Consider the following 64,589-nt stretch of genomic DNA (forward strand, 5'->3'; position numbering starts at 1 on the left):
TTTTCCCATGTTTAAAACATAAATATAAAGTCACAATGTTGGGTGTCCATACTTCACATATGCAAATTTTCAAACCGATAGTTATGTTGTAGAAACAGGAGGATTTTTTTTTATTTTCAAGTGAATTCAATACGCCACTGTAGAACTGCGTCTGATTAATTTCATTGTTGTTAATGCACATTGACATAAATGCATCTATCCATATGGGGGCTTCTGGCTAAGCACTCCCTGGAAAGGAAAAGCATGCTGCTTGACTCTGCTAGAGCTTCTCTAGAGCAGAGCTTTCACCGTTAAGTAAAACTGCAGTAGATCCTTTTTGAAATAAAATTGTAAAATGTATGATGAACATGTTCCTGACTAAATGTAGATTGTAATATAGAATGATTTATTGCTTGAATTTGTTTAAAGTACACCAGATTAGGAACCTAATAATAACTGTATATCAAATCGCAATACTGGGGGGGGGGGGGGGGGGGGGGGGCGCAATAAGATTATTTTTGCAAATGGTTCTGGCCTAGGCCAAAGTGAGGCCCTGAGCAGACTCTGGTATGAGGCCCCCAATCATATTCCTTGTTGCTCTTGTCCTATCAGGGACATAGCAAACACATTTGGACCAGATCTGGATCAAAACTAGCACAGCTATCAGGGACACAGCAAACACATTTGGACCAGATCTGGATCAAAACTAGCACAGCTATCAGGGACACAGCAAACACATTTGGACCAGATCTGGATCAAAACTAGCACAGCTATCAGGGACATAGTGTTACGACTGAGGCTGCAATGTTTTGTATTATTATTTCATTGCTGTGCCCACATTGGCTGTGCCTGCTGTGTGTTTGGCATTCTGCCACTTTATTTACCTGGGTGTGTCACCACCCCCCACTGATTGGCTGCTCCTGAACTCGTGCCTGCAGGTGATAGGCTGCAGTGGAGGTGTGGAGTGATGTCACCACAGCAGCAGGTTGAACCTTTGGTGTTTTTGTGTTGTTATTTCTTGCAGCTTGTACCGTACACCAGGAGATTTATTATTTGTTTTTCAACCTTTGTTCAGCTAGAACAATGTTTGTCTCTCCCATAGAATCCTTTGTTAGTTTGAAGTACCCTGAGGTTAAATGACTCCTCCTTTGTTCAAGTGAATTTGACATTTGTGAATAAATTATCTTGTTAAAATCTTTTAACTTTGTCTTCATGGCTGCTTGAGATCTGAGTGTAAGGCCGGCCACACACTAGACGATTTTTTTAATCTGAAACGATTTTAAAACCGTGAGAGACCACATACTTCAGGACAATTTCCAAAGATTTTTCATGTTTAATCCTCTGAACGCACACACTTGACGACTCAGCCAGATTGTCAGATCACAGAAGACCACACACCTGCCGACCTGCCTACGACCTCACGTGATCATGTAACTTCAGAAAAAAAAAAAAAAAGAAACGATGTCTGTCGATGCCGTCTTGCTGTCTCTCCACAACAGGCTGTCCTGGCATGTGTTACAGGTGCAGCAAAAATCATAAAACGGGTAAGACTCGGGACGAAATCCTAGCTGGAATTAAGGTAGTGGTTAAAGTACGTATGATTCGTCTGGTGATGCTACCCCGCCGCTAGCTCTCATTGGTTGTTGTGGGTACTCTGTCAGCGGCACTATGACCTAGAATCGTAAATATCAAATGTGTTTGATATTTACGATTCCGGGCTTGGGAGGCTATGATGCGATTTGGAGCAGTAAATTAATCGTGTTGACACCACACACATGCTGACTACTCAGACAAATAATCATTTGCGACGGGACTCCAGTCGGTATACGCCCCCATGATCGTAGGGAGAGGCAAATCTTGCCCCAAATCAGGCTTAAAATCCTGTAGTGTGTGGCTGGCCTTAGGGTTCATTTTTCATGTTGTGTCCTGGCCACCCCTAGACAGGGCAAAACACACAGACCCAGATCTGCTTCAAAGCTGGCACAGCTATCAGGGATGTGGTGCATATAAATATATAATCAAACAATTAAAATATATTTATATATGTGAGGTCTCATGTTCACCCCTGCTTGTGAATGCAAAACATCAAAAATGCTTCTAGGAATTTTTTTCCAAACTTGCAGAAATGTCCATTCTGATGAGTTTTTGGGGGTCAAAGGTCAAAGACAGAAACCACCCTGGTCTTTTTCAATCATTCCCTCACAGTGACATTGGACTACCAGGCAGTAGTTCTCATTGACTTTGCATTGCTGTTTTTGCTGCATGTGTGATGTTTATGTTGTGTTTCCCTGTTTTCACATTGGCAGCATGTTTCTGTCACTGCAGTAAATTGCATTTTTTGTTCTTGTAGGTAATTTAAACCAGCATCCTTTTTTAATTTGCTGCATATATTTCCTAACATAAACCCTCAGCCCGCTGTCCGTCTGTTGTGCTCATGTTTCTGATATTGCAGCGCGTTTTTTCTAACAGGACACCTGTCAAAAGTTTGCCGTGATGGGCGTTTAGTACCTTATCAGACAGGTCCATGCCTGGTCCTGTCCTCGTCTGCAGGGTCTGACACTTCAAACAGAAGGAGCTGAATGCCTTTTTTGAGAACAAGGTGAAAGGTGTTTCAGCCTTGACGTTACCCTCCTGCTGCAGGTATTTGTGGTATGCTCCTTTGTTTGAGAGTCTCGACCTGAGCAGAGTTTTTCCTCATTCTTGCATGTCAAACTTCAGCATCATCACACCGGCAGTAAAAACAAAAGTTTCACAATCTTCTCAGCCCGCTGTCGTCAGACATGACTGATGCTGCCAGGAAAATGTTTAACAAATCCCCTGAAGAGAATGACAGCTAAATATGGCAGTGCTTTAAATCCTTAGATACACGCTCACGGCGCCAACATGGTGAACGCAGGGATGGATGAATGGATGGAGGAAGGCTGCTTGGGTGGAGTCAGCAAACACTACAGAGGCAACAATATTAGTCTGCAGACTCTAATCTCTCTGTTAACAAGTCTGAACTCTGTTTGCATTTTTACTTCTCATTATATGATAAACATCCAGTGGACAGGCTGGAAAAAAAGACCCCATAACCTAATCATAACAGAACAGAAATAACGCATTCATCAGACGATGAAACTGGGACATTTAACATTTCATGAAAAATATTTGCTCATTTGAAATTTGTTGTTAGCAACACATCTAAACAAAAGAGACGGGGCAACAACAGCATGACCTGCTTAAAGAAACCTTTGTAAAAAGACATTTGTCTCTAGTATTAGTGCATGCCATGAAGTCAAGAGCTGCCTGATATAATTGCAATCAGCTGATCTCATGCAAGCCGTCATAAGGTGACGACCAGCTGATTTGCACACTGAGCATGCTACTGGTCAATGCAAGCCACTTACTGCAACCCTCCTCCACCCCAGCTCCTCCTTTACTCATCTTCTGACCTAATCAGTGTCATTCTGTTGTCCCTGATGTCTGCTCTGCTCTGTTTTTTGCTGTTTCTCTCCCTGCCACACCTGGAATTTCTACATACAACGGCTGCGCTGACGAATCTCACTGTGGAGCAAATCACTCCAACTTTAGGTAGAGCAGATCCACTGCCCACGCTCCAGTCTGGCAGCGGCGTGCCCCTTAAGTTCCACTTTGTTGGAGATAAGCTGCAGGTCTATTTTCAGCGCTGTCTGCTGCCAAACCCCATCAATTCCTGTCGATCAGAAAGCTCCAAATAGGAAGTCAAAAATGAAGAGTATCCGGTTCATTCAAAATACAACACAACAGGTCAGTGGGTCACAGAGCTACAACAGGGCCATTGATGAGGAAAAGTTAACTTTTGAGGACATTTAGCCAAAGAATTTTACATAAAACCACAGATCCTTTAAGCAAACATTAACCTTTTAACTCCCTGATGTACTCACCCAATAATATCATGGACTCATACCGGAACGGATGATAAATTAAACCCAAAAAGGTAAAATAATCCACTGCTGACATACTTTTCCTGCATGAACTTGCAGTTCTCCCGCGATCTCTGCCCACTGATCAGGGCTTATACACGCTTCCAGTGGACAGGATCACTCCCCCTTCAGTTGGAGCAAAACCATGACGGGTAAGGCTTTCCTTTCAGACACTGGAAAGGCAGGAACGCTTTCAATGTAGAAGGGCAGGGGGGATCCCAGAACAGGCACACCACCAAATATAAATAACAGCAATAAACGCAAATAAATAACTCAATTTTCTTGATAAAGTGGGTGGAACTGGAGCTTTTCCAAAAGATTCCAACAAAGGACAAGGACAGGTAATCTAATAATCATTACATTGTCTTCACTAGCAAATACAGGTGCATCTCAATAAAGTAGAATATGGTGTACAGGAATGAAACATGAAATAAATAATAATAGATACAACTGAAAAAGAATAGAACTCAAGATTTAGATATGCACAAGCTCTTGTTAGTATTTTTTAGTATAGTATACTATACCAGTCTATGTGCATTGGTAGTATGATGATGTGCAAAGGGTGCTGACTAGACATGATCAGAGTATACAAAATGTGAGGATTTACCTGAGGGAGATGAGATAATTCAAAATAATTGATGATTTCAAATGTGCATTTTACCACAGAGAGTCTTCTTACAGCATTTGAGCTACAGTGAATAGATTAATTAGTAAAAGTGATTAATAGGTTGGGGCAGTACAGCAGCAGAGGGGTTAGTGCTGTTGCCTCACAGCAGGAAGGTTCCTGGTTCGCTTCCCTTTCTGTGCAGTTTACATGTGCATGTGTGGGCTCTCTCCGGGTACTCCGGCTTCCTCCCACCACCAAAAACATGCTCATTAGGGTCATTTGTGACTCATATTGGCCGTAGGTGTGAGTGTGAGCGTGCCTGGTTGTCTGTCTCTATATATCAGCCCTGCGACTGACTGGAGACCAGTCCAGGTTGTACCCCGCCTCTCGCCCGATGACAGCTGGGATAGGCTCCAGCTCCCCCGTGACCCCCAACGGGATAAGCAGTATAGAAAATGGATGGATTAAATGGTCTCTTCGTCTGGTTCAGTACTCAGTCACAGGGAGGGCTTGTCCAGAAGACAGTCACTGACTCCCTAAACAAAAAAGACTTGAGCTTGTACAGTGCTTTTCTAGTCAAACTCAAAGTGCTTTTACACCACTGGTCACCCATTGACACCCTCTCACACCATTCACTCCTCATTCACACACTGATGGCAGAGGTTGCTATGGAGAATTGTCCATCAGTGTTAGTCAATCCCATTCAGTCCCATTTACACACCACTGATGAAGCAGTGAGAGCAAACTGGGGTGTCTTGCCCAAGGGCGTCTTGACATGTGACTGCAGGAGCTGGGGATCGAAGACTCTACCTACTGAGCCGCAGTCGTCCCCCAACTCCCCAAGGAGGGTAGGCCACAGAAGGTCTGAGTAGAAGGAAACGGTGTGGTAGAAAAAGAACCAGCAGGGACGATCTCAGCCTCCAGAGGACTGTCAAACAAAGCAGATTCAAGAACTGAGGGGGGCTTCTCAGGGACTGGACTGAGAGTGGAGTAAGAAGAGAGCCACTATGCAAATGGGTCCAGGAAATGGACTACATGTGTGTAGTTCAGTCTCACCCGGGCTGAGGAGATAAACATCTGGACTGTTGTGGTCTCAGTCCTGTTTTCAGATTAAACTAAATGTAGAATTCCATTTGTAAATCAAGGTCTCAGAGTCTGGAGGAGGAACAGAGAGACCCAGAATCCTTCAGGTCTTGAAGTCCAGTCTCCACAGTCAGTGATGGTTTGTGGTGCTGTTGGTCCACTGGTCTTTGCCAAGTCCAGAGTCCACGCTGTCAGCGGTCCACCAGGAGATTTTAGAGCCCTTTATGCTTCTATCTGCTGAGATCCTGATTTCCTTTTCATCTGTCCACAAATGTTTGACACTATAATGAATCCATATAATTAATGAGTTTCCCTTTTTGAACTACTAAAATAAACTTCCATCATATTCTGCTTAATTCTAAAGTTCTAGATTAAATTCTCAGGAGTAGACAGTGATGGTTTTTGGTCAGTGGTGGCCCCTGTAGACCCTCAGACCTCCTTTGATGACAATAAAGGGTCTACAGCACTGATCATCAACTGGCAGCTCGGGGCCAAATAAGGCCCCCAAAAGCTTCCTGTCCGGCCCCCAGAAGATTTTTAAATTCAGAAAGAAAATGTTGTGGTTTTAAGAGTATCTTTTGGCTTTAATAGTTTTAGAATCATTTTCTATTTGATCTGTTCTTACAGAAATTCACTTGACAGCCATTGTTAGTAAAAATTTAAAAAATGTGTAAAAACTGGCATAAATGGCCAGATAAAGTGGTGAAAGGGGGTTAGAAAGTGGCAAAAATGGGCTATAAATGCCAAATTGGTTGTGGAGTGGCACAAAGGGACAAAAACTTGCAGGAAAAGTGGTAAAAAAAAAAAGGTTAAAATGTGGCAAACCCTTAGAAAAGGGGCAAAAAGTATACCAACAATGGGTCAAAAGCGGCAAAAATTGTGAAAAAAGTAATGAAAAGTGGCAGAAATGGATAAAGGAGTGGCACAAAAGTCAAGAAAAGTGGTTCAAAGGAGTTAGAATGGCAAAAAATAGGTTAAAGAGGCAAAAAGGGGCAAAAGTATCAAAAATGGGTTAAAAGTGTCAAAATGGTGCAAAAATAGCTAATGGCAATGCAGTGTAAAGGAAGGAAAGGGGGTTAAAGAGTGATAAAATAGAAAAAAGTGGCAAAAATGGGTTAAAAGTGGCACAAAATGTTGCAAATATGGCAAAATGAAGCAGTAAGAAGTGTAAAGTGTGAAACATGAGTTCATAGTGGTGCTAATTCACATTGCTGAGGGTCCATTCTCTGGGATTTTCAGGCGCCCAGCCAATTCTGTGATCTACACCATTACAGATGGCGATAGATCTCACTGGTAATGCCTAAAAATGTCCTGTGTTTTGAAAAAATACAAATACTAATAAAATATGCTAATCAGAACAAAATATTGATTTAATTTTTCTTTATTTGAAAGTCCAGGCCCCAGAGACTCTGTCAAGACTAAATCTGGCCCTTGTGCAAATATACTCGATGACCCCTGGTCTACAGGGACCAGTTTTCTGTTTACAGCCTGCCATGCTTTAGCTGTCTCACTCAAGGAACCATGGCGCTGCTGAAAAAAAAGATTTATGTGACGACTCAGCACTTCAACACTCCAGCATGGTTTCATAATGCTCATTGTTTTAAAGGATTAGCGATCACACGCAAACGTCCCATCATGGTGAAATCAGTGGCTCCTCAGAGAAACTCTCCTCCAGTTTGACAGCTTTACTGTCCCATGAGTGGCCACGTTATGAAATACAGACATTCTTTCCACTGTTACACGTCCCATCAGCAGGTCAGCATAATCCAGGGATCACTGAGAAATATGTCAGCGTTCTTTAAGTAGACAGATCATCCACAGTTACATTAACGTCTGAATTATGTGATTGGATATTATCAAGCTGAAGCATTCAGAGCTCCTTTGACTGGAACTAAGGGGCCAAGCCCAGCTCCTGACAACCAACCCCACACCATAATCCCCCCTCCACCAAACTTTACACTTGGCACAATGCAGTCAGACAAGTACCGTTCTCCTGGCAACCGCCAAACCCAGACTCGTCCATCAGATTGCCAGATGGAGAAGCGAGAGTGGTCACTCCACTGCTGTAGAGTCCAGTGGCGGCGTGCTTTACACCACTGCATCCCACGCTTTGCATTGCACTTGCTGATGTACGGCTTGGATGCAGCTGCTCGGCCATGGAAACCCATTCCATCAAGCTCTCTTCACACTGCTCTTGAGCTAATCTTGAAGGCCACATGAAGTTTGGAGGTCTGTAGCAATGGACTCTGCAGAAAGTTGGCCACCTCTGCGCACTATGCGCCTCAGCATCCGCTGACCCCGCTCCGTCATTTTACGTGGCCTACCACTTGGTGGCTGAGTTGCTGTCGTTCCCAATCGCTTCCACTTTGTTATAATACCACCGACAGTTGACTGTGGAATATTTAGGAGCCAGGAAATTTCACCACTGGACTTGTTGCACAGGTGGCATCCTATCACAGTACCATGCTGGAATTCACTGAGCTCCTGAGATCGGAGCCATTCTTTCACTAATGTTTGTAGAAACAGTCTGCATGCCGAGGTGCTTGATTTTATACACCTGTGGACATGGAAGTGGTTGGAACACCTGATTTCCATTATTTGGATGGGTGAGTGAATACTTTTGGCAATATAGTGTATGCCGATAGAAAACCAGAGAAAGCCAGTGAGAGCGAGCAGACCAAGGAGCGTCACCTACCAGATGATATAGACATTTCAGCTTACAGACATGGCAGAGAGCATTGTCAGTGTATTTTACAGCCAACAGGTTTTAAAACAAAATAAAAAGCTGTTTCACTATTTATGTTAAAAAGGAGAAGAAAACTTTGGAAAGCACACCCCTAGCTGCTTCTAGGTATTTCAAATTGAAAATCAAAAGGCAGAAAACTAAAACCACGTCTTTCTTTTCTCTTTTTTTAGTTTTCAGGGAAAATAAGAAAACAAAAATTATTCATTTTTCTTCTTTTGTGAGTTCTTATTAAATTAAGATCGAGGATGAATACTGGTGATTACTGGTGTAAAGACAAACCAATATATAATGGTTAACCGAACTTAACGTTAAAGGTCTGAGCGCATTGGTCCGGAGAGTCCTGGGTCAGTACAAATTAGAGACTGTTCACCAAGGCTCTGCTGCTTGCTATCATAGCCGTTCTACCATGCTTTGGCTCTGTGTCTTTAAATCCACACAACCTGCAGTGACCTTTTACCTTTAAACAAGAGTTACGTTCGCTGCAGGTGCTTGCTTTGCAGCTGGATGTGTTTCACCAGTCATCGCCAAAATGTCTCATTGTTCCAGTTCTCCACCTCGGAGATAAGGTCGAATGGACTTAATATGAAGGAGGGATAACATAAAATGTCTGCCCATCTCTACGCTTTAGAGCAAAGCAATCAAAGCCAGGCATACACTGTGTAATTTCAAGCCAGCCATTCAACAGTCGTGGCAGAATGTTGACTCATACTGTGCATCTGAATTGATGCATGACCATCGTGCACGATTTACAAGCTCACACTATACGGTCTGATGGTCATGCCCGACCTGAGTGCTTACACTGTTCGAGTGAATCCACAGAGTATTCTTTTAAAAAATCTGACACACTAAGGGTGAAGTTTTTCCAGTCATATCATCTCTCTCTCCATCTCGCTCGCTTTCAATTTTCAATTTCCTTCATGCTCTCTCTCTGTCTGTCCCACACACACACACAAATTACCTCCGTGTCAGCTGTGAGTCTGCGGGCAGGAGTATTTCCTGCTCGTTTATTTCCTTTATCATAAAAGTCATTCCAGCTGTTGTAGTGGTAATTTAAGACGTTGTCTGGCAGTTTACAAAGGAAAACAATCCCCCAATGTTGTTTATTCTGCTTGCATTTCTGCTCTCACTGTGAAGTGTCTGTAGTCGTATGACCAAATATCGAACAGAAACCCATCCGACCAGCTGGGAGCAGCTCGTTGGGGTCGTAGTTGTGCTGTGGTCAGCCGTTGAACGCCCCTGTGCACAGCACGACAAGCGACGGCCGATCCGACCGAAAGTCGCCCCGACTTCAGAGCAAGTCTTGTGACTCTAAATTTGTGGTGAAAATCGTACAGTGTTTACCTGGCTTAAGGACAATGGCAGCTCATAAATCTCACCTGTTGAGACGGCAGAGCTAAAGTTTAGCTAAGATGGTAACGGTAAACGTAGCACAAACAGACCCAAACGTAGTAACATTAAAACTCTGTGACGTCTTCAATTAACCACAACCTGTTTATTCACTGTGTTTACAACCCTCCAATGTCGTACAAGACGATTGATTTGGTGACACGATCAATACGTCTGAGCCACTGATGTGATATTAAACAGAGAGAATCTGAGCTGGAGATCAATTTAGGAATGACGCCTGAGCAACATGAACACTAAGTATTCAAAATTAAGACGAATTATGAAAGGAGAAAATATAATTTATAGGAATCTGTTTATATTTGACTGTTTTCAGTATTATTCTAACCCATTATTCTCCTGTAGCAGCAGACACACAGAGCTCTATCTAAATCTTCTTTAATTATCTAATCAGCTTTAATTTGAGCTTCTTGGAGAAATTTGATATTTAGTTTTTACTGTAATCAGGATTAATTAAGCCAGTGAAGTACAGAAAACAAAGATTTTATGGACCAGTTAAACTCATTCAAGTGTTGGTATCCCATCTAATTATCAAAGTGGGACACCTGGGCAGGTGTGTGATGAAAACTTCATGTCATAAACGTGTCAGAGTGATTGAGCAGGAGGCCTACTGTTTGGTCTCTTTCATATATAAACTCAAATACACTTAGACTATTATGAAAGTATGCTGTTTTACCCTTTTTCCCAACGTTTGTTAAAGCAAGAAGTTATTTGGATTCCATAATCAGTTTGTACTGGATTGAATCGGACCAAACTGAAACATTCTGTGTTTCAATAAATCCCCAGTGAATCAAATCGTGGTCTGTGGATCGAGATTTGAATCACGCCATCTACTGGTGATGATGTAACATTCTTTTATTCATAACACCTGCAGCTGGAGACACATGAAGGCAAAAGAATGCTACATCATCTACTATCATTCTTTTATCTTACATTTTTGATCAGAATACAAAAACAGAGAAATAATTGTTTCTCTGTTTTTTCTTTTTGGAAATGAAAAAAAGAAATGATGAAAAGAAAACATAAATTAAAAAAGAGTTCTTTTTTTGTTTTCTATCTTTTGATTTCAAATTTTAAATGAACAGCTTAGAAAGAGCTTGACTTTGGATTTTTTATTTCAATTAAAAAAACTTTTTTTTTTTTTTTTTTATAACAAATACAGACCAGAACATAAACTTAACTGTTCCCTCAGCCAGTAGGAACACTGCGAAGGAGCAGCTTGTTTAATCAAACCAAAAACATGAGTGCTTGAGGCCCATTTATACTCCCTTTAGGTAAGAAAATGTATACGTCCTTTTCAAATGATGTTACCATCACTGCCCACATACCTCCATGTGTCCTTACGTTGGCATGGATGTTAACCAATACATCCACCAGGCGGGGCAGCCCAGAGTCAAAAGTTTATGAAAACAACAAACTCAAAAACAAACATGGCGACTGTGGAGGAGGTATTGATAATGTACCTCTTGCATAAAAGACAAAAACGGAGGTAGCATTTCTAACCAACTCGCACAACTTTTCGTCAAAAAGTTCCGCCATTGTTATTTCTTCTTTGTGTCTCACTAGAGCTACATATCGGGTAGTGACAGCAACACTGCCCCCACAGTTACCGGTGGTCCTGCTCCATTTGGCCCGTATCCGTAAGCTTTATGGAAACGTGCAGAAAAACGGACGAAATGAATGCGGAGCATGGACAGAAGGCTCCGTCTGTACCCGGATCCGTATTTAACGTTAAGCATAAATGGGCCTTTAGGCCTTGTCCACACGGAGATGAAAACGATATATTTCCATTTTGTTCTGAAAAAGTTTTCCGTAAATACGGGAGAGTTTCAGAAAATGTCCGCGTAAGGACGGAAACACTGAAAACGACTGAGAACGCTGTAGTATATATGCCAAAACCATAAGTGCCGCTGTACCGCTGCCATGGAAAAAATAAAAAGAGAAGATAATTATGGAAAAATGCCCAAAACTTTTCTCTTGGTTGCCCTTCTTGTTGTTCTCCGCAGGGGATTTAAGAACATCTGGTGTATGCTGTCCTCAGTGGTGGTAAAGGAGCATCAGATTTTGCTGTTAAAGCTATAATAGGCAGAGGTGTCAAAAGTATTCACATTCATTACTTAGGTAGAAGTATAGATGCTTGGACTTAAAAAGACTTCTGTAGGAGTTGAAGTATCAACTCAAGCTTTTTATTCAAGTAAAAGTGTAAAAGTACTGGTTTCAAAACTACTCAAAGTATAAAAGTAAAAGTAATATAAGGGGGAAAAAATGCCATTAAGGACAAAAGCTTAGGCCACAGGGGCCTGTAGTGCACTACCCCACTTCCCCTAATAAACATTTTTCTAAAGGCCATAATGACTTTAATGTTATATTAAAATGTTAATGTTGAAAAATTTGGGATGCACCTGTTTCAGCCGTATTTATGCCTATTGAAAATGGATGCATTTTAGTACAATGCAAATACATTCAAGAACCACATGTGTGTTCTACTGAGCATTAACATGTGTTTCATGGAGTAGAAGATATGATGACTATTGGGCTTCCTGTCTACCAACCTCCTTGCTGGTGCTTGGTTGGGACATTTCTCTCCAGTTCTCTTGAGTCTCTTTCATGGACATCTTCGTACTAGGCTACATACGTCTGCTATTTCCTTGCTGGAGTGTGACGTGAATGGTATTATGTTTATACAACCAAATTCACTCTATCCGGATGGCGTGATGTATCTGGATAGGTGAAATGAAATGGGAGTAGATGAGTAACGAAGAGTAGAGTAACAAGGCTATTTTTAAAATGTAAGGAGTAGAAGTTAAAAGTAGGCTGGAACATTGTTACTTCAGTAAAGTATAGATACCCAAAATTTCTGCTTAAGTAAGGTAACAAAGTATTTGAACTGAGTTACTTGACACCTCTGATAATAAGCTCAGTGGTGTCTGCAGCAAGAACACAGCCCTGTAATTCGTCATAGTTGTTTTGGTTCGACATGCGGCTTAAGTGAGCTTTGCTGTGTGACGTAATCGTTTCAAGAAAGATGAGGTTAGTCATCCACACAGAGACAAAACAGTAAGCGTTTACAGATTTGTTCACTCTGGGACCCAGTTTCTAAAAGAATCATTTACAGCCTCCCAAAATGCCGTTTCTGTGTGGATAAAACGCCGATACGACAAAAAAACTTTTGTGTATACTCCTGAATTCATCTACGTGTAGATGGGGCCTTAGCCAGCTGAAGCCTCAGTCCGCCATATTTGTTCTGACTCTGCACTGGGATGTTCGTCCATTCTTGTAAACATCAGATCATGAAAATAATTTGAGGGAATTTTTCTGCAAACTTTTCTCAAATTTCCTCAAACTGAAGGATGAACTGACGAGACTTTGGAGGTCATAAGCAGTAGGTGATTTGTTTTTTTTTTTAACATGGGGGATGCACCTTGTTAACCCCCCACCACCACCACCACCAATTGCAGTCAGTCGCGCTATCTCAGGTGGACCTCATTAAAATGTTTTACCTGTGAGACGTCACTACTGCTAACAATCAAATTGTTAGCAGTAGTTGTTATCAGAAAGTCCCAGCATATTCTTGTACTGGGGGTCTCTAAGTATTCCTCTGATTTTCCATGTTATTTTACTGTAGCATTTTTAATAACTACATGTTAAAATCATAACAAAATCCTATTCGTTTCTACATTGGCATATTAAAAATATATTAAAAATCTTATCAAGTTGTGTTTGTATTTAACTACTGTGTTTAAAAGTAATTAATATATACAACATTACATTTAATGCAGTGGACTGAGTTTATTCTGGCAGAATTTTCTCGTGTTTCTTACAATAAACTAATATAGCCAGTTAGAGTTCATGTATAAGAAAAAACTCATATCAGAAAAAGTTTAACATTACTGAGAAAAATCTATGAATAATGAACACACAGAGATGGGCACAAATACATCAAAAAGTATCTTGTTACCAATACTTGCTTAAACTGTAACAAAATACAAATAATTAGAAAATATAGGGTGAGACATGTAGTTAATTCAACTACAATTTTTTTTTGTCATTTCAAAATACAAAAATGGTTAAACCCCATTGATATAAGGCTGCAACAATTAGATAATCAGAATAGCTGGCAACAAATCAATTAATTGACTAATCATTTTCACTACTTTTTTTTTAAGACAAAAATGTCCCCATTTTCTGATTCCAGCTTCTCAAATGTGAAATGTTCTGGTTTCTTTAGTCCTCTGACGTGCTCTTGAGACTTCACGTTTCCACATAACAGTTATGTAAGCCGAACACTGGACAAATCCGGCTTCCAAACAATTTGTGATATCACAAATCTTGCACACACTGTAGGCCCACTCTTTAAATGTTGGTTTTCAATGAGCACAGAGAAACTTTCCACTTTCAGCAGATTAATGTGAAAACAGCCTACAGCAGCAGTACTCAACCTTATTCTACCCAGGAGCCATTGTCTTAAAAATACTATTGCCAGAGCCACATTCCAAAACTGGGCATGTGATGATCAATCTATCCAGAGTTGAAATGAAACAGTGAATTGGTGCATTATTGTGTTGTTAAATGGGATGAAAGAGGCAACATAAAAATCTCTGTATAGTGTCAGAAGAAAGAATATTTCACCGATGATAAGCATGTTTTTATTTATGTAAGTTCCACCTGGACTGAAGTCTTTTTAAAATATCAGAACGTGCCGACTTAGAGCTATGAGAAGCTTTTCAAAGAGCTGATGAATCATGGGTGTCTGTTGGAGTATAATATTTCATATTTGGACATTTACTGTAGTTCTGTGGCTCTGTTAACTTAAGGGGATGCTTTCTATATATTTTTCCTCTCATTATTATTGCTTTTAGCTAAAGGGGGAGGGTTCCCATATTGGTCTTTGCCCTGGGCCTCCAAATGGCTTCAACTAGCCCTGCCTCTCACCTGCAGCTCTCTAACAAAACGTTCTGCCAGTTTGTTGCTTTCATTTTTCTGTTTCTGCCCTTTTGACAGTATTTATCATTAGTACATTTAAGATCAAATAAACTACACGCGTCTAGACAAGTTTTACTCAATTTTACATTATTTCAAAATGTGATCCGTGTGTGTTTGGCTCGTTGATGATGATGCACATCACAAAAATCATCATCAAATACGAGTATCAGAGAGCATCGGCAGGAAGTGACTTCCTGTTCCTATTGCAAAGAGTCTTTAGGCTACTGCTGACAGTTTTCACCTTTATAGAGGATTTCGAGAGGATTTTTTAAAGTAAGCCGCGGGTTGAGTAGGCTCTCACTGGCCTACATTGTCAGTACAAGTTATACTGGATGGGAATGCCGATGTGAAAACAGGTGGGCTAATTAAACAGTGGCGATCCGCTGCAGTTTAATACATAAATGGGAAACCTTGTAAAGGATCAATGAGTCAGACAGAACATACTCAACTAAGCATTCCTGCTCTGCCCTGACAGAGAGGGGATGGCAGGTTAACAAAGGGGATGCATTTTGGTCATTTTGCCAACAAGGGGGACGCCATCCCCCCTCAAATCGCCTACTGGTCATAGGTCATAGGTTAGTGTGGCCTCAAATCTTGGGAGATCAACATTTCAGAAACTTATCACTTTTGTCAGATTTGGCACATTTGAACTTGGCTCTTGGATGTCATGGGTCATTATTTCTGCCTCATATTTGACCCTTAATTAGCTCTTTGCCTACCAATCACACTACCTCTGTAACCAGTCCCGCCCTATTCCTTCCCCACCACTGTCCTGTCTGTCTTCAGAGGACTGTTGTCTTATCATGAATTAGTGTTTTACTTCACCCTCTGCTGTCCCGGGCCACTGGAACGATGGGACCCTTACAGTGAACGTATGTTAGCCTCTTGTTTATGACTTCTAAAGAAACAAATGGACACGAAGATGTTGTAAAACATATTTTATTTTATAATAAAAACATTATGTACAGTTCCACATCCATATTTAACAGAAATAAAGAGTTCATATGCTGGTACTCCTCCTGAGGACCGACCGTCTGGTGACCGATCCTCGGTGGAACCCAGGGCAGCCCGTCTCTCTGCAGTCCATCACCATGGCGGGTTTGAGAGGATCGGCTGTGGGTGAAGAGAGAGTGGAAACACTGCTGACAGTGTGGAAACCGCTGGATGGTTTCTCTGATACTACACTCCCAGAAACAGACACTGAGTCTTTGCTTCTAGTGGAGAACTCGTAAAGATTCTTCCGGAAAGCGGTCTTGGTGTTCTGTTCCTTTTTAAAGAGGATGACATAGCATTTTGGGAAGAAGTGACAGCTGAGGATGCCATAGTTGGAGATGAGGATGACCACCATCTCCACTGCCGGCAGGTACACACCAGTGGTGGTGACGTAGACGGGGACAAAGAGCATCCAGGAGATGAGGTAGAGCAGCATGCTGAAGGTGATGAACTTGGCCTCGTTGTAGTGCTGCGGCAGCTTTCGTCCTTTAAAGGCACAGACGAAACAGACGAAGGCTAAGAGAGCGATGTATCCAAGCATCACCCCAAAGGCAAGGTAGGAGCCCTCATTACAGTCCTCCAGCAGGGTGTCGGGCAGTCTGATGGTGGTGTTAAAGGGGCTTTTGAGGACCAGCCAGCAGATGCATGTGGCCACCTGTAAGGCCACGCAAATGCTGACGACCACGTAGGGCTGGTAGAGTCTCCGGAGAACATGCTGCAGCTCGGGGTTGAACTGGAAGGCCAGAAGGATCTGCAGTGTCTTCACCAGGATGCACGACACACAGAGTGTGAAGCTGATGCCGAATAACACCTGGCGAGACTTACATTGGATTCTGTTTGGCCGGCCCACAAACAGCATGGCGCTGATGTAGCTGATGACCAGGGAGAAGAGGATGACCTGGCTCAACGGGCCCCCGGCCGCTCTCACCACAGGAGTGTCCCTCTGATGCAGGAACAGGGACGAGACGAGCAGAGTGAGGATGATGCCGAGCACAGAGAAGGTCAGGAGGACGATGGCAAAGCCGTCCTGCCATGAGAAGAAGAGCAGGACTTTTGGTTTACAGCTGGAGCTGCCCTGAGGAGACCATTCAGTGTCCACGTCACAGCTCAGACACTGGTCCATATCTGCAGAGAGACGGAGACAAAGACGGGGACAGACTCAGACTCACAGGAGGAGTGAGGGCCTTATCTAAATATGGTCAGCTCCTGAAAAAAATGGATGGCCATGTGATCTCTTTGTATGTCATATATGACATCACTTTTGGGGCAAAGATGACATCATCTTTAAGGCTGGGATGGAATGTTTCATTGGTATTCAAGGATGACATTACCTTGATGCAAGGCTGTTTTATGAAAATTAAAAAAAGTCATCACATTTGAGGCAAGGCTGGAATGTTTTATCAACATTAAAGATGATATCATCTACAAAGGCAGGGATGGAGAGTCATATGAACATTAAAGAATGACAGCATCTTTAAAGCAAGGATGGGATGTTTTATTGACATTCAAGGATGACATTACCTTGAGGCAAGGATAGAAAGTTTTATCAACATTAAAGGATGCCATCACATTTGAGGCAAGGGTGGAATGTTTTATCAACATTAAAAGATGACATCGTCTACAAAGGCAGGGATGGAAAGTTATATGAACATTAAAGAATGACAGCATCTTTAAGGCAAGGATAGGATGTTTTATCGACATTCAAGGATGATATTACCTTGAGGCAAGGATAGAAAGTTTTATCATCATTAAAGGATGCCATCACATTTGAGGCAAGGGTGGAGGAATGTTTTGTCTACATTAAAAGTTGCCATCACATTTGAGACAAGGATGGGATGTTTTATCAACATTTAAAAATGGCATCATCTACAAAGGCAGGAATGGAGAGGTTTTATGAACATTAAAGGATGACATCATCTTTAAGGCAAGGATGGAATGTTTTTATCAACATTAAATGATGATATTGTTTTTCATAACCCTATTAAAGACCTTTAAGTATGACATCACTAAAGGCAGAGGGTGGAATATTTGTGGAACTGGGAATGTTGGGGGATATTTCCCTCTATTTTTGCCAACAGCTAGGCATGGTTGGCAACTTTTGGAGTTGGTGGGACTGGTGAGGAGCGAAAGAACAAAGGACAGTCAACATGAGGGAAGGTTTGTTGGTAAATCTGTGTCCTAATAATGATAGAGATGTTCTACAGCTAGTTTACAGACTTGGAGTCACTTCTACTAAACCACACCTGTAGCTACGGCCTCTTTCTCCTTCAATGATGCTGATTGGTCTGGTCATTCTCTGACCAGGAACAAACCTATCAGCTTGTAGCTCCGAGAGACAGATCCTCCCGGTGAAAGGAATGGACTCTGTGCAATATAGTCGACTGAGATTAGAGTCCCAACATTCAAACACATACACACACATCATCTTAGTCAACTTCCACACCCTAAAACTCCAACTCAGTTCCTCCTACAGACTTCATTTTGGCTTTAAAGAGTAGACAGATGATTCAGCTATTTCTATATCTGCTGGATTCACTTTTTGGCTACCTTTTCGAGATTATAATAATTACTGTAAAAGTTTAATGATAATTTTTGTCTCTCAGATTTATATATTGAGTGTGTATGTTACAGAATGTTGGGACTCTCTTAGTGAGAGCAAAGAAGATGTCTCCTGGAGAACAGCACAGCAACAACGAGCAGAGCTAACATGATTGGTACATCCTCCAACGGAGAAAATCTAAGAACAAGGAGGACGTTCAGAGCACAAAGGCAGGTTTAGAGGGAGAGATTGAAGAAAAATCTGAGACCAAAATCAACTAGTCATGATCTCAGAACATTAGAATGTGCTCTTGAGTTTTGCAACAATAATGACTCCATACCTGTGTGTAAGTAGAGTGTGTCTCACCTGTGCTGTTGGAGAAGTAGTTCTCGGTACAGTTGATGCATTCGTAACAGCAGGTGTGTTGACCCTCAGCTGTTTTCTTGAACTCGCCAGGGATGCAGCTGTTCGAGCACTTTGATATAATGTTCTACAGAGAGCAGGGAGAGACAAAATGATCACCTTGTTTAGTGTTGTGTACTTTTTAACGTTGATACACTGCAGAAACTTGACACTTTAACACAGTTCAGACAAAGAGATGAGTTGAAATTTGCAGCTCTACAACATCCTGCAATCCTGTCAGCTAATCCTGCAACAGGAAGGTTAAATCATGGTAGTGAGTAACATGAGCAATACGAGGCTGATTCATTCATCAAAGATGCTCCAAGCATGTTTCCCTCCATCACCATCATAGCGTAGCAGTGAAATTTCACAGCACATAGAAAAAAAAGAAAATGCTTTGTTAGCTCATTCTTTCATGACTAATATATCCACCCAGAATAATGCTTTATCTTTGGGCAGATGTAACTACGACTACTACTAGCTGCTACTTTCCTGCCCACAGCTGATGGAGGAGGCAGGAGTATTTACAGGCTGAAGTCTCTGTATGAAAGGTTAAGTTAGAGAATAGACCGATATAGTCATTTCTATTGTTTACAGCAGTGTTTCCCAACCATTTTCCTTTGGAGCCCCCTTACATGTACCCCCCAGGACCCAAGAGAGAAGAAAAAGTGACACACTGCTGCCAAAAATCCTAAAAAAAAGCTATGCATGCTTTTCCTATCAGAAGACATTTATATTAACTACTTAATAACTGCTTATCATGGTTTTAGTCAATATTTGCAAATCTAATTTTGGCAGCCTCAGAGCAGACAAAGCCTTAAACCCCCAAGATCTTGGGCCCTGAGGTCCGGGACCCCAGACTGGGAACCAACAATTTACAGCATGATTTTATCTAAGGAAATATTCCACTTAAAACTCATTTTTGGGGGTTTGATAGCTTTTAAAATCAAGATTTTGTTGATCTATCTATCTGCTGGCAATGTCCTTAAACCAGCTTAAGGCGTGGGCCGATCTACACTGCCGGCCTGAATCCACCTCCAACGGCTCAGTCCAGACATTTATACCAATCAAAAACGCTCTGAATGGGGCTTTTTTTTTTTTTTTCACTGTTTGTCTAATACCAGGTCAAACATACATGATATGGACAAAAGTATTTGGCCACCTGACAACTCCATCAACCATCAACAGGGACTGTAATGACACTATTCAAACCCATGTACTTTAATAGTTGTCCCCCTTTTGCAGCCTCCACTCCTCCTGTAAGGCTTTCCAGAACATTTTAGAATGTTTCTGTGGGAATGTGTTCCCATGCATTCCGTAGAGCATTTATGAGGCCAGGCACTGATGTTGGATGAGAATACCTGACCTGGACCTCATAGAAAATGGCCATTGACTGATGTTTTTAGTTATAGTTTTAGTTGACAAAATTAAACTGCTCATCCCTCCACAGAACACGTTTCCACTGCTCCACAGTCTAATGTCGGTATGCTTTTCATCACTCCATCTCACGCTAAACTTGGTGATGTGAGGCTTGCATGAAGCTGCTTGGCCATGGAAACCCATTCATGAAGCTCCTGCTGCAGTTTTAGGTGGCTTTCACACAAGGGGCTCGGTCCTGGATCCGAGTGCACTTGAGCCCAAAGTCCAGTTTGTTTTGGTAGTGTGGATGCAAACGACCCGCGCCCGGGCACCAGGCCCACCAGGCTTACTTGGGGAGGTGGTCTTGGGGCAATTCAAGTGGACTCTGGCACGATTTGGATGAGATGTGAATACTGTCGCGGATACGGGACAGAGCGTCGTATCAGCTTTATGACATCATTGTAAAAATTAAACTTCTTTCCACAGCGCGGTAGTTCGCTCACGTTTTTCCTCAATAAAGGGCGGAAATCATCAGAATCCAGCCAATAAACGGTCTGTTGTGACTCACCTTACAGATGAATACTAGTTGGAGTCAGTGAGAGGAGGTGCAAAGGCAATAAAAGTCTGCTGTCAACCTCAAAAACAGCTGTATCTGCGCAGCGTGAACCCATTTAATCCTCTGAGCTGAAGTAGATGTGCAGAAACGAAGAGTGATGATGCTGGCATCTTAAAAAGTGATTTTAATCATCCAAGGCTGCAGGATGGACTTTTTGTCAGGTCAAAACAAAAATAATCTTCGTTCAGGTCATGACCACAGTGGTTCCCATGGTAGCTTCTTCTTTCTCCTCCTTTGCAGGATTGTAAACCAGCTATGTGCATACCGCCACCTGCTGTTTAAGACCGAGTAAATACCCAAGTGGGTGCGGGTATGGTTTGATGTTGCTGTTGTGAAAGCAAGCCAGCGGGGGGGAAGGGGGTGGGGGAGGAATTGCGCCGCTGCACGGTTCGAAACAACTGGCCTAGTGTGAAAGCTCCCTTAGTGTTTACACTAATGCCAGTGGACATTCAGAACTCTTCTGCTGAGGAATCAGCAGAGACTTGGAGACTTTTACAGACCATAAGCCTTAGCAGGCGTTGACTCCGCTCTGTGATTTTACACGGTCTCCAACTTTGGGGTTCCTAAACGCTTCCACTTTCTAACAATATCACTTACAGTTGACTGTGGAATATCCCTGTGGTCTGATAAAAACACCTGAACCCAACAATCCGCATGTAGACAAATACTTTTGTCCACATAGGGTAGCAAACAGACCTGTGTTATGTGTTCACTCTATGCTGCTGTATTAGAGTCTCTTTGAATCATTTCCAGGGAAAAACCTGCTGATGCCATCATGACTACGCCCTCAGTGTTCCAGTAAACACTTGGCGGCGTTTCTGTATGCACACCCACAGCGATCTTACCTCGAGGTAGTGCAGGTGCTGCATGGTGCTGCTGTTGGTGTGGGTGAAGCTGTTGTTGTGTGGGTGGTATTCAGCCACCACATTGTGGACGGCCACGTTTCCTCCATCTGATTGCCACATGACCACGTCATAGCCCAGGTTGATGTCTCCTTTACTGTCAAACTTGTAGCTCTTTCCTCGAAGTTTGAACTCCTCCATCCACAGAGCCTTCAGCACCTAAACGACAGCAGACAGTCACTACAGCACGGAGCTGCTTCAACATAGGCTCGTAGACCTAAACATCACTGTAGCACGGTTCTACGAGGCAGGACAGGATAACACTGATCTGAGCCTGATCCCCTTTGAGACTACAGTCAGTAGAGTATATTTAGCTTTTAGCTTTTGTAGCCTCCTTTAAATTGATATGGTTTCTAGATTTTCAGTCGTTTCATCCACTGCCCTTGCTGTCCCATGTTGTCAAACCCAGTTACTGAACCACAGCAGCAGAGACAGATGTCTAACCCCCATATTCCACATACTCCACCTGCTCTGTGTTCTGGGTGTGCGGCGTTTTGCTCCAACAGATCAAAGTGTTCCAGTGCAGCCCTGAGCAGCTGGAGACCCAAGATCACAAAATCATGGAAAAATGGTAGGAATAGCATGTAAACAACAGATTATTTTGGCTTTCTGATGTTGATTTACTGTTCACTTCTGTGATTTTTTTGCTACTACCATGGGTGAGTACATTAGGAACTCAAAGGTTTATGTTTTCCATAAGGGATGTGTGGTTCATGTTGAATCCTGTGGTTTTCTTCCTCTGAAGTTAACTCTTCTCTGTCCCTGGCTCTGTATCTCTGTGACCCACTGACCTGGAGCTTGTACCACAGGATGAGATGTCATACTAGTGGGGCAATGAATATCTACTAGTACTACTGATGGAAGCCAAAACATTTTTGTTTCTATTTTTTATTTAACCTTTATTTAACCAGGAGAATCCCATTGAGATTAAAAACCTCTTTTTAAAGGTAGTACTGGCCAAGAGGCAGCAAAGTTCAACATACAGTTGCAACATACAAACACAATTAAAACAACATTACAACATAATGAGGAATCACAGATTATGAAAAACACGTGCACTTTATTGAGGCACCCTCCAATGCTTTTAACTTAGCTTTAAAAGCATGTAAGGTTAAGAACTCAGACAATTTCCAGTCTCTCTACAACATGTTCCAAGCAAAAGGAGCTGAGTAAACAAAGGCTTTCTTTCCCAGTTCTGCACACGCATAAGGAACAGAGAGCAACAGCTGATCATTTGATCGCAAAGAGTAAGAGTCAACACTTCTCCGTGAGATTAAAGTGCAAATGTAGGGAGGCAGTAATCCAAGCATGGCCTGGTAAATAAAAGTGTACCAATGCCCCTGCCTCCTAGTGGACAGAGAAGGCATCCCACTCAGGAGTAAAGTTCACAGTGATGCGTCATGGCTCTGCAGTTGGTAATAAACCTCAGAAAAGCATGATATACAGTGTCAACCATTTGAAGACATGAAGAAGAAGCATTCATATAAAAGAGATCTCCATAATCTAGCACTGATAAAAATGTGGCAGTGACAAGGCGCTTTTTTACTTCAAAAGAAAAACACAACTTATTACGGAAGAAAAAACCCAATTTAAGTTTTAGTTTCTTCACAAGTTTTTCTATGTATGGTTTAAAGGTGAGTGAGTCATCAATCAAGACACCAAGGTATTTATAATCGTGAACCACCTCTATGACATCTACTAGTAGTACTTCTAGTCTGCACTAAATGCTAATGAGGAGGTGGAAAGAAGTGAACTGAGGCTTCCTATTGGCTCTCCAGTTCAAACTTAAAAATGATAACCAATCAGGATGCAGGATTTGGCCATAACACTTAATCTGCATTCAGTCTTCTAGTTCTACTAGTAATACCTGAAATGTCTACTGTTATGCACATAACTGTCCACTAGAAGTGCAAGTGGGCATTTGGGACTAGTTGCATACTAATGTGCAAAAATTGAGTGCTAATAGAGCTACACAATGGTTAATATCACTGATATCAAATAAATGCTCAAATGGCTTTCCGTAGTGACGTTTCTGGGAGCGCTGCAGACCGACCAGGGCACGTTTAGTGGAGCAGCAATGATTGAACATAAAGAGAGCAATTCACAGGCTGACCCTAAGGCAGGCAGAGTGTGTGAAAATTAGGGGTTAGGTTCCCAGTACTTGGTAATTTCTTGGTTTTAATTGTTGGAACTTGAAAACTCCTGTATCCTGGCTGAATCATTCAGATGCGTTGGCAACATTCATTTATGTAGCGCTGGGAATCTTACTACTACAACTGGGGACGTGTCTGCCTGTCTGTCTCTATCAATAATACATACCATCCCACTGTGTTTCAGAAGACAAGCTAACCCACGTTTGCTCAGTGCAGGATTAAGATCAGAACATATGGTGGCCATAAAGTGCCAGTATTAAGAACAGCTAAAGTTACAGTTTAATATGAAGAGTTTAGTTGTAGTGGTAGTGAAAGACTCAGGAAGCAGTCTGGGAGTATAAAAGGAAGCAGAATCTAGAAGGGAAATGACCCGAAGTCAGCAAAAATCTTCTAATTCATAAATAAAGCAGTGAATCGTGTTTCAGGTGTAAAGAGATCTATTCTCATTCTCCTTACTGTTTTGGTGAATATTTGAACCCTTCTTAACAAACATAATGTTGGCCTTATGACTGTGTTTATCCAGAATATTCCCTCGTCAGGGTTCCCAGACTGAGTCTGCGTGGACGCTCTACAAAAATAGAAACTTCAAATGTTTATGGTATCTCCAAATGGGAACTGGTTTAACAGGAAATAATGTCTATTATAGTAAACAGCACCAGTGATGGGGAAAAGAGGCTGTTCATGAATTCAGCTCAGTGTTTGCTGCCAGTATATGGAGGTGTTATGTTTATTAATGCTATGAATTTACCTGAATCTTATCTAACCCATTATCCTCACAGCCTGTTACTCTAAACCCGATCCGCTCTGAATTATCCATAGAGAATAATCCAGAACAGCAGGGACTCTGTCATATTTAAGAGAAAAAACACACGGGGGGGGGGGGATGTAGGGGCCATCATGGGACCGCATGGACTGAACTATAATGTTCAGGAGGAATATAAACACATTTACACCCCTATAGGTATGGAGTCATTATGGTTACAAAACTCAAGAGCACATTTAAACGTTATGAGATCCTGACTTACTGATTCTGGCTTCAGATTTTCTTCAGTCTGTCCATTCAAACCTGGCTCCTTCTTCTTAGATTTTCTCTGTTCTCTAAATCTGTGACTGTCGTCTTGGTCGTGTGTCGTCTTACCACGTGACGAGATATTTCCTGGAGGCCACCATGCTCCGGCCTGTTAAGGTGGCTCAACTGAGTGTGAGTGTACCCTAAATGAATAAACCCTACCATCAGCCACAAGTGCAGAGTTTCAGTCTTACCTCCCAGGGCTGCACGGCTCCAGCAGTTTTGCAGTCTCTGTTTGCGCAGATCGACGCCACAGCTTGAGCGATGGCGCTCACGGCCATCTCCACGCTGAAGACGGTGTCAGAGTGGGAGTACTCTTTCAGTCTGGACACGGCTCTGGACACCAGCTCAGATTCCTCCGATTCTTTACTGGAGTTCAGCCTCATGTAGAACTCCTCTATGAAGGAGTTATTCCTCGCCAACTCCTGCCCCGCCTCCTCCAGGTGGTTCAGGTAGGCGCTGAACGATGACAAGTCTCCACCCTTGAAGGTGAAGCCCACCACGTGTCCAATGTCCTCGAGGGTGAGGTCAGCTGTCAGAGCACCAGAGAGGGACCAGCTGTCGCTGGCCACCCACACTCTGGTCATGGACTCAGCACTCTGACCCGCTGCGATCATTTGAGCATGCAGCTCCTCGAACAACGCCGTCATGTGGCTGGACTTAGCAAATGACACGATGACCTGTACCTTAGGGTTCTTCAAGATAGTTTCAGCGGTGTGTCGTATTGCAGAAGGCACATCCTGGCTGGTAACAGACTGAGGGAGGATGGACTTAAAGGCCACACAGATGCCCTTCAGAGACGCCTGGGACACAAAGTGTTCCAGAGCCGACTGGCCGTAGTTTCCATCAGTGGTGACGATTCCCACCCAGTTCCAGCCGTAGGAGCTGAGCAGGCTGGCCATGGCAGCTGTCTGGTGTTTGTCATTGGGGATGGTCCTCATGAAGGCGGGGAAGCGGGTCTTATCACTCAGGATGACTGCTGTAGATGAATAACTGATCTGGAGAGAAGGACATTAACAGTGTTAGGACATGTCATTTATGGTTTAAGACTGAGAAAGAACAACAAAAGAGATGACCATGCTACATTCTGACCATGCCTAAGGAGGTGATGTCATCCATTAAAGTATATAAAACAGTCTAGCTTCAGGTTTATAAAACATTCCATCCTTGCCTTTAAAGATGATGTCATCCTTTAAATCTTATAAAACATTATAACCTTTTCTTTAAAGGTGATGTCATCCTATAAAGATTATAAAACAGTCTAACCTTGCCTTTTAAGATGATGTCATCCTTTAAAGTTTAATAAACATTCAAGCCTTGTCTTTGCAAGTTGATATCATCCTTTAAAATTTTTTAAAAATTCTAACCCTAACTTTGAAGGTGATGTCTTCCTTTAAATTTCATAAAACAATCTACTGCTTTTAATGATGATGTCAAGATGTCAAGATAATGTCAGCCTTTAAAGTTTGTGAAACATTTCATCCTTGCCTTTTAAGATGATGTCATCCTTTAAAGTTCATAAAACTTTCTAACCTTGCCTTGAAGTTGATATCATCCTATAAAGTTCCTAAAACATTCTAACCTTGCCTTGAAGTTGGTATCATCCTTTAAAGTTCCTAAAACATTCTAACCTTGCCTTGAAGTTGATATCATCCTTTAAAGTTCCTAAAACATTCTAACCTTGTCTTTAAGTTGGTATCATCCTTTAAAGTTCCTAAAACATTCTAACCTTGCCTTGAAGTTGATGTCATCCTTTAAAGTTCCTAAAACATTCTAACCTTGCCTTGAAGTTGATATCATCCTTTAAAGTTCCTAAAACATTCTAACCCTGCTTCCTCAGCAGATTTAGACATTCAGACAGTTTTATTTACCATCCGTCTCCACTGATAGTGAACAATCCTGGACTGACATGACAATAGCTGATGGTCCAGCCTGGCGGTGGTGCACACAAACTACGTCACATGTTTGGTTGTTCTGATTGGCCCATAATGAATTTGACAAACAGAATGCTTTTCCAGTCACCCCTGTGAATTAAATTTTTAAAGGTTCTGCCATTCCAAAGCACCTTCTACGGGATGTTGTTCTAATGGGTGTGAAATTTATCCCTTGCCATTGGTATGTTGTGGCATGCTGGTGTGCTTGGAGGCATGTATTACAACAACCAAATATACCATCTGACATTGTCTGTTTAGATATTAATATGGTGTGCCTTGAAACCTAGTTGGAGGTGTGCTCACAGAAGTTTGAAAAACCATCTCCCTTGCCATGAAGATGTGGAACAGGCTCCAGTGTTTCAGTAGAAATGCAGTACATGGAATGAGGCATTATGTGGCTAGATAATGCATATCCTATAATTGAAAATATTTACGTGACAATGTGACATTCAGTTTCTCAACTAATGAAAAAATATAGGCCATAAGGCCAAAGTTCACTTTCATTTCCTGTTATGACATCAAATTTACTGACTATAAAATCCAAATCCAAACATTGTTAGACTTCCTATGTTGTCATTCTGCAGAGAGGAGGCTTTGACAAGAACTTTTAAAGCCACAAACTACTGTTGCTGAATATTTTAACACCACATGAATTCAAACCATGAGCCACAATTATTCATAACAAATTTTATATGAAGACACTTTACAAAGAGGGCCAGACTCTCTGTTATGGTAGTTACCTAACAGTAATCCACCATGGGCTTAGAGCTACACTTAGAGAAGTTACAGCTGCAGGAAAAATCTGCTTTTGTCTGATTTCACATTGGTAAAAACACATAAAAAGAATCCAGAAGTTCTCAGGATGAGCTGCATGTGTGAGAGGAGAGAGCTAAATTTTTACTCACAAAGGCAGACGATGCTTGTTGTCAAAGAGGCTTTTAATTATGGCTTTCAATTATGAAGTTTTCTTCTGAAGTCACTTTATATTTTTTTATTTATAAGGGACCAAGAGTGAATTAAACAGCATCAAAATAGATTTAGATTCTAATAAAAGTCCCCATGGAGGACCCCTGGTTCCAACATCACGGTCCAAGCCCCCCCAAAAGCCTCCAAATGTCTTCATATCACTCTAGTGATAGATCCCTATAGACAGACTGAAACAATGAATCAGTGGATTACTGTGTTGTAAAATGGATCAATTAATCCAAATGTCTGATTAGTGACAGAGGAACAGATATGTCACTGATAGAGAGAGAATCTATTTTTGTTTTTTAATTTTTATTTAGGTTTACCTGGACCAGTGACATGAATAGTAGGATGGAATAAGTTTGACTGATGATGTTCTTTAAGACTGGTCAAGAGGATGCAAGAGGCAAGGATGGAATGTTTCATTAGCTTTTACATCAACTTCTATAGATAAGGTTGGAATGATCTGAGGCTTTGTTTCCATCATCTTCATAGACAAGAATAGAATGTTTTTGAAGCCTTGATGATATCATCTTTACAGGCAAGTATGTAATGTTTCACAAGTGTTGATAACATCACTTTTATAGGCAAGGTTGAAATGTTTTAGAGGCCTTCTTTACATTATCTTTAAACAACAGGATGGAATGTTTAATAAGCTTTGATGATATTGTCTTTAAAGGCATGGATAAAATGTCTAAGACGCTCTGATAACATCATCTTTATAGGCAAGGATGGAATGTTTTAGAGGCTTTGATCACATTACCTTTACAGGCAAGAATAGAATGTTTAATAAGCTTTGATTTCACCGCCTTTATAGACAAGGACAGAATGTTTCTTTTTGGGGGGGGTTATCAGATAGAGGAGAATGGTGGATAGACTCAGAAACAGGGAAGAGATTGTGGAGAGACATGCGTTAAAGGGCCACAGGCCGGATTCGAACCCGGGCCGCCCGCGTACGTGTTACACCACCTTAAACCACTTGACTATCTGTGCGCCCCAAGGATGGAATGTTGAGAGGCTTCGTTAACTTCATCTTTATGGGCAAGGATTAAATGTACAACAAGCTTTGATTACATCGCCTTTATAAGCAAGGAGTGAATTTTTAGAGGCTTTTAATAACATCACCTTCATGGGCAAGGATGGAATGTGTAATAAGCTTTGATGGCATCATATCTCTAAAATACATTTAAGCCTTTGAAGGATGAGATCATCAAAAGCAGAAAATGGAATGTTTGTGAAGCTCGGGATGTTGGGCAGGGGTTTCCCACCCTCCTCATCAGTTCCAACAACTTTTCTAGAAGTTGCAACAAAGGACTGCCAACATAAGGGAAAGCTTGGTGGTATATGTTACACTAATGCAAAACTGATTTTTAATTTAACCTGGTTTTCCTGGTTAACCAAAGGTACACTAAAAGAGAAGTGTTTTCTAGTAATGATAGAGATGAAGGATGTTGATTTGATGTATAATGCATCTCTTTTGGTCTGGAGAAGGATAGCAGTTCTGCAGAATTAGGGCTGATTTAGTCCTGAGGCTCTTCTAAGAGCTAAAGGACTGTTGACAATTTTGGTATTTAGAGTAATCATTTCTGTCTATCCTGTAGTTCTCTGGATTAATGACCTGAAAAAAAGATGCTTCAGAATATTTGGTTCACCTGCTTTGTTTGATTTGAGCTGAATTAAAAGAGCCTCATGTTGGTTTTTACCACTGAAACTGGCCCCACATTACCTGTTCTAATTAAGTTTATGACCTGTCAGGAAGAGTGACATTAATAGGGTAGTGAATAAATAGTGGCACCACAGATGTTCAGCTGACAATAAGGTATTAATGTCGTATTAAAGAAAGTATTTCCTTCCGTGTAGAGTGTGCCAGCTGTCAGACAGGACACTGTTGTTTATTTTGGCTGTGCCACGCCTCGACTCTGTCCTGTTTATTGATGCGTATCGTGTCAAAGTGTTCATTCTGGGGCAGGAAATAGATACCGCCCACATATTTCACTGAAGTTTCTCATGTGCAGATCAAACCTGCTCTGCTGCTTCCACATTCTCACACATGTGGCTTGTTCCTCTGATAATTAAAAGGTGTGTTGTTTCTCTGTTTACCTGGGGAATCATCTTCAGGGTGAGCTGTCGGGCCATGGCGATGGATGTTTCAGAGTGAGACGCTCCGATAACTGCCACCACAGGCTGCTCGCTCTGCATGAAGTCTGCCGTGGCTCTAAGAGCCATGCCCACGTCTGAACATGAGTCCAGGATCTCATAGCCCAAAGTGATGTTGACATCAGTCAGGAGGGGGGATTTATTCACCGTCTCAATGGCATTGATCATCCCCAGGATCTTCACCAGACGCCGTTCTTCAAACCTGAGGGAACAGTTCACTGTCATCAGCATAATGTTGAACATCAGACTGTTCTTCACTTCAATCTCCTTCTGATCAGAGATAGATTATTCTCAAAGAGTTTACACACTAACTAATTTATTATCAAAGTAAAACAACAGCAGTGATTTAAAGAAATGCAGTTTTACTCAAAGAAAGCTCCAAATGTTTAGTTATGGTAACCTCCTAAATACTGACCACCTTATCTAGTTATAGTTTAAATTTATTACTGTGTTATACTTACAATCATATTCTCAGCCCACATGGGTAAACATGGTACCAAAATTTAAACAATTATACAACACTACAATACCAAACAGTACAGAATAATAGGATGTCATATTATGATATGATATGATACAATAAAACCAAGTATTACAGTGCAGAACAGTATGGTATCATACAACACAATAGTGTATGATATAACCTAAATTTGACAGATACATTATGATACAATACTATAGGAAACATTTTGGGACCTTATACTGTATGACATTACATTATGCTGTTTTACGCTGTTTTGTTATGCTGTGTTACATTACATTAGGTTACGTAATGATTAATCTTACTATGTTATGTCACATTGCATTACACTACATTCTGTTTCTTTACGCTATGTTTTATTTTGTTACATTATGTTGCCTTATGTTACATTATGTTATGTTATGCTACCTTACATTAAGTTATGTTATGTAACATTATGCTATGTGACAATATGTTATGTTATGTTTTTGTATTAAATCATGATACATTATGTTATGTTATGTTATGTTATGTTTCTTGTATTAAATCATGTGACATTATGTTACATTATGCTATATTACACTATATTGTGTTATGTTATATACTGCTATGTCACATTATGTTATTCTACATTCGGTCATGTTATGTTACATTACGTTACATTGCGTTATGTTACATTACATTTTGTTATGTTACATCATGTCACATAACATCATGTTATGTTGTGTCATGTTACAGTCTGCTATGTTATATTATGTTATATTTGATTATGTGACATTATGTTATGTTATGTCATGTTTCTTTGTGTAACACTTTATTATGTTACATTGCAGTGGGATTTGTTATGTTATGTTATGCTGCGTATGGTAATATTGTATTACATATTGCCATTATGTTATGTTATGTTATGTTATGTTATGTTATGTTATGTTATGTTATTTTATGTTATATTATGTTATGTTATGTTAGATTATGTTTTATTATGTTATGTCATGTAATGTCATGTTATATTATGTTATGTTATGTTATATTATGTTATATAATGTTATGTTATGTTATGTTATATTATGTTATGTTATGTTATGTTATGTTATGTTATATTATGTTAAGTTATGTTATGTTATGTTATGTTATGTTATGTTATGTTATATTATGTTATGTTATGTTATGTTATATTATGTTATGTTATGTTAGATTATGTTTTATGTTATGTTAGATTATGTTTTATTATGTTATGTTATGTAATGTTATGTTATATTATGTTATGTTATGTTATGTTATATTATGTTATGTTATGTTACATTATGTTATGTTATGTTATGTTATGTTATATTATGTTATGTTATGTTATGTTATGTTATGTTATATTATGTTATGTTATGTTATGTTATGTTATATTATGTTATGTTATGTTAGATTATGTTTTATGTTATGTTAGATTATGTTTTATTATGTTATGTTATGTAATGTTATGTTATATTATGTTATGTTATGTTATGTTATATTATGTTATGTTATGTTACATTATGTTATGTTATGTTATGTTATGTTATGTTATATTATGTTATGTTATGTTATGTTATGTTATGTTATGTTATGTTATGTTACATTGTGTTGTTATGTTGCCTTATGGTATTTTATGTCATGTTAGGTTATTTTATCTTATGTTACATTATGATATGTAAATAACGTCAGGTTGCATTATGTCGCGTTTTGCTATGTGAACATTATGTTACAGTTATCTTTTTGACGTTATGTTATGTTACGTTTCTTTGTGTTACATTTTTTCATGTTACATTGCAGTACGATTTGTTCATCAAGTTGTGCTGCGTATCGTTATATTGTATTACATTATTCTGTCACATTGTTATGTTATGTTACATTGTGTTGTTATGTTGTGTGATGTTATATTATGTCATGATATTTTACCAGATGTTACATTATGTTATGTACACAGAGGTGTCAATTCACTAAGTACAAATACTTTGTTGCCTTACTTAAATAGAAATTTTGGGTATCTATACTTTACTGGAGTAATTATTTTTCAGCCAACTTTTTACCTCTGCTCCTTACATTTTCAAGCAATCATCTGTACTTTCTACTCCTTACATTTTAAAAATAGCCTCGTTACTCCTATTTCATTTCAGCTTGTTTTCATTCCGGCTTGTCATCATTCAAAAAAACACAAATAAAACCCCCCAAAACCTATCCAGATCAATCTGGATAGAGTGAATTTGATTGTGGTTGGATGAGAAGTATAAACATAATACCATTCAGACACCCTATTGGTTTGTATGTACACAGATCATGTCACACTCCAGCAAGGAAACAGCAGACGTATGTAGCCTGGTACAAAGATGTCCGTGAAAGAAACTCAAGAGAACTGGAGCAAAATGTCCCAACCAAGCCAGGCGAGGAGGTTGGTAGTACACATATGGTTCTTGACTGTATTTGCATTGTACTAAAATGTGCTCATTTTCAATGGGCATAAATGCTGCTGAAAAAGGTGCATCCCAAATTTTTCAACATTAACATTTTAACATTATAGTCATTATGGCCTTCAGAAAAATGTTTTTTTGAGGAGATGGGGTAGTGCACTATAGGCCCCTGTGGCACGGCCTAAACTTTTATCCTTAATGGCTTCCCCCCCCCTCTATACTTCAATTTCTACAGAAGTCTTTTAAAACCTAGTATCTATATTTCTACCTGAGTAATGAATGTGAATACTTTTGACACCTCTGTATGTACATAACGTTAGGTTACATTATTTCATGTTTTCCTATGTTATGTTAAGTTTTAGTAGGTAAAGTTACATCATGTTACATTGTCTTATGTTACTTTACGTTATATTAGCTCATGTTACGTTAAGTAATGGTATGTAACATTACATTACATTATTTTATGTTATGTTATGTTACATTATGATATAACATATTTAGTATTAGACGGTAAAATACACTGTCATAAGATACATCAAGTTCTTTGCCAGAGGCATGTGTATGTTTTGAAAGAACCCTGCTCATGGCCAAAGATCCAGATTTAAGTCGTTTTTTCATAAAAAATTAAAGGAGCTCCCCACTAGATCTGTACTAATACAATCAAAAACACACAGTGATGCTCCAGTTCTGGTTAAAACGGCACTTTTGTGACTCTCCTTTCATTAATGATTGAGTTAAGACAGAAAGTATGGCAAAGCTGCACAGCATTTAGAGATGAATGGCTATTATAAATATGAGGGAATCCCCTTTAACTGGGCTGTCTACAGGCCTGGATATAATACTACAACATTCCATACCCAGAGGAGAAAAGAGTAGACTATCGTATTCCAGTAAAACACGGTTACTCTGGTTAGAATTTATTTATGTAGAAGTGAAAGTACTGATTCATAAATGCACTCAAGGAAAAGCTAAAGCTATTTCATTTAAAGTTTACTTAAAATTCTAAGCAGCCTTAGGTGGCCAGACAGTGAAATCTGTTTTTTAATGTGCAATAAGAACAGAGAACATAAAATTTTACCATGTAGTTCAGGTAAAGTCACACTTTTGTGATAGAAGCTTTTTAAAATGCAGTGAAGAAAATATTCAAACTGCACTCAAGTAAAAGTAACTGATTTGAAAAAACAACCCAAAGAAGTACAACTACACAAATCCCTTCTGAGTGACACTAATGTGAGTAAAAGTATTCAGTTACTTTCCTCCCTGACTGTAGCAGACATGGTTATGAGAGACTTTGGACAGTGCAGAAGGAAGAATGACTCAGTTTCCTTTTGAACTGGATATAAAGTCTGTTTTTTTTAAATGAATCAACAGAGGAAGAAAACCACATTTTCCCAGAGTAACCTCAGATCTGTGGTTTTTAACATCACTGCCAATAAATGTCCATTGTTTACTTTAATAAAATAGTTCAAAACCTTTTTCCTTCAAACTTAATCAAACTTGAGTTTATCAGGGGGGTTATTCTTCTGTCACTAATCACTACTGCACACTCTGCCAAACATCTTTGTATTTTTCTCCTTGAGCTTTCAGGTGAAACTGACCAGGTTCAGGTTTCTGCATCCATGGAGTAAAAAGGATCAATGAGACTGATTGGTTAAATCCTTGATCCTCTTTATCAGTTTGGTTTCTCACCTGGTGCACGGCTGCAGATGAGGTTCGAAGGACATGTTTTCTTTGTCCACGTCTTCATGGAGAGGGAAAATTCCTCCGATTATAAAATCTCCAGGAGCAGTAGCTCGCTCCACCTGGGTCCCATGTGGGGAGACGCGTCCAACATGGAGAAGACAGAGGACTAAGGAGATGAGCAAATGGGTCAAAAGAGCATCCCAGGCCATGTCCTCTCTTCTGTCCTTGCTTTGTTATCCTGTCCTCCCTCCTTGTGTCCTTGCTGTATGTCCTCTTAAGTGTTTGTGTTTTCTCCTTGTGTCCTCTTGTCCTGTCCTCTTTCCTATCCTTGCTTTGTGTCCTCTCTCTGTTTTTGTCCACTACCTAGTCTCTCCAGTCCTTGTTTTTTGTCCTGACTGGCCTCTCCGTCCCTTTCCTTTTGTTGTGTCCTCTCTCCCGTCTGTCCTCTCCGTCCTGTCCTCTCCCTTTGCCTCTTTCCTGGCGTCCTCCTGCACCTGTCACCTCCAGCTCTCTGCTCCCATTCAGCATCTTAAGTAGTGTAAAAAGAGAAGTTTCCTCCTCCTTTTTCCTCCTTCCTCCTCCTCCTCCTCCGGAGTTTCCTATTCTCATGTTCTGCCCTGAAGGCCCGCCCACGGCGCCCTGAGTGGCGGCTCTGTGAGTCACGCTCTGTTGAAGCTGCTGTCAGTGTGTGTAAAGGTGTTTGGATTCTTTATGACTGAGACAGATCATCCTTGACTGCTGTAAACATAGACACGCCCTGCAGATGCTCACATGACACTAGACTCTCACTGACCACTTCATTAGGTACACCTGTTCATGCAGACGTCTAATCAACCAATCACATGACAGCAGCTAATCCCAGTGAGGAGGTTGTGGTTGTTGATGTTTTGACCCCATCATTCAAACTTGAGATCATGTGACTGCTTTCAAATCCTCTGCTGTTCAGTTATGGTGGCCCGCGTGAGGTAACGTCGTAGCTGACAGGTGACGTGCTTTAAGGTCACGCCCCCTGCAGGAATGACGGGGCCCCTGAGAGACCCAACAGAGGGCCCCTCCATACGAGATGTATATAAACCCATGCAGGCTGACCAGGAGATCAAACAAAGAACAAACATGTGAAAGAAAAACTCATTCCTTAACAGGACGGTCAAATATTACAATTTTTAATCGAGATTAATTGCAGAGTTTCCTTAGTTAATCAAAATTAGTTTCATCCTCTTTTTTCCATTTAAAATTTAACTATTTTATATTTAAAACTGTTTTTGTTTGATTTTAGAGTTTTCTTTTTTCTGAAGGATAATTGACTTCCTGTTTGGATACAGATTTGCTTTTATTTTGAAGACATGACTTTCCCTGGGAGGGGGTGTATAACTGAACAGTGGCCCCCTAAATCAAGACCCCCCTGGAGATCTGACTCTTTTCCACTCTGTGAATCCCAGAGACGACTGATGGTGAGAGGTCAGCAGGTTTGTTCATTTCTTTAAATGCATGTCTGTGTTGGGTTTGGTGCTTCTGTGACCCCTTCTCCTGCTGGTCTGTCTCTGATTTGTGACTGAGACCGTCTAAACACTGCTCAGACTGTTGTTCTGGTTTATCTGGGTTCTGCTGATTAATGTTACTGTTTCCTGGTAGAGCCTAGACCAGGGGTGACCAGCTAGTGTGTGAGAGTGAGCCTCCCAAAAAAATCCTCACAAAAAGGATTCAAATTCTGGAAAAAATTAATAACATTTCAAATATATATGTCTAATCTTTAAACATTTTAACATTAATATATTTTGGATATTTTGGTTTGCAAATGTCCTTAAACATCTGCCTTTCCCTCTTATTCAGTTATAATGCCATTAAAAACGCTTTTTCATATTTTTTGGGTGATTTTACAACTCCTTTTTGCTTCTCCTCCCTAATTTTTTTTCACTTTTATCCCATTTTTGCCCTTTTTCACCTTTTTGTCCATTTAAGCTACCTTTCACTATTAAATATCTCTTTTTTTCAATTTTTTGCTCATTTTTGCGACGTCTTTTTATGATTTTTATCCCATTTTGTCCACTTTTTGTCCGTTTAAGCAACCTTTTGCCATTACATACCACTTTTTTCTTATTTTTTGACCATTTTGCCACTCTTAACTGCTTTTGCCCACTTAAGTCACTTTCCACTCATTTTTTGTCACTTCTCACAAATTTTTGCTACTTTCTGACCATTTTTTCCAATTTTTCTTCTCATCTTCACCCATTTTTTGCTGCTTTTTGACCATTTTTGCCACCTTTAACCTATTTTTATTGCTACTTCAAGCTATTTTTGCTACTTTTTACCTCTTAGATTGTGGCTCTTGCAAAGGTATTTTCAATAATTTGGCTCTTTGGTTGAGTAACACTGCTCTATAGTATAGTCCCTATAGTAGCTATGAGTCTATCCATTTTGCTCAATGCACAGCAGAGGTTAGCAAAGCAAGTCACCTTTTTTTCTTTTTTTTTTCTCGCACCTCCCCTGAAGCTCTGTGGCGCCCCCCAGGGGAGGCCCGCCTCACACTTTGAAAACCACTGGCCTAGACCATGGGTCTCAAACTTGCGGTCCGCGGGCCAATTGCAGCCCGTGGGAAGATATTTTGTGGCCCCCCACTTGATGTCAGTTGTCTGTCAGCCACAAACGCAGACATCGTATCTCGCTTTGGTTAGCGACTCAGTTCAATCTCCCAACTGATTTAATACCTCATTATTACAATCCGTAATGCCAAAGTAATATCAACTCATTTTATTTACATACAAGTTAATTTTATGTCAACAAGAAGTAAAACTATGCTTTTGATCACTTAAGTTTAAACAGGACATGGTTTATAAATTCTGTGGTATATTTAACTCCAGGTCTTGTCAAATGGTAAAAATTCCTCTCATAATGATAAAAACAATACTTTATGATTGAACATTTAATCCTAATCTGGACACAGGCTGTCCTATTACATGAGAGGTTGACATGTTTAGTCTGGATGCAGAGCTAAAATGCATCCAAAATACGCACAGAGATGTCCCAGTTCATCACGCGTGCAGGGACGTCAGGGGGAATCAGAGAGAGTGGACATGGAGAAGAACAACTGTAGGGCTCAGACATGTTTAAAGTCAAGTTTTCACTCAGCAGGTGAGGGTTTGCAACTCGATAAACAGTTATAGAGCAGCAGTGCGATTATTCTCCCTAGGATCCTCTTGCTCTCTCTCTCATTCTTCTCTCTGGACTCTGTGCACTGATCCCTGGCCGGGTGAAATAGGGCTCAGATCAGGTTTTGTGGACAGGTTGCTGTTTTAAAGCCATAAACAGTCATGTTGAATGTATATTTAATGAATATTCCAGTCTTATAAATTCATCGTCAGTGGATTCTCAAAACAATAAAATCTGAAAAATTGTTATGTTACAAGGACAGAATATTTTTGCCTGACCTGTTTGACCCATTTTTGATTAAGTAGATGCCATTTCCTGTATTCTAGTGCATTTTAACACCATATTAGCACCAGATAATCCAGCTCTGTGAGATATAGTTCTGGCTCAATATAGATCAAAAAAGGGCCAAAAATAAAAGTCATTGCAACAGTAGTGTTTTGCCAACCAGGAGGGCACTTAAGCACATGTTTTAACCAGCCAAGGGGGCAGTTTAGTGTGTTTTTTTCCATCCAAGAGGGCAGTTTAGTGTGTTTTGCCAATGAGGAGGGTACTTAAACACGCCTTTTTGCCACCCAAGTGGGCAGTTTATCATGTTTTAACCACCCAAGGGGGCAGTTTAGTGTATTTTTTCCACCCAAGAGGGCAGTTTATTGTGTTTTGCCAACCAGGGGGACACTTTAACATGCATTTTGGCTCCCAAGAGGTCACTGTAGCGTGCGTTTTTCAGCAATTGGGCCAGAGCGCCCCCCCCAGCACACCACTGGTACCTGCATCTAATACTGGATCATTTCTCTTTGTAAACATTACAGCAGCATATACATCAGTCATAGGTTAAACTGATATTGCTAAAAAATTGTGCGGCCCAAAGGATGTCTCATTAAAGTAAATCCAGCCCCCCAACCCTAAATGGGTTTGACACCCCTAGCCTAGACTGAACAGTCCTTCTAGAAAGTCATAAATAAATAAAGTTGCTTGGTTCTGAATCTGAGATGAATTAATGAACAGGTTGTCAGTTATAAATGAGACTGAGAGAACATATTAAGAAGCTTCTACCTTTTCTTTACCATTATACTGCAGACCTCATGTCAGAAATGTTCCTGGTAGGGGTGGGGTCCCATCGGAGGTTAACAGGGTTGGGTCTGTATGGAAAAGACTGGATCTAATGGTCTAAGGTTTAAAATTCCTGACCTGTTGTTAAAGTTTTCAGCTTTTCTTAAAACTGTTGATTTCTCTGAGTTTAGATCTAATGGGAGGGGTTTATATTTTCATACCTCTCTGTGATTTTTAATCATCTTTTATCAGAACCCTCTTTATTGTGATAACTACAATAATCAGTTATGTAATCCTGTAATAGCTGGTTTGAGGTGGACAGTTTTATAGTGTTAATATTCAAACAGTGTTGACTGTAACGACCCTAAAAGCCACAGGTGATTGGAGTCAAAAGCACAACTCAAAAAACACAGTCAGGGGCACAGATGACCTAGTGGTTAGTTTACGAAGACGGCCCGGGTTTGAATCCGGCCAGAGGCTCTTTACCACATGTCTCTCCCCTTCTCTTGTCCCTGTTTCCAACTCTATCCACTGTCCTCCTCTATCAAATAAGTCTTTACTTGATGAAGGCAAACAAAGAGGAAGGGGAGACAATAGCGGTTTCTCAGCGTCCAGGGGTCCCTTTCAAAAAGTCCAAAAAATACCTCCTAAGTCCTTTCCTATCCACTTTTCCTTAACCCCGGAGAAAAAAATGTCACAGGTTCAAGGAAAGGTGGGAGTGCTGTCAGACAGACACGGTTCTGTTTCTGGCTCTGGTTCTGTTCTGAAGTCTATGAATGATGGATGGATAGATGGATGATGGATGGATGGATGGATGGATGGATGGATGGATGGATGGATAGATGGATAGATGGATAGATGAGGGATGGATGGGTATGGATGGATGGATAGGTGGGTATGGATGGATGGATGGATGGATGGATGGATGGATGGATGACAAATGGATGGATGGGTATGGATGGATGGATGGATGGATGATGGATGACAGATGGATAGATGATGGATGAATGGATGATGGATGGATGATGGATGATAGATGATGGATGGATAGATGGATGATAGATGATGGATGATGGATGATAGATGATGGATAGATGGATGATGGATGGATAGATGATGGATGGATGGATGATGGATGGATGGATGGATGGATGATGGATGACAGATGATGGATGGATGATGGATGATGGATGACAGATGATGGATGGATGATGAATGGATGGATGGATGGATGATGGATGATAGATGATGGATGGATGGATGGATGATAGATGGATGACAGATGATGGATGGATTATGGATGATGGATGGATGGATGGATGATGGATGACAGATGATGGATGGATGATGGATGGATGGATGGATGGATGATGGATGATAGATGATGGATGGATGGATGGATGATAGATGGATGACAGATGATGGATGGATTATGGATGATAGATGGATGGATGGATGGATGGATGATGGATGACAGATGATGGATGGATGATGAATGGATGGATGATAGATGATGGATGGATGATGAATGGATGGATGATAGATGATGGATGGATGGATGATGGATGGATGGATGACAGATGATGGATGGATGATGGATGGATGATGGATGACAGATGATGGATGGATGATGAATGGATGGATGATAGATGATGGATGGATGGATGGATGATGGATGGATGGATGACAGATGATGGATGGATGATGAATGGATGGATGGATGATGGATGATGGATGATGGATGATGGATGATGGATGACAGATGATGGATGGATGATGAATGGATGGATGATAGATGATGGATGGATGGATGGATGATGGATGATGGATGACAGATGATGGATGGATGATGAATGGATGGATGATAGATGATGGATGGATGGATGATGGATGGATGGATGGATGGATGGATGGATTGATGATGGATGACAGATGATGGATGGATGATGGGTGGATGGATGGATGAACAGTTTTATGGTCAAACATGATAATACTAAAAGTTCTGTTCATTTTAGAGAAAGACGTCCAATTGTTTTAGGAAAAAAAAGTCTTTTTTAAACGTTCAAGCTGTATTTTTATGAGGAACAATCCCAGATATTTTTAGTTTAAAAAGTTAGAAATTTACCCAGAAACATTTAAGAGTTTATAAAGTCCTGAATTTTGACTAAATTTGAATATTTTTACTTTATAAATTCAAACGTTTACAATATAAATTCTTAGATTTATAATAAACCAAACAGAAACAGTTATTAGACAGCTCCAGTTAACAGAAAAGTCTCCTCTGTGTCCAGATGAGTGTTTCTGGAATAAAATACTAATATTTCTGTATCGATCAGTCCCAGTGAGGGACTGAATGAAAACAGCTCCATCTGTTAGCCTCTATTCTTTCTTTAATGCTGCTGGCTATTTTTGACTTTTTAATCTCAAAATTGAAGTTTTTCTATTTTTTCAGTACATTTCAGTTTTCTGAACAGGTTTCTTTTTACAATAATAATAATAATAATAATGATAATAATAACTTTTTCGTCTACCTGCGGCTGTGGCTTGAGGATTCAAAATATACAAAATCCACAAGCCACAAGCATTTTCTACCAGCTAGTGTCTTTTAACATCAGCATTATTTAATAGGATATAATTTAAAATCAATGCTTCTAGTATTCAAGTTAAAGGTTATTTAATAAAAGAGAGTTGGTGCAGAAATGATCCATACTTTCACTCATTTTAAATTGGGGTTTTGACCAATTTCTCCTGAATTTAACCATGCAAACATTTACTGTCTTTTCTGCAGGGCTAGTGTCCTGAATTATACATTTTTAACTCATAAGAATAATAATATTTGTGTGTATTTTCTGTAACTGGACACTCCAAACAGGCTTTTTAATATATCCACAGGATATTTTTCACATTCATCTGAGAAAGCTCCCATAGAGAATGTTTGGAAAAGGCAAACCGTTAATAAAGATCCTCAGAGAAGAAGGAACACACCATAAAAAGCTTTCAGTGCTGTTCTTTGCTCTTTGGTTCATGAGGAAATGTGGTGCAAATCTGTTCAAACTGCCACTACATCTGAGCTAACTGCTACATGCCAGAGGAGGCCGATGCTATCGACCCTCAGGACAACTAAACCCAGCCTGGAGCTGCTGCCCTGTTCTCCTGAAACGACACTGATTGGTCTGAACAGAGTTCGCTGTGGCACAAATGCCATGGATCGGAGCTTTTCAAGATGGATTTGCCTGATGACAGACTGCCGAATCCTTCTGCTCTAAAGGTTACCTTTTTGGCAGCCCCTCACCAAAATTCAGGCTGTTCAACTACCTTGGACTTGTGACAGATGATGTATGGTTCAAATACCTTTAGTAGATATACCACTTTCAGTGGAAAACTACTCTCATATGATCCTTAGTCATACCAGCCCAGCACACAGCTGCCTGTAAACATGAAGATAAGATAAACTTTAATTTTATTATTAGACAGCGGCTCTGACAGAGGGGGGAGGGGATATTGAGCATGTAGGTCGACTCAGCTTTGCTCATAAAGTCAGCAGGAACAAGTATGAAAAAGGGGCTGATATCTGCCGTTCCAGGAATTAACTCTCTCTGTTAGGTCAGACTTCTTTTATTTACAATTATTGATTTATAATTATTATTATTGTTGCTTTTATTATTTATCATTATTACAATTATTATTATTACTATTATTATTATTATTATTATTATTATTATTATTATTATCATCATTATTTTATCATTATCATTATTATTATTATTATTATTATTATTATTGTTGTTGTTGTTGTTGTTATTGGTATTGTTATTATTATTGTTATTATTATTATTATTATTATTATTATTATTGTAATTATTATTATTGTTTTTATTGTTGTTATTATTATGTTTTATCATTGTTATCATTATTATTATTTCGATCATAATTTTATTATTATTATTATTATTATTATTATTACTTCCATTCAATTGTAGTACCCCTCCACTCCATTAGGAGGAGGTAATGTATAAAAAAAACGTAAGTGACGTACTGCGTGACGCAGAGTCCGGAAGTGAAAGAGACGGAAGAAGAAAATGGAGGCGGCAGTGTTCATCCTGTCGTTAGTGGACTGCTGTGCACTGATTTTTCTGTCAGTCTACTTCGTATCCTTTTATAAATGTTCCTGTTAAATGTGCCGATTATTACTCTAACTGCCAGGCTGTGGTTTCAATCCGGTTATGTCTTATTTTAATATAAACTTCACCAGTTTATCAGAGGGTAACGTTAGCTCGGTGTTAGCCGCAGAGATGCTAACATGAAGGGTTAAAAGAGGTTTAAAATCAGAGCAGAAATATGAGTTTTATATCAAAATGAAAAACTCTGATATGATTTAATTTACATGATGTATATTTATACTCATTTACACAGAGAAAGGAAAACAGAAAAAAACAGATGATGATGATTTTAGAGACTAAAATCTGCCGGTAAACTCCCGAATATTGACTTTTCTCAGATATAAGGGTGGTGATAAACATTGTCCTTTTTTTAAATAACCATAGTCATTCAAATGATTTGCATTTTAACAATAGTAGAGAAATCAGGATGGATTTTATCTGTAGTTAATAATAGCAGCGTTTGTATATAGTCCTAACTGCCTTAATCTGATTTTATTTTAACTGTTTGTAGCCTCAAGTTGTCTCTTTGGTCAGTTTATTAATAGTAATGTTTATATTGGTTGTTTAAGTGTCATCCTGTTATCTTAGTAAGCTGTTATTAATGTCTGATATTCACCAAAATAGCTTTAAAAACAGATAAGTTCACTCTGTATTTCTGAAATCTCTCCATGTGCCTTGATAGTGAAAAACCTTATCTTGTCTGTAAGAATAGAAGAAATACTTTCTGAGAAGAAATATGTAAAACAGATAAAGTAGACCCTTTTATTGAATGTGATGGTGAACAGCGAAATTATTACCAAGAGCATTTGCACACAAAAATAATATTGAATGAAGTTCTTTAAATAAATAGATACACATATGGATATAAGCTGAATTATAACTTTAAATCAGGGATGAAAGTAACAGATTACATTTACATAAATTACTCCAAGTGAGTAGCTTTCTGTTGCACTTTCTGAGTAGTTTTAAAAATCAGTAATTTGACTTTTACTTAACTACACCTTTAAGGGAGTGTTGTACTTTTTTAGAGTTTAAAAATCAGTTACTGAGGTAAGAAATTCAACTAAATGACAGAAGGAGCAGGTTCAAACCTTCAGTCGGTGTGTTTTGGTGCTTTTCCACTGTAAACTTTGCACGTGCGAGCCAAACCTAGCTGTGATAATTTACTTTTCCATCACCAGTTTGGTTGTGCCAGATTACACTGAGCCGCACCCAGAATGAACCTGCTCTGTAGCAGGGCCCAAGCGGACCCGCCCTGTCTCATCATTCAGGGACGCCTCGCAGAAGTGTTTCAGTAACGCGGTTTCACCAGGCTCTTAAATACCTGCTGGATTACCAACAGAAGAAGAAGTAGAAACAGTGGGTGCTTCTTCTTCTAGCAGAACAAAGAAATGCTCACTGAAGTGCAGCTTTTTTAACATCATAAACTCAAACTGCTGCGTCATTAGTTTTAGACATGACCTTAAACAGGGAGCTCAGTTGTGGTGGAAAAGCGAATCCCCTGCTGCACTGGGCTGCCACGCCAAGTCAAACCAAGTAGAGCCAAGCTGCTCATTGTAACGGAAAAGCCTCAGTTGTTTTACAGGTACCACGTAGCCCTCAGAAGCTACTCGGTTCTAATCCAACCTGCACACCTTCCATGCAGCCACAGTCTTATCTTTTCAACCTTCCCGTCTAGGTGTAGGGGGTCCTGGTTCTTGTTTAATGGAGAGGTAAGGAGAAGGTCTAGGGTTACATGGACCTTCAGAGGTTTAACAGAAACACTCCAAACTGAGTTTTATGGGAAATCTCCAAGAATGCCTTAAGAATCAGCAGCAAGATCTAGAATTAGGACAACAGTCCGCTTTTTTTGTTGTTTCAGTGCATTATGGTCCTATAGATTTAGAACAAGAATAAAAATAAATGTCTGATGCATAAAGGTCTGGTATCGTTGTTGCATCTGTTCATGTAAATATCATCCCGATCCATGTAGTACTAGACCTTCAACCTTCCCCTCCATTAAACAAGAACCAGGACACCCTACACCTAGAAGGGAACAAAACATGGGAACAGGGCTGAATTAGAGCTGAGCCTTTCTCTGAACACTACATGGTAGCTGTAGAGCAAAGAACTGACCAGTTTCATTAGCTGACAGAAAACTCCCCAAGTTTTATGTTTTGACTCAGTAATGAATAATTTTTAAACGTAGTGAAGTACAGCATTCCCCCCCAAAAAGGGCTTAAGTAAGAATGAAATTTTTGTTTTAAAAAGTAGAAGTACATAGAAAAAAAAGCTTCTAGACAACAATAACGTGAGTAAATGTGCCAAGTTCTTTTCCATCGCTGCTGTAATGCCAGCTGGAGATAAATTATTCCTGTATCTTATCTTGTATAAATGACCCCGCCCTCCAACCAACTTCTCCATGCACAAGGTTCAAAAACACATCAGAAATAGAGGAGACTATAATAAACAGTCACTGACAAGAGAGGAAACGGCAAAGATGAGATTAATGTGTTTTAATTCAAGATGGAAGAAATAAAGGAAAGAACAAAGACACTGAAAGCTCACATAAATAAAGACAAAACTAAAACTAATTCAGTTAAATATGCTAAAATGAGGTAATTTAACAATAATCCTCAGAATAAATTAGAATAAGATAACGTATAAAAAAGACCAAGAGTATAAAAATAAACTACAGAAGAAGATTAGAGACATTCAATTTTTTGGTGTTTCTTTCTTGTTTTTTGTTTGTTTGAGATCCAACTTTTTTCTCTCAAACTCTTCAGAGAAAAGAGATGACTTCTGTCTCAGTTTGGGAAAAAATAATTCTTAGTAATAATAATTTCAGTTTAAATCATGACTAAAATCTTAGGGTTCTGACTTTATTCTCACAATTTTGACTCTAATCTCAGAATTTAAACTTTAATTCAAAGTCCTTGCTGAATAAGAAAAAGTATACAGAAATAAATAATGTGATATCAAGTCAGGAACGTAGGAGAAATTTGTGTTTTCTCTTTATTTTCAATTTTGCATCTCACAGATGTAAGTTATGGTTTTGACTTTTTATATCATATTTTTACCTTTTAGATTCAAGATCTAAAATTTTAAATCCTATTTTGACCTTTTGAAGTCATGATTTTGTCTTTATCTCATGTTTTAACCTTTTTCAACTCCTAACTTTGACTTTAATCTCATTTATTACTTTTTAAACTAATGATATTTATTTTTTTCATATTTTGACTGTTAAATATCATGATTTTGAATTTTGATCTTCTGTTTTGCTGAACATTTTAACTCATAACTTTCACTTTTATCTCATATTTTGACCTTTAAAACTCATGATTTTGACTTTTATCTAATTTTCTGACTGTTAAAAATCATAGTTTCAGTATTCTATCTCTTATTTTGCCTTATGAACCCTCATTTAGGTTCTCAGTCAATGGTTTAATTTGACCCTTTTAGGCCCTCAGGTTAGACCCAAATTCAGAACCAGGCCCCTGCTGTGGTTGAGTTTGACACCCCTGCCTTAAACCGACCAACATTCAGGGATGTACCTTTAGACTGACACATTCTAAATAATCAGTCTCTATTTGTACAGCAGCAGTCCATGATGTCACCTGTGGACATTTTAAGAAAAAGATGGTGTGAAATCTTCTGTTTCTTGGTTTTGTCCTTGACTCTAAGCTCAGATCATCACTCTGTCTGATCTGGAGTGTGATTATATCAACGCCCGAGCATGCTGCTCCAAACTCAACAAGGTGAGACATCCACCCTCACCTGTACGCCTCAGTTAGATCAGGTTTATTCATGTTTTCACATCTGCAGAAATATCAAACCCTGTTTGTTTTGATGTGATCCAAGTTAAAATATGAAAGATTTGGTGAATGGCCTCTTTGAATTTAAGATGTGCTGCTTTTTTACCTTGCCCTTTACCTACTGAGTCTAAAAATGGCGATTTGGACATATTTTGTCATTATGGCTGTAAAATAGTCAGGAAATGCCCTAACTCTAAGAGCTTTGGTCCCTTTTCCCAGGAGTACTTGAACTTGACGTTTCAACATCTGGTTATTGATTATTGCACATTATATGGAATTGTCAGCAGTTTAAAAGAAGAAAAACACAAAAACAGATTTGTTTTTCATGGCTTTTATGAGAAGAAATTTTGTTATTGCTCATGAAGTTTTGATTTGACATTTGAAATGTGAACCTATACATGTTTAGAACAATCACCAGTCATTTTTTGAGTCTAGGACTCTGGGTGTGCAAAACACAGTGCAAAAGATAACTATATACATAGGCGACAATTGGTGCAAATAAAGGTGGAAAAATGCATTCTCAACATTCTCAAGTAACATATTGTTATTGCACATGACAGACACGCACAAATGCCACTACCTAACACTATTTTTTGAAACCAAAACACCACTCTCGCTCGCTCTCCTTTCACTCTCTTCCTTCACTCTCCTTTCTCACTCGTCTTCTGCCAAAGCTGCCGTTTTTGCTGTGCTGTTCGACATTACCGAAATATATATATATATATATATATATATATATATATATATATATATATATATACCACACATCATATATTATCAGAAAACACAGATTCTCAGCTCTCTGTCAGCGTTGGATTTTTTTAGATTGAGCAAACTTTCGAGGACTTACAGTGTTGAGAATCCATGTAGCAATCTCGCGATACGTCTGGTGTTTTGCTATAAATGCCCACGTCATATGGTTGGGAGTACTACATGAGCGCATGCCCAAAAATTCTCAGCTTTCCAACACCTTTGGGTTTTTTCTGATCGGACAAACTTTGACAGAGTTACAGTAAAAATACTGCGGACATATAAAACACAGTGCCAGCGCCAGCTCAGTAGGTAAAGGGTTAATAGATTTTAAACACACATGCTATAAGAATTGTAATCTTAATTAAAATAAAGTTAAAAACAAAACAAATAATGATTAACACCTGTCTGATACCAGCAGAATATAAAGCCCTGGTCACCCAGTAATGAGTCATTTTTATTTCTAAATTAAAATCAAATCTGTTTTGTGTTAATGTGCAGGGTTTCCTTAAAGCAGGAGTAGTTTTGATGCTATTGATCATTAAAATGACATAGACTGTGATGTTTTATAACATGATATTTAAAGGTGCAGCGTTACCTGCTGTGTTCTGACGGTCTGTGTTTAATCTGTGTCAGTGGGTGATTCCAGAGATGGTGGGTCAGTGTCTCTCCACCATGCTCATGCTCGTCTCCATGCACTGGTTCATCTTCCTGCTCAACCTGCCTGTAGCTGCCTGGAACATTTATAGGTGAGACCACTCTGATCTCTCTAAAAATAAACATGAAAACATATTTATGTTCATGATTAGGCTATGTATGTTCATGCCTCTCATATTCAAGCTGCCAGTCCTGGCCTCAGAGCGCCCCCTGGTGGACCAGGGATTAGCCATTGTCAAAGAGGAGCACTGAAGCTTCTTAACACAAAAAAGCACTTTTTTTCTAAAAATATTATAATCTAATATGAACACAGATATCTGATGTTGATACTCCTGATCAGGGGAAGCGGAAACGTTAATAGAAAATTACCAGTACTAACCTGTCCTGGGCCAACTGCCTGGCTCACCCTTCATGGCCTTAGTTCAGGTACCCTTTTAGTCTTGATTCTGTGCTCTGCTTTAATAATCCACAGCCCTGATCCTCCTCTGTCTGTCCCACAGGTACATGAAGGTTCCCATGGGGAACATGGGCGTGTTTGACCCCACTGAGATCCACAACCGGGGTCAGCTCAAGTCCCACATGAAGGAGGCCATGATTAAACTGGGCTACCACCTGCTCTGCTTCTTCATTTACCTGTACAGGTGAGTCACCAGAGCCACAGACACATCAATAAGGCTGGATACACATGAGACTGTGTGTAAATCTAAACTGATACTAAAAACAGAGGACAGTTTTAGCTGGTTTTAACATCATAATTGTCTCATATCAGGAGGTTTAAACCTTTTATTCCCTTTGGGAGACTGTGGATTATGTATCGAGGTGATTTATATTCTGGGTTATATTCTATGTGGTCATGAGGCACATGTTTGGTGTTGTTGATATTATCCAGCTCTTCTCCCTTACTGATATGAATACAACTGACAGAGTTTGTTTATGAATAAATTTGAATCTTTAAACAAATCTAAAACTGGAAATACGTTGTACGGGCACATCATGGCGTTTCCTTCCCGAGATATACAGCATCTCAGATCAGCGGTTTGCAGTCAGACCCCTCTCTGGTGGTCTAGGTCAGGGGTTTTCAAAGTGTCTGAGAGTGAGCCTCCCCTAAGAGGAAAAGATTTTATTCCATGAACCCCCACCCTCATAAAAATTAAGACTGAAACAATTTAAACAACCTTATTTCAAACATTTTTACTTTTACCTTTTTACATTTTTTGACAGTTTGGTCTGCATTTGTCCTCAAACATCCATCTTTCCCAGGCCATCAGTATTTTGTTTCAGTAAAGAAATTAGAGCCAATACTGCCTGATTGTTATGCTCTGTTCTCCGTTTTAACAGAAACTATGAGTTTGCATATAGAGTTGGTGCAGGATTGCCTAACTGCAGATCATCCTCCCTGTTAGCCTTGCCTTGTATTTGCTTTTGATCATTTTTGACCTTGCAGAGGCTGTCTTAGTGTTTACTTCAGTGACTGAAATTCCTTTACTTCCTGTCTTAGTATGACAAAGCCTTTACACGTCCTTATGCAGTCGTTAGCTTCTACATCTTTGCAAATCAAAAACTGTGGCTGTTGAGCATCATCAGCACCAGTGCAGGAAAATCCTGATTTTAATAGTCAGCGCTATAGTGGCTATAAATAGGGTTGTTCCGATTCTGATACCAATATCTGAAATACATCTGATACTGCTTAAAATGCAGGTATTGGCATCGGCGAGTACACGAGTTTATGCACTGATCCGATACCGTTTGGTTTAGCTTTATATTTTGCTTCGTTTAGCCATGCTAAATGTTGGCTCTGTAAACTGGAAATCAATTCTTCCTCGCTGCTGGAAAGCACTGCATGCACAGGCTACCGTTTTAGAACAGTGAAGAAGAACCAAAGGACCCACTGCAGCAGCAGAGAATGATGTCTGCGGGACGGTTTTTCTCTGAATGTGATTGTTAAAACACTTTCCAGACCGGCGCTGTCGTACACGACAAGAAGTGACACAGTTTATCAAAAGTTAAATCACTTTTGAATCATAAATTGTTGCCTCTTACTTGTTTTTCCTCTTGAAGCTAGCTGTTGTGCTTTCCTGTTGACGCTTTTGATGCATTTGAATGTTTGCGGCAGCATTTTCAGCGAGCCTGGAACTCGTCTGACTTTTGGGGATTTTAATTATTGATTCCACACCAGTAAACGCAACATTGAACGTCTTTTTAACCAAATTAAACCAAATTTAACCAAATTACGATCATTCATTACCGCTATGTTGAATACTAACATCAATGCTAAACGCTATATTGCGTTTTCTTTGTGAGGGTCTGTCAGCCAATAGCAGGCTGTTCTGTAACCTTGTCATACTGCCCAGATGGAGCATGATAGAGAGAGATAGCGAGCCTGTGATGTGGCCCCCTGAATTATTGTTATTTTAACCCCTTAAAGCCTGACAACACAAACAATAGCCAGAAAAATCTAATTTTTTGGAACTGAAATGTTCATTTAACTTTCTGCTGAAATAAAAAAAAAAAATCAAAATTTCCATAAAATTTAACAATTGTATTTTTAGTATCTCATTTTATTCATTAGGGGGTTTTGGGAACTGATAATCCATTTGAGGGCATTTTTAATCATCTTGTCAGATTGTAACACCCAACACCTTGGTATTGGAACATCCCCAACGATAAATCTACCCGCTTTGGCCCACGTACAACAGAACGAATCACGTTTGTTTTCTGGTTGTTCGTTCTGTGTCCTGTGGCGCCCCCCATTGGAGGCCCACCTCACACCTCTAACACTGCTGCACTGATGAATAGCTGCTCTTCCACAGGTTTGTCATACTAACTCACTCCTCTTTGCTCCTCCAGCATGATCCTGGCTCTGATCAACGACTGAGGCTCCGCCATGATGACCCTCTGACCGCCCTGCTGCCAAACTCGAGACCCCTTCCTCTCTACTCTCTCACATCTCTGAGGTCACTTCCTGTCTCTGTCGTCACAGTCTCAGAGTTTAGATGAATATTAAGGTTAATATTTAACCAATCAGCATTCAGAACCGTCATTACGCTATCGAAGCTTTAAAGCAGAGACCTTTTTTTTTTTTTCAAACAAGCATGATCAAGCAGAGGTGATGTCATTAGAGGCAGATGGAGCGCTCTGATTGGCTGTTGAGGTTTTTTTTTTTTAACTTGTGCCTTTTCTTGTTCGTGTTGTTTTAGTATCTTTTCTCATTAACAGACAAATTTAAACTCCAGTCCAAAATCTACTGTGAAAACTCTGAGACCACGTCTGTCAGTATTTATCAGACACATCACAGTTTGAGGGATTCACATCAGTAATTTTGTTCAAGAATGACATTTTAAATGTGGATTTAACAAGTTAACGACTTTATAACGCCCACCTGGAGGCTGCTGCGTTGATTAAAGAGTGTTAAACTGGATTTAACTGTCCACTAGTTCCTAAGTGGACCGCTGTCTTCAGTTAAAGCCTGTTTAATAGTTCTGTGTTACAGCCACACCAAGGTGGCTGGAATGATGACCCTGTTTCTAAAACAAACCAGACATGTTCCAGAGCTTCTGGATTTTATCAGACAATCCATGTAAAGGTTCTGAAGTGTGATAAAAACTCTGGATAGTGACGACAGCAGAGATCACAGACACATGGAGCCTTACTCAAACCTCTCCCTCCTCACTCCTACTGAACGCTGTCTGAGCGCTGTCCAACGGCGGTCTGAATGCTGTCCTATCACTAATTGAAGCTCCTCGATAAGCTGTAGGGTTATAATACAGCAACACGCTCTGGGACAAACAAACCTCAAAATCACAGGAGCTTTATCTAACCAGCGTTCGTTTCCCAGGAACAAAAGTGTTCTCATTAATAATGGTAGGCAGATGCGATAAAATCCTTCCACAATGTTAGAGAAAAACCTGCAGATTTGGTCGTATTTTTGTTTTCAAGCATCATTATGGTTTCAGTGTGATAATTAGACGATTTTGCAGACAGACCTAGCTGTAAACACGTCAAAGAAACACAGGTGCTATTTGCAAGACTGAGCAGTCAGGTCTTGATATTGGTACAAACAAGTGCTGCACACTATACTGCAGAATTTCAAGATTTTCTCTTGCAATTTCAAAATAATCCATAATCCACTCAACCTGACACGCCCATCTGGAAGACCTTCAATACTTAGCGTTTGGGAAAGGCAGAAGATTTGAAAAAAACTTGGAGTGTGATTGGATTAATGTTCTGTCACATCTTTACAGGCCAACCAGAGCAACAAAACATGTGACGTAGCTGTGACCGAGGTGAGTGTGTGCAGCCACCGAGGAATAACGCGAACCATGGCGACTGTAGGCATGTTGGACTCGACTTTTGTCATTTCTGAAAAGAAAACAACTCAATGCTGTTCTTTGTTCTTCTTTCAACAAAGAAATGCCATCAAGTTCTGATAAAACTGGTGCTTTAGCAGCATCCACGCTAATGTCTTCCACCATAATTACACCAGCCTCTTGTTGCTGCTTACTTACATCTGGACTCCGCTGCACCTGAAAGTACTGCCCCTCGATGCTGATTGGTCCTTTCACTCTCTAACCGGGCCCAAACGGTTCAGACAGGAGCTTTGCAAGATGGATTTGCCAGTGAGAAACATGGAAATGGGCGGATCCATCTGCTTTGCAAGGTTATAATCCACTTGATTGGAGAATAATGAGAGTTTAAGGGAAAATACACAAACGTTAAATAGCATCAAAAATACAAAACCTGACAGCTCTGCAGTACTGCTTTCAAAATAACTCAATAAATAATAATTAATTAAATTAATTAATAAAATGATAATAATGATAATTATTATTAATGAATATTTTAATAAATAGAAACTAATACATTTCCAAAAATATGAAGTTTTTCCTTTTTTTATTATAAAGGTACTCCTCTAAAGGTCAGTGGGGGCTCTAGTGTCAGCTTAAAGGCCTTTCTGCAGACACTTCAGTAACCTTTACCGTACTACTGAATACTAAAATAATTCAAGCCTTTTATGCTGTGGTGTAAATGCACAGTCTGACATCATGATTGCCATCAGTTTAAATGTTCAGTACATATCGTGGCTCTCGTTGCTCCTCACTTAAACTAAAGTGAGAGCTGTTTTGGTGGGAGGGGCGGAGCATATACTCAGCTGCAAAAGAAAGGAGTCAGGAAAAAACTGATGGACTATAGGAGAAAACCATAACACACTAAACACTAATAGTTTAATCACAATTATCCCCTTTAATGATTGGGGAAGCCAAACTCATGGTTGAAATGAAAACTTTCCCAGCCCTAGTTTGTCCCAGTTCTTGTTGTAATGGAGGAGTAGGGTGAAGTAGGAGTGGTAGGGGGTGGATGGGGACTGATCTTAGTCCTGTGTTGTTGTAGACTCGCCGTCAGAGCAGTTAATGACATTCCTACTCCATCCTATGAGGGTTTGGATGTAGCGGACCCTCCTGCGATGTTGCTTAAAAAAGTGGAGGTGTTGGGATTGGTTTGAGAAAGACTCATGATAAATGGCCTGCAGACCCCCATCACTCACTGACTCCTGTATCTCTGTTGGGTATTTTTCCATCTAAAGTTTATTCTTCTGGTTCAGACTTGAATCAGACGTGAATCTGAGTGTCTGATGTTTGATAACTGGGAGGACAAACCTGCATCGACAGCGTCTTCACTCGATACTCTCCAGATCATTCACTTGTGCATTAAACAGCTGAACCCTCCTGAATTGTCCAGGGTGAGCTGAACTCCAACAGCAGCATTTTTCACCCAGAATTCACCCTGAAATTTTCCTGCTTGCCCCCCAGTATTTCCACAAACATCAGGAAACTTCCTGCTGTGACCAAGCATGTCAGGACATTTTCTGTGTAGGTTACCCTGGAATCTTCCAGAGAACGTGAGGGTAATCTAGCCCATTCAGGAGTTTTCTTCAGGGTCTCAGATGTGAAAAAGGCTTAGACAGATAATCAGACACACGGTCGATCCTTCCTGCTCTGTTTACGGCTTCTCTCATGATCAACATGGCCGACGTGTCTGCGTTCACTCCAAATGTTCTCATTCAGTGTTCACTGTTGAAGTTGTTTTTGATTTTCTGAGGGAGATTTTAATGTTTCATAAATAAAAATATAAAGAAGACCACTGTGTTTGTATTTATTGGTCTCCTGAGTGAGCATGATCCCTCTGAACAGCAGTAGGATATATTCATCCTATGTTTTTCTTAATAGAGTTCTTATTAGAGTGGCCTTTTGGATCTTCTGATAAATTATGGAGGCTTGGCTGGGGTCGAGGTCTGGTTTAATGACCTCAGAATTTAATCTCTCCATTTTAAAAATACATCTTAAGTGGTAATACTGAAAACATTCATATTTCTCTTGTTTACTAACACCAACCCTCAGAGTGAGGACCCTACTGGAACTGAAGGAACGCCTTGTTTTTCTTCTCATTATTCTTCTAGTAAATGAACAGCTAATTTGGCGGCATTAAAATCCAGAAAAGTGTTAAAGGGAAGTGCACTGAAAACACTTAAAGGTCAAATTTGACATGTGTTTTACACTCTGCCATAAGCCCAGGTCAGTGGAGGGATGCAGTGATGGTTGTCCTGCTGGAGCTTTCCATCAGCTTCTCAGTCTTACTTACTAAGGCCCTTCTCCCCTGATTGCTCAGTGTGGCTCGGTAACCAGCTCTAGGAAGACTCATGGTTGTGCCAAACGTCTTCCATGTGAGAATTTTGGAGGCCTCTGTGCTCTTGGGGACCTTCAGTGCAGCAGAAACGTTTCTGCAGCCTTCCCAAGATCTGTGCCTGTCAACAATCCTGTCTCTGAGCTCTGCGGGCAGTTCCTCTGACCTCATGGTTTGGTTTTCTGATATGCATTGTCAGCTGTGAGGCACTCTATAGAGCAGTGGTTCTCAACGTTGGGATCAGGAGCCCCCTTGGGAGTCACTAGACACTGAGAGGGGGTCTTCAGATGCCTTATAAAAACAAGAATATTTTAAAATCACATTACTGCAACTTCATACCAATTTTGCTAAATTTTAACCTGTTTTCCTACATTTTTCCTATCAAATTTGTAAATTTTAACACATTTTTGATGCTTAAAACTCATTTTGTCTATTTTAAACCTTTTCCACCACTTTTTTTCTGCCTGTTTAACCACGTCTAATCCAAATCTTGTCACTTTCTGCCGATTGCTGCCTCTGTTGAGCCAGTATTGCCACTATTATCCACTTTTTACACCTATTTTTGCCCATGTTATCCACATTTCATTTTTTGATATACCCATTTTTACCATTTCAACCAATTTCTGCCAAATTTTGCCCATTTTTCTGCCTTAGTTACCCCTTTTTGCCTGTATGGCATTTTTTTTAACCCATTTCAACAAAATTCCACCAATTTTTATCACTTTAAAGCTACTGCAGCCACTTGTTAATCCCCCTTTAACACTGTTTATGTCAGTTTTGCCACTTTAACCTATTTTTACCTCTGCCAAGGAGGTTATGTAATCTGATGAAATTTTCATGAAATGTCAGAAATGGCATAAGGAAGAACTTATTAGATTTTGGGACTGATCCGGATCACTGTCTGGATCCAGGATTTTTTAAAAAGATTCTTTACTATTGGGAGATAGGGCTAATGGCGGAGGTCTGCGCTGTTACCACTTTACACCAGGAGATGGCAGACATGAGTAACTTCAATCTCAGCAGCATTTTTGGGTGTGTTTCCATTCAAAGTTTTGGAGTTTATAGAGTTTGAAAGACGCACACCCGGTTGAGGAGACGAGTTGGAGCGTAACAGAGAGAAAGACAGTGAATTGTAGCGAGAACACTCACAATGCTGGGAGGAATAGAGGAATATTCACCCTCTGCCATGACTTTCAGTCGTCCGGTGAGACCATGGGTGAGACTGTCAGTGCATCTGTTGGCACCGGAAGGCAATGCCTCTGCCATGACAGTTAACACATAGTGAGGCCAATGTTTTGCATCACTGTGACTCCACCCCACCAGGGAAAGAATAATTGGCGAATTAGATTTTGAGAGTGATCTGGATCACTGTCTGGATCCGGGAATATTTTTAAAAGATTCTTCACTGTTGGAAGATAGAGCTATTGACAGAGGTCTGTGCTCTCTCAGTGCTTTTCTAGTTTTATTTTTTGCCACTTTCATTAAATTCTTGCCACTTCTGACCAATTTCTTCTACTTTTAAAAATCCAATTTCACCACATTTTCCACCAATTTTTGCCATTATTAACCCATTTTAGCAATTTTAGGATTGAGAGCCCCCAAGTGGTAAAATTTATACCCTGTCTTTAAATTTGGATCATGATTGTGCATAAACCTCCTGTACTGAGAGCAGATGAAAAGACGAGGTCATTTAAACCCCTGAATGCTTTATTTAAAATATGCATACATAACACTTGTCCTACAGAACAATACAGAACAGTACAATCACTTCTTTATTAATAACACATCTTAAATAGAAAATGGTTCGTGGCAGAAACCGCCTGCAAGCAAACAGAGTTCCTACTTTGGCTTCTTACAGCGAGAAGAAAAAGAAGAGAAGAAGAAGAAGAAGAAGAAGAAGAAGAAGCCGGAGATACTGGAACTAAAGGAAATCACAGAAACTAGAAACAGCACGTCTGTGACATCAGTCTTTGTGTGTCTGTGTGACATCTACTGTAGTGTAGCACTAGCATGTGTGAGTCTGTGATGGCTATGATGATGTTCAGGCAGACGGTCAGGGTTCCCACCAACACTCCTGCAAAAAATAACTCTGAAAAAAGGCCAAAATGTAGAGTCACATAACCTTTTACTGGGGTCATCATGATACCAGACTATGTTCTTAGGATACTATAATCAGAACATCTTTGATACAGCAGCAGCAAAAACTGAAGGCCTGGCCACTCAGGAGACAATATTTGTTTTTGAACAATCAGAAACCATCTAAGGGCAAACTCACGACCCAATCTGTACCGTGCCTGAGCACACTTGACCCTCTATCCAGCTCGTTTGAGTGATCGCTCAATACATGACTGAAAGGGCTGGACTTCAGGATCAAAAGGTTGCTCATGCTCAAAGCATGGATGCACTATGGAAAAGTCCTTTAGTGTATATTGCTGTGTGGCTCTACTAGTACTCAAATTTTCAGTACGTGTTCTACTTTTGGTTGGTTACTAGAAGAATAAAGTGTTACTAGTAGTACTAGTTGTAGCAAAGACCAATCAGGATGCAGGATTTGTCTATACCCGCCTACTTAATTTGCACTCAGTCTACTAGTAAACATTCTAAGTCTTACTAATACTACTGCTAAGATCCAAAACGCCTAGTAGTACTTCAAAAGCTGTAGTACTTCAAAATGTCCACTAGTATTAATAATAGACCTTTTTAGATCTTACTAGTAATACCAGAAGAGCTTAAAATAACTACTAGTACTAGTAGTAAACAAAGAATTCTACTAGTCACTAGTCAGGGTTTGGAAATAAATTTTTTTGTCAAACCGCCACTTTGGTTAGTGGATTAAAATCTGCCAGCCACTACTTTAATAAGCAGCATAAGAAGATGAAGTATAATGTGAATATTAAGAATAATACTATTTAGTCTTATAGTATAGTATTTAAGATGTGGTTTCTCAGTCAGTGTCTGTATATTACATTGGAGTTGGTGCACCAATGATCCAACTACCGCTCATCCTAAACTATGTTTTTGACCACTTTGTCCTGTAACCATGCAAATGACTGCTGCGTAACATACATTGTAAATACATGCAGAATATTTGTGCACGATTCCTGCATTCTCACGCTGGATCTCAGGCCTTGTTTCACTATCTTGAACTTGAAACAAGCCACACATCGTATTAAAGACCTTTAGCAGGTAGACCAGCAGCACTACTCATTCAGTGACTGTAAAGATAGCAGCTCTGACACAGGGAGGAGGAGGCGGGGTCCTTTGGTCAGTTAGGGATTAGGTCTGCTCAGTCTTAGTCAGAACTCTGGCAGAAACCAGCAAAAACAAGACTCAGTTTATGTCGTTTACCGTCACATAATCATTCAGTCTCATCACCTTTATTTACCTGTCCTAGTGGCTGGTAAAGCAAATTCACCTGACACTGCTCAGCATTTGGCTGGTGGTGGTGCTGGCTTACCATCCTCGTAGAGGGTAGTTTGGACAGATCTGCTAACTAGTCCATGACTACACAGTTTCAGTACTACGAGAAAAGCTCTGAATATTCACTAGTTAAATTTTCTACATCTAGCAGCAGTGCTGGTAGACAATTTTTGCCTTACTATTTTTTATTAGTAACACTTTTTGCTTTAATAGTAAGGTCTTGTAAGCCAAATTTGAGTACTAGTAGAGCTACACAATGGTTGTCGGCTTCCTAAAGTACACCTATGGGCATAATCAATATGACCATTCCTATCGACAATCATTTTAAACAGTGTTAGAGAGCTGATTCAGACCAAAAGGACTGAAAAAAGACAAAAAGGGAGTACAGTTACTGTCCTACTGTCAGCCTGTTTTTCCACTGTACCAATTTTTTTGGCCCCATGTCTTCTAAACTACATTTGTCACCTTATGAACAGACAGCGTCTCCATGCTCTGACCCGGTTAGGAGCAATGTTGGAGCAATGTGAGTTCAGGCTAGTAGAGGGCTGGGTAGGGGGGACACCCATGCTTCAGCATGGTACAGAACAACTGGGACTATGATGAGTCCCAGTCCTCAACTGGTCAGGCATCAGGACCAACCATCCTGTTATTATGAGAAAAAGTAAAACACCAGACAAGTTTATCTGATTAAAAAAGCAACAGCTTGGACTTTAGATAAAACAAACCATGATTAAACAAAGAGGACAGGATAAGCTCATTAGAAAAGCAAATAGCTATACATTTGAATTTTTCTGTTTTCCTGAGATAACAAATTTAAGAAATTTCTCAAGGAATAACCACATAATCTTGGGGATCTAGAAAAGAAGATAAAATCTTATGAAATTGGCTGAAATGTACTCGTTATCAAAGGAAAACTAAGCAGAATACAAAAGTCTGGCTGTATATCCACTCAGGGTTTGTGTACTTCATAGACTTTATGCCCCTTTTCGCCCAGGACAAATTCCTGACACACTAAAACCAGCTCCATGACCCGCTTTTGGGTCCTGGCCCACCAGTTGAGAATCACTGCCTGACTGTTTGATTTACTCCTCTCATTCACATCAAAACATAAAAATCATGTTTTATTAAGTTCTGGTACTTCTTTAAATTATCAATCATTAAATATATAAAGTAAAGATTTTGCTGTATAGAATCTTATATTATAATGGAGTAATTATTGTACATTTTAAAACCTTAAATTACATCAGTGTTGCTGTTTGTCATGACAGCAGAATTCAAACTTCAAAATAATAAATAATCAAACATTGCAGGCAAATCCCTCCACAGTTATGACAAGAATCACTGATTTCATATAATTCAGACTGTGTGCAGATGTTTGCCTTCATTTTTTCATGTAGTTTTTAAAGTTTTCGTACTTTTAAATAATATTGCTCAATAAAATAATAAATACTGTATAATTTTTAAAACACATGGTGTCAATAAAGCTTTAAAGTAGTGAAAATTTTGATAATAAATAAATCATCTGTATCATGCTACTGGTACCAGTGGTGCACAATATCACAATTTATCTGTAATTATAATTCTGATCAATAATCAAATACTATTTATGCATTTTTGATACCAAAGTGAAATAAAAAGTCCAAGGCACCATATACAGGGCAATTCATCATCTCAATCAAATGTTGTGGGCAAATTCCAGCACATTTGTGTGCAACATACAGAAAGATTGCCAATTTTTGTGCAAATTAAGGCGCGCTCACACAAAGCAATCCATGCTCTGTGATCAAGCATGTTTGACCCCAGAGATTCAGTGTGAGTGCTCATTACACTTGTTAGGCCTAAGGATGCCAGAAGAGGTGGGCTTCAGCTCACTCAGTACAGTTCATGTATGAGCATGGATGTGATGTATTCTTTTCAAACATTTTTTGCTGTGGTTCTGATGGGCATATTCACATTACATTGGATTGTTTTTTAACCGTGCCTGAGCAAGACTGACCCCTCCTTCTCTCTCTGGTCTACGTTTACATCATTAACACCAATCTGTGCCTGAGCAGAACTGACACTATCCTCTACCCGGCAAGTCTATGTTTACATCTCTAACGTAAATCTGTGCCCGAGCATGTCTACACCCCCCCAGTCTATGTTTACATCATTAACATCAATCCGTGCCTGAGCATAACTAATCCTCTCCTCTCCCCGACAAGTCTCTGTTTACATCAGTAACATCATTCCATGCCCAAGCATTTCTGACCCTCTACTCTCCCTGACAATCTGTTTACATCTCTAACATCAACATTTGCCTGAGCATGTCTAACTCCTCCCAAGTCTACATTTACATCAGTAACATTCTGTGCCTGAGCATCAGTGAACCTCTCCTCTCTGAGACAAGTCTACGTTTACATCTGTAACATTATCATTCCATGCCCAAGCATGTCTGACCCTTTCCTCTCCTCGACAAGGTTACATCTCTAACATCAATCTTTGTCCGAGCATGTCTAACCCCCCCCAAGTCTACCTTTACAGCAGTAACATCTTTCTGTGCCCGAACATTACTGACCCTCTCCTCGCCCTGACAAGTCTACATTTACATCAGTAACACCAATCTGTGCCTGAGCATGACTGATCCTGTTCTCTCCCCCACTAGTCTATCTTTACATCATTAACATCGCTCCATGCCCGAGCACAGTTGTGTATGTGGACAGATAAAGGAGCTAAGGATGGATTTTTTTTAAGTTTTGATGACACCAACTTTCTTAAGTTTATCAAAGTCTTCAAAGGATAAAGTCATCAAAGGCAGAGGACGGAATGATGGTGAAGCTGGGGATGTTGGGGCCTTTTTGCCTCCATTTTTGCTACATAGTCCAGGGGTCCAGTGTATTCAGATCCAGGCTCAGGTTAAAATCCACAAAAACTTGGAAATCTTTGTGGAAGTCCATCAGTTTCTTCCTGGTTGTGGATACTAAAGAACAGAGCATTGTTGACTTTAATTTTGACGTGATGACAAAAAGACAAGAGGTCACTGTGCTCTGGTCCAGTTGAGTAATGTGAGAGCAGGACTGAGGAGGGGTACCGCTGTGCTTTGGCATGGTACGGGATGACTGAGCTGAGTGCATGCCCTTTAAGTTATAAAATAGATGTCGTTTTCTGAACTTTAGGCTTTAACTTCACTAAAATAATAAAGATTTCACTGTTTTTAAACATGTGGTATAAAAACGTGTCAAAGTGTTGAACATTTTGAAACCCACCATCAGTGCAGTCAGTTTCAGAGTGATGTGGCATTTTTTTTAAAAAAGCAGGCGTGAGAACCCTGACCCACTGGTTGTCCTGGTGTCTGCCACATGTACATCATCCATGCCCGAACATAGAGAAATACAGCACATATACAGAGAACAGCATGTCAGGCAACATTGTTCTTTTACTCTGAAAGGAAAGTTCTTTTACTTTGAAAGGAAACACTTTGTACATGTTCATAAAATCTCTATGTTACATCCGTGTACGAACGTGTTACCATCAGTGAGACGGACTAACTCCACCGCTCTGTAACCGAGCCATGTGATGAACGCTAGCATGATCTGACCAGAGACTAGGTACAGGAAGTGGTCTAAACCTTAATCGTGGATTAGTTCTGGTGTCCAGCAGGGGGCAACACCACTGGCTGTAAAGATCAGCCAATAGGAGTCGATAGCTGTTGTATTTCCTCAGTAAATGTTTTATGAACAGGTTTATGGTTTCAGTCTCTGGTTTCAAGTCTGGTTCAGGACAGCATGATGCTCTTTAAGAGGATGATGATGGTCCCGTTTAGAGTCTGAGAGACCTGAAAGAAGGGAAATTAAGGCGAGGATACCTGGGAGTGAAACAACACTACTGTCATGACCCTAAAATGATGAGGGTATTAAATAAAGCTTTGAGGAGGAAGCTTTTTTATTTCTAAAGAATTGAGCATATTTGGAAAAGTGGGTGGAGCTAGATAGGAGCCAGGTTCCTGTCCAGATCTTGTGGTACATGATGGTCCCTTTGAGGGTCAAATAAACCAGAAACAAGGTTGAGTTAGGGTGGGACAATTAAAAAAAAATGTTTTCTAACAGACACTCTGGGGAGTTAGCTCTTTATCTGTATGAATTTACTTTTCCTCTAACCCTATTTCACAGATTAAACAGTCTCAAGAATTAATTTTGGACAACTAAAAGTAGAATATTTCCCCCTTTCCATCTTTAGTGTGTACCTCTGTGGGTGAAAACTGAAGCTAATGCTGAAGTGTAAAAAGCTGCATGTCAGACAATGCTAAGCCACATGCTGCACGACTTACAACAACATGGCTTCACAATAAACGAGGGCTTAGACTGGCCTGTATAAAAAGGCAAGGATGAATTGTTTATCAAAAACAGAATGTTCATGAAGCTGGGGATGTTGGGGTTTTTTTCCCTCCATTTTTGCCAAATAGTGGGCCATAGTTGACAACTTTTGTAAAAGTGGGTGGAACAGGTGAGGATTTTTATAAAAGTTGTCAACGAAGGACAGTTACTATTAGGGACAGATTGTATAATCCTCTGTTTTGGTTTGAGGAAGGATATTAGTTAGGTTATGCATTGGTGCTATACAAGCAAAGATTGATTGATTGATTAATGGAGTAGCTGATATGACTATATGCCAGCATGCTGAAGCTGTTTGTCAGGAGGGTTAGGACCCACATCTGCATTTCTGTTTCACATTTTCAAAAATGCATCATTGGGCTCTAAAACTCATCCTCAGATACCAATGGGTGTTGTTACGTAAACTACAAACATGTTTAATTCAGAATATTGTAGAACAGGAGGTACAGGAGTGATGATGGGGACAGGGGCGACGTCTTTGTATGTGTGTTGCTCTTTCTTAAAAGCCATAAATGTGAATTCACATACTGGGAATCTTCTGCTTTGTATAGCTCCACCATCATGCCCAAATATGGTCACTTCCAGCCCCCGTAACCATGATTTGAATATAAACACCTAAACTATAGCCACTTCTATTATCCAGTCTCTGGTACAGACCATAAAAACAAAGACTACGTACTGGCCATGCCTTCTGTTCTAGTCACTCCACTTTAAAAGAGAAGTCCGGTGTTTTCTTTAATTTTAACAGTCAACAAATCCACATGTAAATCCACCCGTCCATCCAGTCCCTGGATTTAAACTTCTCATTATCTTGATGGGTATATCTGGGGTACTTTTAGAGACTGACATCTTCACTAGGAACCAATGGCACTGTAGAATTTTGGCATTTAAAGTGATGATCAGACATCATCTTTCTTGGTTGTATATTCCTATAACTGCAACAGATAACAAATGTAGACTTGACTGTTGAAATGTTGTAGCCTACAACCCAAGTCCTTGAACAATAACTGGTCGTGTGACGATCACTATTATAAAGTCTAGAAAAGCCTTGATACCCTGACCTATTATTAAAGAAGGATGGACCCTTACTTGTTTGTGCCAGCCCTGATACAGGGCCTACTGGTCGTCATTTAAGGATTTACGGTATCTTTATTCAGTTCTTCCTGTAACTCTGGGTTAGGGTTAACGCTTAGTAAAAACCAGCGTTTGGTGCTGTCTTTCTAATGGGACTTGTTGACGATCTAAAAGAGAGAAAACACCAACTTTAAATAATCAGCTCTGAGCGATGTTAATGGGCACAGTTAAACATTAGGGAGTAAGGTTGTCACAACGGTTGATTTCTACACTTCTATGTGATCTTATAAAAGTCAGACGATGCTGAGATATCTTTGGATACCACGTCTTCAAAAATAGAAATCCTAGACACCTGATACTAGGTCACTCACTAGTTTTTAACGATCAAAACTTGTCAGCAAACTTCTGCAAGATTTCATAACTGCTGCAAAACACTAACTCCTTCTAAACAGAGTATTTGATTGATTTGTGTGATTTTCATAAATTCAATGTATCATCGATCATTCAGGTTGCTCTCACTCTAGGCAGTCCATACCATGCTAAAGCATGTTTGGTCCCGCTTTCATATTAGTGACATCGTTCTGTGCCCGAGCACAGTAACACAGTTCGACAGAGGAGGTGGACTTATGAACGGAGTGAAAGCCGATTAAAGGTTTTAAAGGATGACATTTTTGAAAAATGATATGTCCTCCTTTGAAGATGACATCATTCCTTAAAGCCCATCAAAGGCTTTAAAGGATGACATCATCTTCGAAAGAGGAAATGTCCTCCTTTGAAGATGACGTCATTCCTTAAAGCCCATCAAAGGCTTTAAAGGATGGCGTCATCTTCGAAAGATGTTATGTCATCCTTTGAAGATGACGTCATTCCTTCAAGCCTATCAAAGGCTTTAAAGGATGACATCATTAAAGGCAGAAGACAAAATGTTGGTAAAGCTGGGGATGTTGGGGGCTTTTCCCCCTCTTTTTTTGCAAAATAGTAGGCCACAGTTGGGAGCTTTCCCAAAAGTTGCCAATGAAGGACAGTCACTATGAGGGACAGATTGTTGGTATTCTAACGTTTTATTAATGAA

At 39.9% G+C, this 64,589-nt stretch overlaps 2 protein-coding genes across 2 annotated transcripts; one reads left to right on the forward strand and one right to left on the reverse strand.

Annotated features, from left to right (window-relative positions):
* Window positions 1-15,721: 15,721 nt before the first annotated feature.
* gprc6a (G protein-coupled receptor, class C, group 6, member A) lies at window positions 15,722-34,626 on the reverse strand. Its single transcript, XM_041793946.1, has 6 exons — window positions 34,424-34,626; window positions 29,780-30,038; window positions 24,974-25,777; window positions 21,501-21,716; window positions 18,645-18,768; window positions 15,722-16,864 (listed from the first exon to the last, which is right to left on the reverse strand). The coding sequence occupies exons 1-6, from the start codon at window positions 34,624-34,626 to the stop codon at window positions 15,747-15,749; spliced, it is 2,724 nt and encodes a 907-aa protein (XP_041649880.1). The 3' UTR covers window positions 15,722-15,746.
* Window positions 34,627-42,663: 8,037 nt separating this feature from the next.
* Window positions 42,664-52,393, forward strand: cnih4 (cornichon family AMPA receptor auxiliary protein 4). The gene is made up of 5 exons (XM_041792603.1): window positions 42,664-42,762; window positions 46,443-46,511; window positions 47,955-48,067; window positions 48,476-48,616; window positions 50,823-52,393. The coding sequence occupies exons 1-5, from the start codon at window positions 42,694-42,696 to the stop codon at window positions 50,848-50,850; spliced, it is 420 nt and encodes a 139-aa protein (XP_041648537.1). The 5' UTR covers window positions 42,664-42,693; the 3' UTR covers window positions 50,851-52,393.
* Window positions 52,394-64,589: the final 12,196 nt, after the last annotated feature.

This window comes from Cheilinus undulatus, linkage group 8 (genome assembly GCF_018320785.1).
Source record: "Cheilinus undulatus linkage group 8, ASM1832078v1, whole genome shotgun sequence".
Classification (NCBI taxonomy): domain Eukaryota; kingdom Metazoa; phylum Chordata; class Actinopteri; order Labriformes; family Labridae; genus Cheilinus; species Cheilinus undulatus.

What these genes read in the sequence shown, in the direction of transcription:
- gprc6a (XM_041793946.1), bottom strand. Translation starts at nt 34,626, where the DNA reads ATGGCCTGGGATGCTCTTTTGACCCATTTGCTCATCTCCTTAGTCCTC. An exon ending in CATCTGCAGCCGTGCACCAG is followed by an intron (nt 30,039 to 34,423) that starts GTGAGAAACCAA and finishes CTGTTCCCTCAG; the next exon opens with GTTTGAAGAACGGCGTCTGG. An exon ending in AGCACCTGCACTACCTCGAG is followed by an intron (nt 18,769 to 21,500) that starts GTAAGATCGCTG and finishes TGCTCTCTGTAG; the next exon opens with AACATTATATCAAAGTGCTC.
- cnih4 (XM_041792603.1), top strand. Translation starts at nt 42,694, where the DNA reads ATGGAGGCGGCAGTGTTCATCCTGTCGTTAGTGGACTGCTGTGCACTG. An exon ending in GCTGCTCCAAACTCAACAAG is followed by an intron (nt 46,512 to 47,954) that starts GTGAGACATCCA and finishes AATCTGTGTCAG; the next exon opens with TGGGTGATTCCAGAGATGGT. An exon ending in TTCTTCATTTACCTGTACAG is followed by an intron (nt 48,617 to 50,822) that starts GTGAGTCACCAG and finishes TTGCTCCTCCAG; the next exon opens with CATGATCCTGGCTCTGATCA.